General features: G+C 39.9%; 1 protein-coding gene across 1 annotated transcript; it reads right to left on the reverse strand.

Annotated features, from left to right (window-relative positions):
* Positions 1-23987: 23987 nt before the first annotated feature.
* LOC148038875 (uncharacterized) lies at positions 23988-56995 on the reverse strand. The gene is made up of 4 exons (XM_087675481.1): positions 56587-56995; positions 55917-56160; positions 55609-55733; positions 23988-24470 (listed from the first exon to the last, which is right to left on the reverse strand). Exons 1-4 carry the CDS (start codon positions 56929-56931, stop codon positions 24384-24386), a joined length of 801 nt encoding a protein of 266 aa, XP_087531607.1. The 5' UTR covers positions 56932-56995; the 3' UTR covers positions 23988-24383.
* Positions 56996-72089: the final 15094 nt, after the last annotated feature.

Raw genomic sequence — 72089 nt, forward strand, 5'->3', positions numbered from 1 at the left:
TTGGGTATGGGCTTTTGGTTGTTGTTGACTCGATGAAGTGATATCATTTTCAAGAGTAGCAAGGGGTAGTAGAAGAAGACGTCGTATATCAATGGATTGCCAAGTATGGTTTCTGTAACAGTCCAATACATATTAAAACAAGTCTAATCATAAGAAAATCCTTATTATTAGCCTAATCTGTGCACCTTTTGATGGCACGATTTTCTCAAAGGCACGTATAGTGTTGTTGTGAATTCACAAGAGAGGGCATGCACCATCAACAGAGCTATGTATTTTTCCATGTGGATAAAGCAGGACCTATAGATATGATCTCTCATTTGAAATGGCCTATTGCAGATATGGTGCGCACATGGCCATGTGCACACCCTACCATGGTGAATGATTTTTGACGTGGCAACCTCACTTTATTTAAGTCACACTCTTTCTAATCGCTGTCTGGAGAGTTTGTGTTCTTGTAGATCAATCATGGTGAAACTGCAATTTTGAGATGTGTATCTCTGCATGTGATGAGAACCACCTTCAAAAGGTTGCCTTTTTCTCCTCAAAACCTACAAAATCTCTAACTACAGTAGCCAACATAGTAGTGGTACCAACCCCATCCACGCATTACGGGAATTTGGTCGAGCTCCTAATTTTCAAGTGCTAGTTTAGCTAGCCAACAATGGTTGGTTGGTCATGTGCACACTGTAAGAGATGTGGCTGAGCCCTTCCACCATAGATTTGTTTGTGGAGGGAAAAAGGGTGGGCAAAAGGATTGTTTCCCTTCTTTATTCTTTACTTTTTTAGATAGGTTTTTGGACCCTAGTTTTCTTCATTTATTATTTTCTTTTTTGGCTAGGGTTTGAACCCTAAGGCCACTTCACCCAAATGCCATGTAAAACATACCCCATTGTCACATGTATTAATGCTATTCTATGCACAGAGTAAATTATGTGTGTGAAAGTTACCCACCCTAATTTTCATAGTGAGGGCTATCCGTAGAATGAATAGGTGTAGCATAGAGGGACCTACCCATATGGATTGGGTCCCTCGTATGCACACACGTTTGCAGGAGCCCTCACATATTTCTAATATCAAAGAGGATTCCTGGAAAATCCTTATTCAAGTAGGAAGTTATAAGAGACCATATTCTTGCTTTATCAAATCCATTTTTGCAAAACATTTTTATAGTTTTACGGATGCTAGCAAAAACTTCCCAATCAAAGTTAGTTGAGTAGATATAGGCATGATTTTGTGAATGTATGATTTTGTAGGACCACCACAATGGTTTGTTGTTGTTATGATGGAGGAATCTAATGCAAGGGAAAGGGAGGAGCTCTCTCTTATCAAAGCTTCTAATAAGATGGCCAAATTTTCCAACTATGATTTCCATGTTAAAAAGGGTGGTTTGTGTAGAAATAAAACGTCCCATTGGAAAGGTAAGGGATTGATTTTTTGTATAGTCAAGTTTGATGAAATCCTTTTTGGGTAGATTTGGAAGCACTATTTTTTTCATTGCTAGATATTGTGCTTAAAAACATAGTTGGGTTAGGGATGTTCAAAAAGAGTATATCATCATAATATCTAAAATAGTTTGAAGACAATCCCAATATATCCCATCTTTGGTTATTCACAAGATTTCGACAAAATGTGAATTCAAAATAGAATAAATATAGATTGCACCATAGTGGAGAGCATGAGAGACCTATGGGTATACCACATGCTTACCTAAATATTTTAGCTTCAAGCTGGATATATGTATGATCAATCAACCAATTGTTAACTTTATGACTCCATCCATGTTAAAGGAAATTAATTCATTTTCATTGGACCAAGTTCCTTTATAACAGTGGGAAGGGAACCTATTAAATGAGATGTAATTTTGTTTTGTTTGGTTAAAGGCCATTTAATAACTATAGCAATTGTGTGGGATGCATTCATAGCATTTCTTGATATCAACAAAGCAAGCACCAAAGATTCTTTGTGGGAGGTTAAGGATGACTTGAATTGATGATTTGATCATCCAAAATGTTTGGATTTACCTCAGATACTAAGTAGATGTATCTATTATAGTTTCCACCTTTTTCTTGACTTACATTTGCATGTATCTTGCAGGGAGAGATACAAAGAATAGTTATTTTTTAGTAACTACATCTTGAGGCATTGGTTAGCCATCTAAAATCTTTTTTATATGCCTCATACATGGCCATAAGAAATGGTAGTGATGGGTATAGTATAGGTATTTGGATACCTAAATTATTGATAACTTCAAGGAATAAAATAGCTACGTCATGGTTATTCATTGAAATGGGTTTGAAGTTGACCCCATTAATCCTTTCGGATGTTGATTCTAATATGAACCTTTTGCTTATTAGTGATGCATGATTTGGGACTTTTTCAAGTCCTGGTATGTAAAAATGTCTTAAAAGCCTTTGGAAATCATGTTTAGCATATTCATGTTGCCAATTGTCATATTGATAAATTATATGGAGTCCTAATATATAAAAATATCTTAAAAGCCTTTGGAAATCATGTTTAGCATATTCATGTTGCCAATTCTCATATTGATAAATTATATCTATTTTGTTTTATACAAACATACAAAATAGATTAATCGAATGTGCCTCTTTTAGATTTTATAATCAAGAAAATCCATGACTACATTTAGTAAAGCCTTTTCCACCAAGGAGGGGTTGTTTGCTCTCAAGAGAATGTGATTGAGACCCTTTGAGTAGAGATTTTTCTATACAGTTAGTGACTATATTCAAGGCATAAGTTACAACATGTTTTTCATTGTTTGAAAAGTAAACCTTGGAATCATATAGGTGGCAAATGCACTAATGTTCATTACTATCCAAAAAACATGCTCTAGGTTGGTACAAGATGTCTTTTAAAGACACAAGAAAGGTCCATCCAAGTAATAGAGAGAGCCAAATTGTATAAAGCAAGGATATAATTTGGCAGTAAAAGAACTCTTTTAGTAAAGATTTGAAATGAAGCCTTTTCATGACGTGATTGGGGTACAAAATGTGGATAAAGCTTTTTTTTTAATATATTTCTAAGAAGGGTTTTTCTTTCATTAGGCTGATTATGCCAACTTATCACCCTCTTACCAAAGTGTTATAAATGCCAAGTTTTTCATCACATTGTTATTTGTTTAATAACTAAGAACATATTTAAAAAGGTAAATAATTAAGTGAGTGCCATATGGATTTAGCAAAAAGCTAAATCTTTGGAAGGTGTGTACATGTCGTCCTAATGTATAATATAGACACAAATGTCAACAATGTAGATGGATATAAAGACAAGAACCTTATGTGAGGATAATCTATGTCAAATGACAACTTGAAAATTATCATTTCAAAAGTAGTTTTCTAGATTCTAAGCACCACACACTTACATTCATGTTGTTTCCAAAGTGTCACTAATACGAGAGGCCAATATACTAGCTTCATTTTTGCCCCACCTATTAATCCTTTTTATGGATGCCATTAATCTTGACCATATGCATGTGTACATATTCAATAGTCATGTGCATTGTCATCTTCATAAGGTGGCCAAGACCTCAACAAAAAATCCTCAACATCATGTGGAAATCAAGCAAACCAATATGATATATTGTGGGACTCTCAAAGGTATTGAGGACTTGATTAATCGAATAGAGAATGCAAATAGACACTAGTTGTGCAATCATTGCATTCCCTAAGATGAGGATCCTCGATCTCAAGGACACTTCACAAAGACATGAAAAAGAATATTTGCAACATGAGGATAATTTATAGGGATTGTTTATGTGGTGGAACACATTCATGTTAAACACAACTTCATCTTTCTTCACTTTGTAAAGACCTACAATTCCTTTCTACTTTTGATTCCTTGCCCTCTCACTTGTATATCGTGCCTTGACTCTAGCAAGACCCCCCTCTATTACATGATGGCATGTCGATCTCTATAGATTTCCTGTCTACTTTCCACACCATTGTGGGAAATTTGGGTACACATGGCTTTCCACCTAGCACTTACATGGTCACAAGATCATGCATCCTTGTTTGCCCTATCTTTTGAGCATGTAGTTATATGTGTATATACATATACATTATGTATATGCATGCATGTATGTACATGTGCCTATGTGCATGTGTGCATGTGTGTATGTGATATTTTTGGAACTTCAAAATTCCACAACACTCCCTCTTTCTAACTCATCAGGGGCAAAAACGCTTCAAAAAATGCACTTGTAAGAAATTGATTGAGTTGCTAATTAGTTGAGATTTTAGAAAAATAAAAATACCGAATTTGGTTGCTCAGATGTGATTAATGAGAGAATATGGAATTCATTAAAGAGCTCAACCACTAATTGTCCCTCATCTTTAATTTATTTCAGGGTCACCTTTTTGGCCGTTTTCTGTCTTGGAACTTGGGAGAATTTGTATTTTTGAGAAATATCCACCTACATCATGGTTTGTCTACTCTCGCGTCTTCTTTTCACACGCTCTTTCTCCATGCTCTTTCTCCGTTCTCTTCTTTGTGCTCACTTTCTTATCACTATGATCGTTGATCTGCTAAAATGTTTAGCAATACCTCTGCAAGTAATACAGATGCGAGCACATGCAAATATAAACTTACCATCCAACTAGATCCAATTTATTCATCTTGGAGAAGTATACATCATCGAGTACTCACAAATGAGATGGAGGCCAACAGATTGTGAACTCAAGGAAAGAAACATATAGATTTGTGGGTGGATGAAAATATTTATCCCAAGGATCCTTCAACGGGTAAGCCTCCTAATTTTTTTAATATTCATGACTATGTGAGATATGTTGGGGAAGGTTATAATGGGATGCTTGGGTATTATAAAAGGTTATACTCTACATATTACACATACATGGCTCAAATGAATGAAATGAGAAAAGCATTATTTATTGCACAGATAAGAATTTCTAAGCTTACAAATAAGATTGGCATTTTGAAAATGCTAATAAGTCATTATAAGACAAGCTAGCACACTTAAAGAAAACTCCAATAGGATTAAGAGAGAGAAATAGACCATTAAAAAATATAACTAGCCTGTGTGTGAGAGTAAAGAAAAGAAGATTGAATCTTGCAAAGAAATATGTCTCTAACATGTCGGGTATTAATATTCGAGAGTGAGGAGAGAATCGGTTTTTTAAAAGAGACCATGAATAAGAATGATATTTTGAGGATTCTTAGGTCACCTTAGCATATGGATTTGAGAGACCCAACTCTCAAAGAATTGGTGAAGGACTTAAAGGACACAGTAAAACCAAACAAAATTATAGAGACATGTGATACTATAGGCATTAGTCGAAAAGGTTATTAGGCTATCTCAAGATTATGGTTTAAAAATCTAAAATTTAATAGAATAACTACATTTGGGTTACTTCGAGCCCTAAGAGTATCAGTTGCAAGGACTGCCATGAATCGTAAGATTCCACAAGTTTTTGGGGAATACATTTATATTGAAGCATCTATGCCATATGAAAAGAAAAAAAGAAAATCTAGTTTAAATACAATGTATTTAACAATATATGGGTTGATCTAAGAAGAGTGCAGATTGCAATGGTTCACATGTATAGACTCACGTTAGAGGAATGTAACGGTGTTTTGAAGTTTGCCTTGAAGTTAGATGAAGCATAGATTCAAAAAGGACAAAAGATGAAAAGAGTCAGCATTTGCATCATGAACAGGGTATTGGAATATAGCAATGGTGGGGGTCAAGCACCAGTGCATAAGTTCCAGTCAAAGATGGAGATTTGGTGGGTTGATGCAGCTCAGGTACCAATTGAGAATCATCAAACACTGAAATGGTTGTTTACTCATATACGTATTCCAAACATTATTAAGTCTCAAAGTGAAAGAGAAATGTTGATTGTTAATGGGGTTGGTAATTTCAATGTGGAATGGCACATGAGCACTGACTTGAAAACTATCAAATGTGTGCTTGGAATATGTAATGGGGCAAATGTAAAATATCCTTGTATTTATTGCATGAAAAGTGTTGGGTCTAAAGATTGGAGAAACTTACATCTTGTAAGAAGAGCCTCAACTAGAGACTCTATAGATCTAAGTTTAAAAAAACAAGGAATATATATGGGATCCAATTCTTTCAATTCCTCTTACAAATGTTCATATATGTACTTTGCATGCAAAGATTAGAATTATTGATAAACTTCTCAGGTTGCATCTCGACTATGCATACTCAATTTAGCATTTGTTTTTATTGGATGAGTGTATTGACAAATGTGAGGCTTTACTCTCCAAAATGGGTTTTCATGGAGGTCAAGTTCACTTAAGAAAAGATCCAACACTTTTAGGGAAAACAAAAGATGTCTTGGCTAATGTCTTAATGGGAGGTTCAAAAGCTAGACATTGTTTAGGTAATCATATAGGAAAACATGTGAGCATTAGTTGGGAGCATTCGAGAGAGATATGTGGGATAACGAAAAACATTGCAACCACACCACAACTTGCATTTCTAAGGATGGAGGTTTGGAGACACCTTGATGTCTTCTTAAAGCTCCTCAAGCAACAAACAAAAACCTACACATATCCAAAAGCGTTCAAATGTTCGATTACAAATCTTGTTCAAGCAATAAAGGAGGCATGGGGAGAAAAAGATATCACATTTTATTTAGTAAGAGAGAATATTTAATCCAAGCTTTCTTCGATAAAATTTCCATTGGCATAAAATGATCGTTATTCTTATGAATTTGTAGCATATCCTTCGTATCCATGGGCTTACTTTGTGGAGGACCAAGGCCCCTAGCAACTTATAGTGGCCAAGGTATGGAAAAATCTCACTATCAAGCATGTACAAGTTTTTTTCAAAGCACAAGACATGGAGGAGTCACAAAAAGCAATGCTCTTGAGGAGCTATTCAATTGGTTTTTTCGATGACATCTTCAAATAATGAATACTTCAACTTGAGAATTCATAGTATTTTTCAAGAAAGAAAAGTACAAAAGCTAGCTCTTAGGAGCCTTTATATCATCCTCCCCCTCTGGGATATTTCCTCTATAATGCAGAAATTTTCTTCTCTTGTAGCCAACTATTGATTTTACATCAGTTTGGTTTGCTGCCAAAGCATAAGATGAGAGGGCCAGAAAATATCCTACTCTAGAAGTAGAGAAACTAGGACCATAACCAAAAATCCTACTTGCCATAGTCTTCTCCAAAAACATCACCTTGTGTGCATTGTACTATAACCCAGAGAAACCAAGTAGCCTTGTAAGTGCCTTGATACACAGTATAGGTCATGTTGCTTCCTCTGAGAAGATGTTATGAAATACCAAGAAAGCATGCGGATCAATCATTGCTAAGTAATGGCCAAGTGCAACATCTTTCAGTGAACTAATACCAACCCTTGTCCCTTTACCCCCAAGAAGTTATTGGAATCTTCAATGTCCAACTGTAAAAAAATATAAATGTCAAATGAATGTCGAAATCAAACATATTAATATATATCTTACAGAATTCGAGATAATAGTACCAATTCATTTTCATCATTCTCTAGCTTAGTTGGATTCCATATGTTATTTGATGATTGTGCTTCATTGGTATCTTCCAATTCTTTAACATATTGCAACTCTTCTCTTCCAAAATGGGAAATTCCAAGTTGGTCTTGAAGGCCGTGAAACTCCTCTTCAGTAATCCCATACTCTTCCTCAGCATTCTTTGCCTTACGAAAACAAAGAGAAAGGGCATCCCCTGCTTCAATAAACTTGTCGTCCGTAATTTCGGTGTCAAGTTTAAGTAACTCTTCTTTCAATTCATTTTCGACATCAACAATGCCATTTGCAACATCATGAGCCTCTACAATGATGGCTAAACAATAATCCTCCCTAAGATTGAAGAGCCTAATTTGAATGTTTGCTAGCATTATGTATTCCTTGTCCTTGATAGGAAAAGATGGAAGTGAAGCAACAGTTTAAAAAGAAGAGTCACATACAAGATCTACATTTGCATGGTTTTCTTCAATAATGGTCTCAGCTTTGAATTGGGCAACATCTTGTTTGCCAGCAATATATGCTTCTTGCTCAGAGTCCAAACATTCCTTTGCATCCTTGTCATTTGCTACCTCGTCCAAAAGGCAGAAGTTGAAACACTTTGGACCCTTCAATTGTTGTTCATTAAATTTAACAGGATATTTAACAAGAGTAAATGCAATGAATGCAACTATTTTGGAGATTAGTCTGCATTTCCTAGAATGAGCAAAACAAAACAAATCTGAGGTACAAAATCGGTCAAGAGAATGAGATGTACACTTTGTTGAAAACAAAGCCTTCTCTGAAGGTGAGCTCCCAATAGGTATGTGAACATATTCCTTTGCATCCTTTTCAACTACCGAAAATGCAAGACTTTCAAACTCAGCAAACTCCTCCATGAAAAAACTTCTTACATGAGTTCAATACACGGTCAATATCCTAGTCAGGGTTGAAAATATCATTTGCAGTTCCGTAATAAGATAAATCCATGCCATTCTGAAGAATAAAGTCTAGGATCCTTTCTAATGGAGAAACCTCTATGATCTGAGATAATAAAGAAACCCTCGATGGTGACTTGCCTTTGATTGAAGACTTTCTAGGCATCAGACATGAGTGAAAGCACAATATGGTGTGAAAGTGTGCACTCGACCTCACGAACAATGTCTCCTCGCTTCGTATTTGTAGATCTACGATATGGCACGAAAGTGTGCACCCGACCTCACGAACAATGCCTCCTCGCTTTGTATTTGTAGATCTATGTTACGGCGTGAAAGTGTGCACCCGACCTCACAAAAAATGCCTCCTCACTTCCTATTTGTGGATCTACGATACAGGGCGAAAGTGGGCAAGCGACCCCAAGAACAATATCTCCTTGCTTTGTATCAAGGGGTACACGAAATGGTGCAAATTGACATAAGAAACACTGAAAGTGGACCTCAATCCTAGCTAGGCTTCATAATTTGCAAAAAAAATCATAAATGCCTAACCACTTGTTTATATAGACCAAAAAATATTTGCCGCATGGCCACGTAGACAACATGTGGATGGCTTGCACGAACCTTAGCCAATTAAATAGTGCCACGTGTCACCTAGCCCGCAGGTATAAAAGATCGATGCTAGCTTACATGTCTCACTTTTCAAATCCACGAGCACAAATACACAGCAACGTCGAGATCAACGATTGTCGCATTGCCTTGTACCAATCCTCTGCAAATACAACGCGAGTAGGTGATTTTTAAACATGCGCTTCATTGTATTTGCGATGTATCGATCATGCGCAAATATAGCGCGAGAATTTTCATTTCCAAACAGCGCTTTTCTCCTATTGCACCATATCACTCATCCGTATGTCATCCACAAATACGGCGCAAGGAGCTTCATTTCAGACCCGCACTCTCCTCCTATTGCGCCGTATCGGTCATCCTTATGTCATTAGCAAATTTGGCGTGAGGAGTAACATTTCAAACCTACGCTTTTCTCATATTGTGCCGTATCGGTCATCCATATATCATCCGCAAATATAGTGTGAGGTGCTTCATTTCAGACCCGTGTTTTTCTCCTAGTGCATCCTATCAGTCATCCGTATGTCATCAGCAAATACGGCGTGAGTAACTCATTTGCAACCGGCGCTTTACTCCTATCACGTTGTATTAATCATCCATATGTCATCAGCAAATATGGCACAAGTGCTTCATTTCCAACAAGAGCTTTACTCCTATCGCGATGTATCGGTCATCCGCAAATACGGTGCGAGAAGCATCATTTCAAACCGATGCTTTTCTCATATCGCACCATATTTGTTGTTTCTATTTGGGGTTTAAGATTTCTTACTTATGGTTTTAAAATGTTCTAACTAGTCTCATTTTTCAGCAGGTTCATGGCTAGGACAAAGCAGACTGCAAGGAAGGTGTATATAGATAGCAAAGAGAGTGAGGAAGAGACAACACCATCAACTCCTCAATCTCTCCCTCCTAAGATCCCACCTACCCCAAGTTGCCCTCAGTCTCTTGCCATGGAATCTAAGCAATCTAGTGTAGAGACAGTGTCTTCTCCTGCCCAGAGTAAGCTTCATTATGTACAATCATCCCCTATAATTGTCAAGTTTCCAACCTCCCTTAGAGCCCCTATTCAACAAACAGAGCAACATGGACCCTCTTATGCCCATGGAGAAGAAGACCCTTCCAAGTCCAAGAGAAAGAGAAAGTCTAGATTTTATTATGTTCAGAAATATTTTAGTGAGATAAGGAAGGCACAGAAGAGCTACACAGCATGTGATTCCAAAGACAGCATTTATGGTGTGCAAATCGGATATTGTATGCATACATAGCCAGTGCCGGAAGGTCCCCAAGAACAAAGAACTCTACTTTTTGCTCAAAAACCAAGAGAGAAAACTTGTACGACATGAAGCAAGAAGACCAATTCGGTACAATCTCCCCCTATGCCTTGTATGAGCGCTCCACAAAGTATGTATTTAATATATTATTCATCTCCAAGCTCAAAAATAGCCCAAATTTACAATTAGCACGCTTTAGCTTTTGTGTTTACTTTTGTCCAAATAAAGAATAAAGCGGTTGGGTGCCCCAAGAAACAATTCTTCAACTTGAGTTTGAATTTCTTTCTATTCAATTTGATTATGTCGATAAAGTGCTTTACATGGTGGTTGAGAACTTGGAATTAAGTCTATTTTATGATCTTCAGGACATGTGGGTGGTAAACCAAGTGGTAAGTCGACAACAAAACAATCTTTAAATTGTGAAAGAAATTGTGCGTGCCTAGGATGCATCTTATTTTCCTTAACTTCAATTTCATTCACCCAAATTAAATAGGATTTGCTACCTTTTCTTAATGCTCGTTTAGCTTGTGTATGACTAAGCAATGGAAAATTATCAAAAGTGTACATACCATGCAATGTGAGTTGTTTTCCATGAGAATGAATCTTCATTGAATGCATGGAATAATCTATATCGGGATTATACTGATGACGCCAAGGCATTCCTAAAATAATGTCACTAGATTGTAGAGGCACAACTAAGAAATTTTTACGTTCAACATTATCACCAATTTTAATTTCTAAGTCATGCACTTCTTGTGTTCCATTGTATCTAGTGCCTAAGAATGCATCATTGATGCAATAATGAGTGGAAACAGTATGTAATTTCAATTCTTTGACCAATTTTACAAAAATGAAGTCTTGTGTACTCCCATCATCACGTAAAACGGACTTTTCTTTACCATACACAAGACATTTCGTTGTTAATAAAGAATGGGGATTTAGTATACCTGGTAAAGTACCTGAAGTAGTGCCATTATCGTCATTATCTTCTGTGAAATCTGGCATTTCTTCATGGTCTTTATCTTCAGTCGCTCCCAAATAATTGATATGAACTATTGGCTTTTTGGGTTGACAACTCGCCGCTAGATGTCCAAGTTGATGGCATTTACAACAGACTATGGATTTGGCTTTAGACACATTTTTGGTAATAGCATGAAGTTTAAGAATGTTGGGATTTGGCTGAAGAGATGGCTTAGGATTTGGATTTGTGTTTGATGGTAAAGCAAGGGGGTCGTGTCCAAGATTTATGGAATGAAGATGGAAGAAAATGGTTTTGATTGAATCTTCAAAAATTAGAATTGAATTGTTTTGTACCGAAGTTACCATTGTTTGAGAACTGTTGTGGATGCTTCTCTCGTCCTCGAATTTTGTCTTCAGTATTATGGGCCAAGGAAATTGCATCTTCGAGAGTCGTTGGCTTGAACATGTTTACTTCCACATAGAAGTGACCAAGTAACCCAGACATAAGCTTGCGCTTATGAGTCGCCTCATGTAAATCTTTGAGCATTTGTAGTTGCAATAAAGCATTCCAAAAACGCTCGATATATTGGAAAATAGGCTCATGATCTCTTTGTTGCAGAAGATCCCACTATTTAATTTCTTTTTCGTGGAATTGGGATGGAATAAAATTATGCAAAAAAATCTTTTGGAAAGTCTCCCAACTAGTAGGACAATCAATGCTTTTGCAGACAACAGTCCACATAAAGATGCTCTATCCACTAAATGATTAGTGACACACTTAATTTTGTCTTTTTCGGCATATTGTTCTTCATGGAAATAATCATCAAACTGGCTGATAAAAGCAAGTACAGTCTTTCCATCGCGTGACCCATTGAAAGTACGAAAATTGAATCTCTTTTACTTATCTTTGTTTCTTTCCGAATAGATTGTGCTTCAAGTGTCGCATCGATCGTACGTCATATAATATCTTCGGATTGCGGTCCATCTTGATTGGTAGTAGATTGTTGCAGACTAGCCAATTGAGCTTGCAAAGTTTGACGTGCTCTTTGCTCCTCTTCAAGCTGCATCATAATTAGGTTCAGTTTTTGTTCCATCATTGGTTCCGGTAGATCACCTTCAGCCATAAAAACTTTCATATTTTGATCGGTCATCCTGTAAATTTTCAAACAACCTCACACTCTCGAAATCCTGTTAGCGGGATGAGCATAGCTCAAGTTTGAGACTACAAGGCTTTTTTTTTTTAATGGCTTTTTATGATCTTTCTTCTTTACAACTATAGAAATTGATGTCGACCTTCTTCCAAGAAGATACTTCCCGGGAATCAACGCGACAGGATGGCGGCATGGACTTGTCGACGTCGGCTGCAGCAAATTCATACTCCCCCCGTCGACGATGAAATTTAGATTTGAAAATGTGAAGCTTAAGCTTTTGTTAATCCTTAAGCTTATTATTAATGAAATTCTTAAGTTTCTATCTCTTAAAAGAAAGTTGAGTTTCAAAGAGACTTCCCCAATGGTCCTTCGCTTCCTGAGAATGGTTCCTCGCGATCTGACTGCATAGAAGGCGTAGTAGGGGATTCTTCAACGCCAGAAATGCACTAGTATTGAGGATTGTCGCGAGACTGACTATAGAGCCCATTCATTCCAGGAGCTTCACCTTCGCGTGAGATGGTAAGTGATTGGAAGCCCTCGATCTCAGCTTCGCTTTGATACCACTGGTGCGCAAATCGGATGTCATATGCGTACGTAGCGAGCGCTGGAAGGTCCCCAAGAACAAAGAACTCTACTTTTTGCTCAAAAACCAAGAGAGAAAACTTGCACAACATGAAGCAAGAAGACCAATTGGGTACAATCTCCCCCCATGTCTTGTGTGAGCGCTCCACAAAGCATGTACTTACTATATTATTCATCTCCAAGCTCAAAAATAGCCCAAATTTACAATTAGCACGCTTTAGCTTTTGTGTTTTCTTTTGTCCAAATAAAGAATAAAGTGGTTAGGCATCCCAAGAGTCGAGTTGTGCCCAAATACAATGTCCAATAATGAATAGTTAAATCGTGTGTCCATGCACATACAAAATAATAAATATATATCAAGTGCTTTAATAAATAAGCGCATCAAAGTAAATATCGGTGCCACACCTAAGACGCGCGCCCATCAAAAATGATAATTTCTTCTAAATAACTTGAATATATGCTATCGCCCAGTGCTTCCCAACACCACCACCGCCTGCTCTACACATCAACTGAAGCATTCACAATTATTAGAAAGTAATAAAATTAAACCAACAAAAGTGAATACCTAGCAGTCTTTAGCTACAAAATAAATAAATAGGTTGGAACTCTGTCCTAACCTTAATTTAATACGAGTGTGCACTCTAAACTCATAAACGTCCATTAATTTAAATGGGTATTTTGCGAAATCACTCGCTATGGAATCACCCACTTGCACATTAAATTAACGAGACGCCCGAAAAGGACAGGCATCCCCATCGACTTTTCGCACAAGAAATCCACCTTGTGTACGAGCCTTGGCAAATAAATGTAATTTTACGGAATCCACCGCAAAACCTCACGAAATCCACCGTGGAATATACCTCCTGGCATCAATTTATCATAGTTATCAAATATATTTCTTATAGATTATCAAGGGTGTCCCCACTGAAGTTGGCATGCAAAAAAAATGGAAACTTGCAGCCATTCTTTGCCTTTAGGAGACTACTAAAGACTTCGTTTTTTATTTTATGAACGATGCTTACATTGCTATTGCCCACACTCATAGAGTGACTTTCATAAATAAAGACTTTAATATGGTCAGCAAAATCAGGTATAGGTTCGACAAGGTATTGAGGCCCTTCCCCACTACTAATAAAAAAGCATTTAAGATCCTTAATGTTCCTCTAAAATTGTCTAGGAGAGCAAAACGGCCAGTGATTGAGGAGGTGACACATTTATACCCTACAAAGACCGCCCCCAAACAAGTGGTTGCCCATCAAGAACTACCATAAGAGACTATAAACTCAGAGGATGAAGTTTGCAAGAGGAAAATCGATGTCCTTGATCCTGTCAATCTGAAGAGAATGGGGGAGATATACAAGCAAATGGTTGTGAATGTCTTTTGCACTTCTTCAGAAGACTGTCTTAGTATTTCCCTTAAAGACAAATCCATGTTTGTTAAGAAATATATTCAATTTTTAGATTCAGTAGTCTTTTGTTGCATAAGGTAAGGCTTTTTTACTCAAATTTTTTTTAAATGGAATGATAGTGTTATTCATTGCAATTGACATTCCTTTGTTTTTGCTATTGGTTTTAGGGCATTAATTACTTCTCTCAACCAAGAAATCTCTAAATTATATGTATCATTGATCCACTATTATCTGTGGAATTGTTTTCAAGATCTCGTTCAAACATAGAATTATTTTTTAGAACATTAGATCCAATTACAAACTACCTTTTTTTTTTCCTTATGTTGAAAGGTATGCAATTTTGCAAAGAGCTTAATGTGTACTTCTTTATAGTATGCATTTCTTACTAACATTTTACTTTGTAGAGGACATTAGAGCTTAATATATATTGATATTCTCGCTAGAGAATTTATCCTTATGAACTCTCTTAGTGGTATCCACGGTCAAGTAAAAATGTGTGTTGAATACAAATCCTCACTTTTTGGTTTATTATTTATTTTAGTTTATATCTTTTTTTTTATAAGATGTTTCTATTTACATTGCTGGCAGGTTGATGGTTACCTTTTTGAACACTACATATGAGGATCTTGCTAATCCTCAAAAACCAGATAGCTCTCTTACAAGAAGTGCCCTTATAAAATGATGTGTATTCTTGTGGATGGAGAGTAATTTCAAATGTTTGTAAGACAATAGATTCAAAGATTCTCAAGATAGATGGGGTTAATGTAAGTATCTTTCACATTCTTTTTTGAGTAACGTGTCTATTAGTTTTTTTAGCAAACATTATTATCAATTTTTTTAATCATTCCATTTCTTTGTTTTTACTCCTTACAAGTACGAACTATCACTGCCCTAACAACTTATTAGAGCTTTCCTTGCAATGCCAAGATTACCCCGATTCATATACATGGTGGATAAGAGAGAGATGTATTGAGTTAATTTTTGACAGGGCAATTACGCTAGTCGACCTCAACTCTCCTCCACTTAAATCCTTAACTAAGAGTAAGAGTAAGGCAAAAGGAAAGTCATCTGGAAAGACAAGGTAAGCTCCAAAAAGACCAAAATCCCAACACTTTCTCATCCATCTTCTCATCAACCCCCTTAAGAGAGGAGGCCCCCTATCCAAGTCAAATTCTTCAATCAACCAAAGAAAAAAGCCATTGCAAGGAGAGTAGATATCTTTTCAGAAAGTGATGAAGAAGTTACAAAGCTAAAAGAAGACAAATAGATTCAAATGGAAAGATCCTTGTATATCTACACTTCAATTTTGTAACTCTTCATTCAATGAAAAGATTTTTGTAAAATGTAATATCATCAATGTTTTCGTATTTATGGCTCAAAGCTTACAATTGAAGGAGGCAAGCAACTCATACAAGAGAAAGAGCGTTCAGCTCTTTTCCCAACTATTTTACTATTTACTTTGAACTTATATTCTAGGGATGTACGGTCTAGCATCTCCAAGGTATCCCTTACATCTTTAAGATTCCAATTGGAAGTGATATTTACCTCCTTTTCTATAACTTGCACCTTAAGATTGAAGGGCATGCAATCTGTATCTAAATCCAAGGGAATCCAAATGCCTAGTTTAAGTTTGTATCTCCTATAATCAAAACCCAAAGCAAGAGTTTGCCATGCCATATTAAAACACAGAGACAAGGATTGGGGGCATGCAATATACCTCATGGTGTCGCCCTTATGATCAATCTCTCTAGATTTCCAAAGCTTCCCTATAATGTTATCTAGTTCTGCTTCTGCAAAATCTCTACTTAGCCAAGATACTTTTGTTCTTTGTGAGTTTGCTATTTTGAAGCAGCCCGTAAAGATATGTAAGGGAATAAACCATGGCAAGCGTATTTTTCTTGAGATCCTTCTAGTTGTCATGGACTTTTGAATATCTTGACATATTTTGAATTTAAAACTATGCATGGTTGCCTTATCAGGAACCTCCCAAATAAGATATTAGAGACTTGGCAATGGCAAATCCTCGATATGTCCATATGTACCCTCATTAGACGGAACCACATATTGTGCGTAATATATAAAAAATCTTCTCTCACTGAAAGAACCGATGGTCTCATTAACATATATAATGTCTACAAACGCCTTATGAATCGCATTGAAAGTTCCACTCAAACTCTCCACAGGTTGGCATTCAGTACTTGTTGATGGATCTACAACCAAGAATTCAATATTAATACTTGCTTAAATAAAAAAATATATCATATATGTTATCAACTTAAGACTTACAATGTGTCTGCTGGCAAACATGCTCGTTAGGAGACAAGTGCATATCCTTGGCCATGTAAACATGTTACACTTTGACTAACCATCCTTCATGCATAATTTTGAAAGCAATGATACACCCTTTCTAGTGATGTTTTATATCCTCTCTTTTTCTTCTTTTGACCTTGTGAGAGCCTTTGCAAGATGACAACATGGTCACCCAATCATTTATGCAAAAGGTTTTGGGCTCCCAATTTCCATCTACTCCTTGGCTACAGACAATGCAAGAGTTTATTAAACGATACGGTCGCCTTTTGGATGCCATACTTAGATTGAATTCGCAGAAAAAAGTGCCCACTGAGAAAGGCAAATGAGCAAAGAAAGAAGCTCACCAAGAAAGACGAATGAACAAAGAAGAAATACTGAAAAGACTAATGAAAATATAGTGGGGGCGCCAAAAGCTCCCGAATTTCAAAAAAGTTATTATTAACTTCACAATATATTTATCATAACCGGTTTTATCAGATTTTATAAGTAAATAAGGACTTCAGGACTATCAAAACATATCAGAGTTTGGAGATTTTAGAGAGCAACACGAAGTGGACTCTACTATCTCCAAAAAGGAGGAGACAAGAATACCATATTCTTGCACACGTGGCAAACTCTCTTTCGCCCTTTCTTTAATCTCATGATTAACAAAAGTCTATTTTTTGAAGCGTTTTTAGCCCTAATGCTCAACCTAACGCGCATGTCTTCTACTCACTAATCATACCAACACATGCAGGCCCTCAATCCTCCACCAACGGTTCTCACAACACCAACTTGCAATTACAATCCTATATTTTCATTTGTTCATCAAATTTCACTTCAACTCATTTGTGAGCAACATTTATGTGGGTGATTGTTGAAGGCCACTCACCATTTATTTGCCTCTTCCACCAAATTGGGTGGAGGGAGAGAAGAGGTACAAGCGTTTCCAAGTAGAGACGGTGACTAATTGGAAAAGAGATGAAAACTTGCAAGATAGCAAACGAACATGTCTAAATATTGGTTTCTAGAACATGTGCCAATTTGCACACTATTAGAGCAACTTCGCTACAAGGTATCCCAAATGGATAGTCACTTTCACATTCTCCACATGAAGAAACTTTGACAAATAAATTAAAAAGTGAGCATCCCATAACCAATTTCAGTCATGTTGGGAGTAGGATTACAATTCTCACTGGGTGAACAAAAAGTCCACCTTGTCATCTAGCAACCAAAAGAGGAGAGCTGGCAAGGTAGGCATAAGATGGCGTGGTTAGGTGGAAGGTATTCCCAAATGGACGGTTGCCACATCATGAAGCCATGACACAAAAGAATTTTGTGAGTCACAATTTAGTCACCATGTTTAGAGGGGTGGTACAATGCTAACCAATGCAACAAAAAATGCACCTTATCATCCAGCAACTAGAAGATGGACCCACAAGGAGGCCCACATTGATGGCCATTGACTCATGGGGGTCCTACTTGGGTGGGCCCAAAGTGACAGCCAAGACAATTGGTCGACTTATTGTAAGCTCATTGTAAGGCAGAAGCTACACTAAGAAAGGCTTTGACATCTATGACAGAGGTACTTAGCAAAGCAGGCAAGCACTACATGCAAGTAAATTTTTCCCTTTGCATCGGGCACTAATAAAGAGAAAGAGAGCTCTGAGAGAGAGAGAGAGAGGCACACACACAAACACACCCCCAAAACAAAAAGCCCAAAAAAAACACACAAAAGAGAGAGAGAGAGAGTGAGTGAGTGAGTGATATATATATATATATATATATATATATATATATATATATATATATGGACAAGGTTGACGAGTTTCTCCTCTGCCCTTCTACCTATTACCATTGCACAATGCTCAGCAAGTCTCGCCTAGGGTTCATGGAGGCTGCGTCAGTCCCTGACACGCCAGCCTGGTCATGCACGAAGGCTGTACCGTTTTTTTTTTTTTTTTTTGCTTCAAACTACGCAGGCAGGACAGTGGTGCCATCCTGATGAGCGCCGTTTTCAACTGCCATGACATAGACAAGGCGCCTCAAGCGGCGGTCACAGTTTCAAGTAGGGAGGGCACTACCTTCAACTAGGCGAGGCACTCGGCTTTGTGGCTCACAGGCTATGAACAGAGGCTGCATGTCTTATTTTGCACGTGTGAATGGAGGAAAAGTAAGCTCTTTATCGAATGGTGATCCTATGGTGGCTGTCATAAGGAAACCAAAAAAAAAAAAGTGCAATAATAGATTGTTGCCTTTCATAAGCACGCAACCATCTTTTATTTTATGGGGAGAACTCCTTTGATTCCCCATATTAGAGCATGGTTATGTCAATACTATTGAATGATAATATGTGAGATAGATGATTTAGGGCAAGTGCAGCCCCTCTTGTTGAAGAGATTTATGATGGTCCCATGGGTTTTTTTGAGATTCTCTTTTGCTCTTCGGATGCTCGGGCATGGATCATAGAGATATCCCTCTATTTCTAGATGGTCAATTGGTTCATGCTATTCCACAAAGACCCATGGATGAATTTCAGGATGTACTCAAGCAAGCATGCCTAATTTGGGTGGAAGTCATAAATTTTCCTTCACATCTTTGGTGTTGTCGTCCCCTTTATTGAGATTTCTTGGTCAAATTTTGGTGGATTCCCATTTGGCCTCCATGAATAGGAATACAGCTTGCATGCTTTGGAACACTAGAAAACCTCAACCCAATAAATTTTAGTTTAAGATTCTAGGGTTGCATGCATTGGTCTTTGAGCTAAAATCGAGAATGTTTGTAGCACATTGTTGAAGATGTGGCAAGTTGGGCCATTTTTGTCTCTAAATTAGTTCACAATCTAGAGATCTTACAGTGCGGTTTGGATTCTGAAGTGGATATGCGGGAGTTTGAACTCCAAGATGTATTATAGGAGCAAGTTCATATCCCCTGCCTCTTGGGTTGCATGCAAATGCTAATACTAATTCTCTTCAAGCTAGGCTAGTAGGTGAGTTGCATCTTGCCTATGAGGGCTAGGCATCAAAGGATGCTCCATGGGTTTCTATGGTTAAACACCGTGCTCAACAAGACTCATTCAATGATTGCGCAATCTGACACTAATAATATTGCACATACTTTTCAATGTAGGGGAAAAGCTTTTACCTCAACCTCAACAATCTCGTGTGCCGGCAACTAGAGTGGCAGCTCATGGTGCTTTTGGTTCTACGTTGAGACTAGATGCTTGTGGGAGATTGTTGCCTTCTCAAGATGCATTCTGTGCTTAGCAGCAACAATTCCCTCCCCATGCATCAATTGTTGGATTGTAGAAGGTAGATCTTGTAGATGTGATTAGCAATGACATGCGGAGATTGCAAACCACTAAATCAGTGGATGCAAAAGGGAAAGCAGCGATCTAATAGTTCTTCTCTCCTCAGTTCATCATGAGGCTCACATTATGAAATATTGAAGGGGTTTCATCGGCTAGCAAGCAGTATAGGCTATGGGGGATTGTTTTTGCAATTCATCAGGACATTTTCTATACATTAGAGCATAAGCAGCACTCATTGGCCGATTCCACCTATATTTATAAAAACTATACTATGTTCTTTAGTGGCCAGTGTCCTCATAAATCTAGAGTTATGTTGGTTGTGCAATCTTTATCAACACCTTCATTGGTCCATCAGGATGTTCAGGGAAGATTCTTGATCATGGGGATTATGTATGAGGGGGACGTATTGTGGTTGGTGGGTGTGTATCTCCTAATACAGCCCAAGAACATCATCAACTTTGGGAAGATTTGCAAATCCTTGTCCATGGCACATTAGGGCCTTCTTATGGGTGACTTTAATGTTTGTGTGTCTATGGATCAAGTAGCTTCGCTACACTCGGTTATGGATGGTCCTAAGCGTCAAGCATGGGATGCTATGGCTACCTTGGCTTTGCAATCGGACATGTAGTCACGATGAGTCAGGATTTACATACTAATATTTTCAACATCCAAAAACATGGGCCCGTCTGGGTAGAATGTACATTTGTCAAGGTGATTCTTTTTTTCCAACTGAGATTGACATGTGGATGAAGAAGCATCATGACCTTTCACATCATTACCCCTTGATTTTGGATATGACTCACCAGTATATGCCCTCAAGGCTCTACTTGCTCGCTTATATTTATGTTTTAATCAATCTTTTCTATTGAATGAACAACTAGTTTATTGGGTGCATACAACAGTTGACTGGTGAGTTTAGTACACAAGTTTTGTTTAGGGTTACTAATGCATTGCTTGTTTTGATGCCCAAGCTTTGTCCTAACAATACAATATTTAACATGCCTTCGCTTTTCGTGCTAAATTGCAGTATTTACATTCTTTGCTAGAATAGTAGATCAATATACAACAAGCTAGGGATAACTCTAATGACTTGGTCACATGTTCTGAATCGCTAAAATGCAAAGCTCAAGCCCTTCAAGAGAAAGACAGTATACATTTTTGCCTTGTTTGGATGCTTTGCATGATAATAATTGTCAAACTCTTTAGTTTTTTACTCGTCTATGTTAGAAACATGCTCGACTAAATATTGTGCAGTTGATGAATGTGCAAGGTGATATGATTGTTGAGCCCACATCTATTATTCATATGTGCCTTGCATACTATAAATTATTGTTGAGTCTACAAGTTCTTTTCAATTATGTTTATTTTGCTAATAGATACATTTGTGATTTGGTTCAAAATCAAGTTACGCTAGAATGGTGGAACTTGATGGAGACATATTACAAATAAGTGGAGGAAATGTTGATTCATTTACCACATAGGATAAGCCCAAATTGAGATGGCCTCCTTGATGAGTTATACTCGATCAATGTGCAACAACTTAAGGACCCATTAACTTGCCTTTGCCAACATGTGTGGAGATCTAAATGATTCCTTTGAATTGAAAATTTGATGTCATTCACTACTATCCGAAGTTCCTTCTCCACACATTTTAAAATAGTGGAGGCCCATTTTTGTTAAGGGTTCCTTGTATAAAATGTCTTCTTAAGTCATTCCCAACAAATTGTAAAGAGTAGTTCCACAATTGATGCATTCACGTCAATATGGTTTCATTAAGGGATGAAACATCATGCATAATATTTTAAATGTTCAAATGGGAATTGATTATGCCAAAGCCTCTAGCCAACAAGTGATTGTGATCCAATTGGATATTTAAAAGGGTTTCAATCATGTCAACCAATCTTTCATACAGCAATTGCTATTTACCATGGGCTTTGGTCCCCACATGAGTTCTGTCATTGATACCATCATCCAGGATGTAATGGCACATGATGCACTTAGCGAGGGAGTCATATATGAAACTGCTTTATCACCTTCTATTCGTTAAGGATGCCCTCTCAATACTTTGTTTGCATTGGTCACTCATCCCATGCTCTCTTTCTTGAATAGGTTTGATAGGGAGATTGTTGGTTTCTCTCTCCCTAGTGGTGCCCAACTTTTGGGTCAACCTTTGGCAAATGATTCTTTTATATTTCCTAAGGATGATCGAACTAATGTCAATCAAGCGATGACTATTTGGAGTCTATTTGATTTGGCTTCCAACCTTCACTTCAATGCTTAAAAATCTACATTAATCTCTTGCACGAAGTGATTTGCAAAAATTGGGTTGGCAAGGAGCTATTGTTTCTAAAGGAGATATTACCCAATATTTGGGATATCCCATTGGTATGGATATCTCTCGTCCAATATTGCTTGATTATGCTTCCAAATCCATGAGATTTATATATTGAAAATCTCAAGATGCTCTTCATGTCAACCCAAAGTGCCTCAATCCATCATGATTAGTATGGTATCTTATCTTTTACCCCCTACTTCCCTAAACTAACATGTCCCTTTTAAAATTGGTACAACCCATCCACTTTATGTTATGGAAAGAGAAAGGCAATCATTTTAAGTCGAATATCTTGGTATCATATTACTACTCCAAATTAGTTATGGTCTCTTATCTTTTACCCCCTACTTCCCTAAACTAACATGTCCCTTTTAAAATTGGTACAACCCATCCACTTTATGTTATGGAAAAAGAAAGGCAATCATTTTAGGTCAGATATCTTGGTATCATATTACTACTCCAAAATGGTTGGAAGGAGCTGCTCTATTGGATGTCAATCTTCATTTGAAAGCTTTGAGAATGGCACTTTTACAAGCGCTTTAATTGCAATCATTCTTGGACTTATGTTGCAAAATTATTTATCAAGGAGACTTAACATCCCCAACGATTGCACAGCTATCCACACATCTTGGTAGCATGTGTTGAATTCTACACAACCTCTTCAAACATCACAATCATTTCTTCTAAACCATCTCATTGCTATTGGCAAGACATTCTTTTGTTTACAATTTGACATCCTCACCTCCAAAAGGAGGCTAATTCCTTACAAGTAAAAGGGTTTGCTTGATTGGCCAAATAAAGGATTCTAGAGAATTTTAATTAAATGGCAAGATTGGGACTACAAAGGGTACAAGATGCTATCACTTATAGGCAAGCCCATCTTTACTCTTTCCGTCGCATACACCAATACTTTCGAGTGCTTAGAGGCTATAGCCAACTAGATTGGGACTACAAATGATACAAGATGCTATCATGGGCAATCCCATCTTATTCTTTCTATCGCATACGCCAATAGTTTCGAGTTCCTAGAGGCTATAGCCAAATCTAATCAACCCTATAAGATCGACTTTTAAAGGTATAATCCATTGCCTACTTTTCAATCTACTTCACCTTGGCAAGATCGAATATTTTAAGAAACCTCATATTTGTGAAACCTAATGAATTTTTGAAAAGGTGGTCTCATCGGATCTACCACAAGATTTCAACGAACTTGGTCCTCCCTGATGTGGACGCTCCTTGGCTGGTTATATTTCACTCTACTCCAATTGTGCTATCTGCAAGATTTTCGTATGCTATGTTTTGGTAGCTTTTGGCTTGGCTTGTGATTCACAAGATTTTCATGGTTGCCTAGAAGGCCTAAGAGTTTTTGCTTATGTAGCAAGTTGTTTTGATAATCTGATATTTCCATAAATTAATATACATTTATACTCAAAAAAAAAGGAGTTCTCAACTACCTATTATGAGAGAGAGAGAGGTCTCAACTAGGCCAATCATAACCATGGGATTAAATGAATGCTACCTGCAATCACATCCTATGGCAGCACCAGGTGCAGATGTATAACAAACGTTTCTAGGTTTTGCTAAAAGCAATAATAACAAAGGACTAGTCAACAAGGTTCGCATGTAAAGCATAAGTTCTGCCAAGCAATAATAACAGAGGACTAATCAATAGCAAGGCCTTCCTTAACAATCATTGTCCAACCATGACAAGTGTGCTCTGACTTATCAAAATCATCAGCTTTAAAATTGAATCAATTCCTGTCTGTACTTGGGCCTTTCCCCTGGAAAGGTACCTTGAAATATGACAGCTAATCTACTATATTGCTTCTTTTGTTTCAATGTGAAAATCTGTGATTGATATACATACAAGAAATAATGAGAAATCGTGGACATTTCCCACTGCACCCATCTGAAATTACTCAGCTTACTAAATGACCCAGATGGGACTGAGAGTTCTCCACGTTAAACTGTGCAGCTTCGTGGTGTTGCATCTTTCCCAGGGATACCTGATGTCTGGTGTCTTGTGTGTCTCAAGCAGGGCACTCAACCTTCTTCAGACATGCCATATACGTGAAATAGATTGTCCATACAAAAGAGAATGAGTTGCTGACCAGTGGCTGCATAGTTCACACAAAATAGTTAATACAACGTTATGGAAAAGATCATGCATTAATCATAGCAACTAAAAGATCTAAACAATTCTAAGCAAACAATAGAGGATGGAACTGCTAGATCATGGAAACAAACACAGTTGGATAATCTCATTCTTCTTTCAATATAACCTATTCAGGTAAGTAACGAAAGACAGTGGTAACCTATTCAGGTAAGTAATGAAAGACAGTGGCAACTAATTGAAAATGCAAAGAGACCACAATTAACACCCTAATTTCCTCATAGTTCTTACTAAATAGAACCAGGCCAAGCAAATATATTGCAGCAAATACCATTTGACGAGTGAGCTACCCTCCATACATTTGTGGGATGTAGCTTTGCAAAATTTTAGCTGGCAAACATAAAATACTGACTTTGACAGACAATAGCTAACAACAGCCTGCTTCAGGCCTTAGAGGGCCATCCACAACCCGTAAATGTGAACCTCTAATCCTGGAATGCTGAAGCCTCGTGGCTGCTCAACATAAATCTCCTCCTCAAGATCAAAGAAGATCATAGCATATCTCTGTGTCTGTCCCAAATGTCTCTCAATAGCATACATGACCATCTTGTCAAAAATCCCTCTGGAACATATGTGGCCATGGGTTCCCCGCTTTTGGCCAAATTGCCAAAGTGTCCCCTCATGTGAGCTCATGACTAGGAACCAAACCCACTCTCCGTCAATGAAACAGCCCATCATGAACCTGGATGTCAATCCTAGCTCCAAGATTTGAACCTGCCAAACCTTAATCAATGTGTTAGGGAAGTCCCTCTTTGGATCCTCTGCATCTATATACATGTATAGATGAGGTGCAGCTGCCCTATCTCACCACCCTTTCACACTCCCTCTCTGGCACTGGAGAGTTGTGAGGGATCTCATCATCACCACTACTAGAAAGCAGTTGAGAGAGGGGGGCTTGATCCCTTCCCACGATTCGAAGAAGCTGATCCTTTCCGCGCCTAGGACTTCACCTTGGCCAAAGGATCGGAGTCTAAGTCTAAGGCAGATGATGACTCGTCGTTGTTGAGAGTGGCTATTGAAAAGCGTGAAGATCTTCAACGGTAGAAGATTGCAAGTGAGTTAAGCAACAGAGAGAGAGTACGATATGATTTTTGGGTGTACCAACAAATGTGTTAATACACAAAGAATAAAATGTATTCATACTTAGGGCACGTAAGGATGCATTCACATATACAATATAATAACACACATGTACGATACACAAAGGTGAATAAAGGACCTTTATATCCCAACAACCTCCCACTTAAAGGTCTGAAGTGAACCTTTAACCAACTCCCACTAGTCGTATCCAATGCTCATGCTGAGCCTTGCTTAGACTTTTAATAAGAACATTTGCAAGGTTGTCTTGTGATTTGATCTTGGTCAATGTGATTAGACCATCTTTCGGAATCTGTCTGATAAAGTGATATTGCACATTTATATGTTTTGTGCGTGAATGATACATGGCATTCTTAGCCAAATGCACAGCACTTTGGCTATCACATCTGAACACTGGAGTACTCATAGACATGCCAAGATCCTTTGCAAGTCTGCTCAACCATATAGCTTTCTTAGAAGCTTCAGTAGCTCATATGTATTCAGCTTCAATAGTACTCAGTGCTACGATGTTCTGCAACCTGGAGCACCAAGAAACAGCCCCACCAGTAACTTTTATTCCGTGGGCATTCTCACATATGCATCTTCTGTCTTGGCCAGGCCCATTGTCCAGCACCATCTCCAATGGCTAAGCACACAATCCCAAACCACTGGCATTCTATTCTTCAGTTCCCATTCAATCCGATCCCAAGGCTCAAACAAACCATTAGTCCAATTTGTCTCAATGGCTGCCTCTTCTGGCCATGCAAAGATCCCGACTTAATCCAAGAGAACTCTAGGGGTAAAAAGCAACAACAACTAAAGAAAAGAAAAATAAAACATTTATATAAGTAAATAAGGAAAGCAACTGCAAAAAGTATCACCACCTGGTAACACACTACTTGCCCACAAGAAGCAAACTCAAACCATATTTGCCCCAACTTATTGATATGCCCATCCATGATAGGACACTCAAATGGTAACATGTAGCAAAGCTACACTTCCGATGTGAGTTTATGAGAGATGTGAACTTTATATAGATTCTTGAGTTTAGTCTACACTCATGATGTAGTAGAAATATCATTTACATGAACCAACAAGCTGTCAATGCAATTAAGGCAAAAGAATTTCAAGGCTCTAGCATTGACCATGTCCCACAAATCAACCAAATCCTGCAAATCACCATCGTTAGGTGTAGGTACCATGCAAGGAATAGATCAAGAGACGAATATCCTGTTAAAAATGCTTGAACAAAGATAGAGAAACTAGAGTGTACAACAAACATATAGCGAATAGTAGTAAAACACAAGATGAGAACTCAAAAGGTATCAGAGTACAGCAAATGCAAAAGTGTATGGACTAGACGGAAAGATAAAGAACATGAGGGAGAGTAAAGGGACAGGAAAACACAAAAACCTGCAGTCAATGAATGCTAAAATGAAGAGGGCAAATGTACAAGGGTTGTCAATATATCTCCTTGAGCTAGATATTCAATCATACCAGCACCAGAAAATAGAGAACTATAGCATGTCTCTATGTCCATCATCAATGTCTTGCAATAGCATACAAGACCGTCCTATCAAAAATGCCTCTAAACATATGTGACCATGGAGGGGCCTTTGGCCAAACTACCAAAGTATCCCCCCATGTGAGCGCAAGACTAGGAGCCAAGCCCGCTCTCTACTATCAAATAACCAACTCATCATGAACCAACTCCAAGATCTTAACCTACCAAACTTTGGCTAATGCATCAAGGACATCTCTTTCTAGAGCATGTGCACCTGTATACCTATATAGATGAGGTTCACTCACACCATCTCACCACCCTCTCACACTCCCTCTCTAGCATCGAAGAGTCATGAGGGATGACCACATCACATTGCAACAAAGAAAGGGGCAGCCAAGTCATTTCCTCGATCTGAAGAAGCGGATCCCTTCCGCACCTTAGACTTCTCCTTAGTCGGAGGATCAGAGTCTAAGTCTGAGAAAGCGGATGACTCATCGAAGGAGACTGCATCCTACTTCTTCTTCTTCTCCTTCTTCCATGAGGCTACTAACTCCTTACAATCCTTTCACAAATGGCCCTTCTTCCCATGGTGATAACACTAGGCCTTTAACTTCTTCTTCTTGTCGCCCCTCTCTAAGCTGCAAGAGCCTCACCAAAACCTCCAAAATGACACAAGCCTCCCCTACAAACACAAAGATGCCTCATGCTAAAGCAACATTGAGAACATATGTGTGAAGCTCAAGTGTAAATGATATTTGCACTCTCAAAGCATTTGCAACTCCATCAAACTCTGAGAGGAGTTTGTAGAGTAACATTCCCACATGATGGGCCTCTGGAAGGGCAAACATATGTCGAAGCTAAATCTGTACCTATGTAACACGGAGTAAAATGGTTGGATAGTGTCCTTAGGCTCAAACTTCATCTGTTGAAGCTGTTTATAAAGAATCATTGCACATATGGTGAAGGATGTCTCATACAAAATCTAAAGCTTCAACCATACTTTGAGGGATGTCCTACAAGAGATAACTGCCGGTAAAACTCCTTTAAAAATACATCAAAGAATAGCAAAATAGGCACACACATCATCCATATCCTATGTAAGTACAACCTCCTCATGGTTGTCCTCATCAAACTCTTCAAGAAGTGAAAAAGAACACTAAGGACGCAGAATAACCGCTTCTACATAAACCAAGCTTTCATAACAGCACTCCATGTTAGATAGTCAGATCCATGTAACTTATCATCTATAGAAGTGCATGGAGGAGCCATATGGAGAGGATAAGAAGAGAAGATAGAAAAGAAAAGGGATACAAAGAGAGAGAGTATAGCCATACCAACAGCACAGACTGCACCAAAAAAGAGTTCACATGCAGGATCCATAAGCGGATCACAAAAACACAATGCTGTCAATACCAAAATCTACAAGAAAAACAATCGAAATGATGTCACCTAACAGTAAAGAAGTGTCAGATGCTGAAAATGCAATAAGACTTGGTAGAAATCAGCAAGCGATAACAATACAAGAGCTATCAAATAGGAATCAGATGGAAATCAACATGATGGGCAGCAACAAACAATCACCTAATCAGCAAATGAAAGGTGAAGACCTAAAATCAGTAAAAAAACTGGTAACAAGAACCTATATCCTACAATTTGATACCATGTCAAAAGTGGATGTACGAATGGAAGCATAAACAAGTGCTAAAATAAGCTATTGAACACAAGACAAAAGAGAAAGAAAGAGAGAACGCTAGAAAGAAGAGAACTCAAAGGAATGCTCAAGAAATGGAATCCATATACCAAGCACGAGACAGTCACGTACAACAGTGAGTCATTGGCTGCGTGGGCATTGGCACCGGCTCCTCTCTCCAACAAGAAGTCCACTTGCTGAATGATGACAATAATTGAATAGGAGGAGGAGGAGCTCCACTATAAATAGGTAATAAATATACCAAATACAGCAGCTGATCGGCCAGCATTAAATGCTGGCCAACTAGCATAAAATGCCTAAAATACTACAAATAAATCATAACAATAATGCCCAAAATAAAGATAATGTACCTAGCCTTGACAAGCATGCACAAACATACACATGAGCTGACAATCCTGCTAACACCTACATAGACTTCACATAAGCCAATGCAAATGCATAAAGTATACAAGGGATTATGCAAGGTGTGATGGCTCATGCTCAAATAGAATGCTATACAATGGTGACACTAGTACAATGCCCTAATGTGGGAATTATTCACTTCCCAAGAGTCCTTTTACAAGTATGATCATTAAGGTAATGTGGATAATGATACGAGTACATGTGAAAATGAAGTAATGAGAACCAAAATCCTATAAAGCACCAACAAAAGTAGTCACCCCCTCTTCCCATCATGTCAATGTCGAAGGGGAGGAAAAATCAATGCCAATCCACATAAGAAGATACTAGAGGATCAAGCAATTGATCAATTTGGTCAATATGTCAACGAAGTTATCAAATGAAGGAACAAACTCTAGGTGAATGGTGCCTAGCGCCACACACTCTCAAGTACAATGGTAATGGACCCCGACATGCTTCATCTTTGGGCTGATAATAGGGTTACAAGCAAGTGCTATGGCACCCTAACTATCACAAAAAATGGCTATCTCCATCTTGCATGGAAAGTGTAATGTTGCCAATAAGCTACCTAAGTAGATGGCCACAATGGTACCATCATATAAAAAACTGACATGCAAGGTCTTGGGCTGCATAGAGGAGCTGTCCAACAGAAAATGCAGCAACAGCACTGCAAACAGATGAAACACAGCCATCAACACTATAGAGAGTAAAATACAGCTCCGCAACTACAAACAATGACCCTTTGGGCAGGGCAGCATGAAAAGGCACATTCATCAAGCCTAGGTGGAGCTGTAAACAGCCTACGAACAGTAAGGAATTAGTGATGACCAGCTGAGTGATACAGCCTGACATATGAAAACACAGATTCCAGCAGGTTGAAGGGCTTAGTGTTAGCATTGTACATATCCTGGTCGTATGGGCGACTTATTTGAGTGAATTGCATTTTTGAGTGGGTGGCACATTTTAGACTGGCCTGCCTACTGATAGACCACATCTCCTCCATCTCATTGGATCCTTGTTGGTTTTTCACTTTGGGCCTTATATGCCTCCTTCAAATCAATGATGTAAGTGCCAAACCTAACCTCTTCTAGCTAGTCTCATGTGGACCTTGCGTTGAGCATATCATGTAAAAGGAATGCTCCAACCTCGCCTCCGGATGCAAGGCATCTTGGCATTGATGTTACTGTGAAAGCAATTGAAACTTTCTTTTATTAGCTAGCTTTGAGACATGATGTGGATGACTTTTGTGCGCCAATGCTTTGTAAGTAAAAAGGTTAAAGTTTGACCAACACAAGGCACCAAGTTTATTGCAACCCTTGCCAATTCCTAATAGACCATGGGAGAGTATAGCCATGGATTTGATCTTTTATATTCTAGGGAAACCTACAAGGAATGATGGCATATGGGCCATTATTTACAGGTTTAGCAAACATACTCATTTCATTCCGATGAGGCTACATGTAGCCCACAATGTCAGTGAGGATCAGTCTGATGATGATGACAGCACCGGAGATGGAGAAAGATGATGAAGCCAAAGTGTGCACCTGCCAAGGAAGAAGGAAGATGATGATATAAATGTTTGCCAAGTGGGGAATGCCTATAAACAGCCACAAAACCCCTAAACTAGTCTATTGAAATCTAAAAATACAATAAATGCTGGCCGACCGGCATTTAATGCTGATCGTGGCATAATAAATGCTTAGAAAATGCTAGATGGCCACCAAAAAATCTGACTGGCAAGGACAATGTCCAACACGTGTGGACAACCTGGGAAATGCAAAAACTGCTCATGGAAAATACACTAGAACCCGAAAATGAAAGAAATGCACCCAAATAGCCACTCTAGAATGAGTAGCCTCCCCCATCAAAACACATGACAGACCTATCAGAGCTCCAAAAGTCCTTGTCTGGCTCAAATTGAGGCTCACAAGCAGGAGATGACAAGGCATGACAAACATGACTACTAACACCCCCTCTCACATCCTGGATGTGACTAAAGGTCAAGGAAGTAACAGATCCTAGGTTAGCAAGAGAAATGCCAATGTCAAACAAGTCTGTCGATGAAAACTGCCGATGAAGAAGCTCCTCACGATCCTGGGAAGCCCCCTCTAAAAATTAGGGACCAAGAAATCCACAACCACATCACCGAGATCATCTCTCTCTGAAAGGGATGGGGGGTACGTGAGAACCACCGAAGTAGAGGATAGGGGATGTGAAGAGACATGTGGAAGATATGTGCACACACGAAAACACGTGTAGAAATAAACAACTACCTCAAAGGACCATGTATAAGAGAAGGGGAATGGAGCCTGTAAAGCTTGCTCTCCTACCAATCTATCACGATAACAACCCTTGTAGTAGACTCCTCAATACAAACAGCATGCTCGATGAAGAAAACCTAGGTACTTAGCCTAGTAAGGCCATAAACTAAGAGGAGTGGAAAGCCCAAGTCCGAAACATAAAGGACCCATGAAAGAAAGTTCGACGCATGGTCAGGAAATAAAGGCGAAGTGCAACACCACAAATAGGCACCGATACAATGTCACCAACGTTGATTGAACCCTTGAAAGGGCATAGCTCCTATAACAAATCACCTTGTGGAGTCGTACGAGTAGAAGCTCCACTATCAACCAACCAAGGCCTCTCAGAAGATGAGGCAGCCATTGAAGAAGGCTCCTCCAAGTCAACAATATGAAGGAACATTGACTCATGGGTAACTGCTAGAGTAGAGGTAGAAGGCTCAACCATTTTAGCTCATTCTTCACTCCCGGACGAAGATGAGGATACTTCTTTCAGCATTTCTTCTTTGGATGTGTCCCCTTCCAACAGTTTAGGCATTTAGACTTCTTCAAGTCGAAGTCAGAGCCTAAAGAACTCTCAGGTCTTTTAGACTTTGACTTCCCTTTCTTCTTTCCCCCTCCCGAACCTGCAACAAAAGCTTTGGTGGAGATGGATCCATTGGCTACCTCATTGGTGCACTCATTATGCTCCAAAACAAGCAGAGCAAGCTCCTCCCACAGAAGCTTCTCACGAGTCTTGATGTAGGAAGGCTGGTGTAGAAGACATCAAGCCAAGAAGATGGCAGCTGAGTCAAAAGAATCATAGCCATGTCCTCTGAAGAGATCATCTTGCCACAGGACACAAGCTCATTCCTCATGTCCTCCAACTTATTGACATAATCCTTCATGGAAAGAGAATTATCAATAATGAGCATTCGTAATTTCTTCTCAAGAGTAATCCAAGGTGAAATGTCTTCTGATGGTACAAAAAAACAAGCTTTATCCACACTTCATTTGCTTGCTGCAACCTACGCAAATACACTAGCACTAAATCTTGTAAGCTCATAAAGAGAAAAGATTGGGATCTAGAGTGAAGCCAATCCCATAGGGCTACACAATCCATCAATGATCCAATGGTGGGATCCTCCACTGGACGAGAAATAGGGTGGTAACAAAACTCCCTCCCAAAGATTGAAGGTATCAAGGATACACTCCACTTTACATGACCAAGGCAAGTAGTTAAAACCATCAAGCCGGTCTTCTTTGGGCAAAGAATAAAGTACGAGCACCTGTATCGAGGGTGCCATGAATGGCATATAAAGGCTAGCAAAACAAGATTTTTGTGAAACATGGAGAGAACCGAGAAGAGAGGGATCCCATACAAACGAGCTAGGAAACCTCCATTCGTCGCATAAACTAGCACAAAAATCTCTCCATCTCTTTTGTTGCCTACCACCAAGAGGCTAGCACCTGCACAAAAAACTATCGCCCATAGCAAAAAGCTATCGCCTACAAAAAGATGCAAACACTTGCACCAAGAAACAAATACTTCCAAAATGCAAATTTGTGTTTTGGGCAAAATGCAAAAGTTGATGCCGCCTGATTCAGAAAAGCTATCGCTTGGTCACTAGAGATTGTCGCCTAGCTGCCTGGGGGTGAAAGCACGCAATGGACCACCTATTCTGGCTATAAACACAATAAACGTAGGCTGAAATCTCCATTTTGGAAATCTTGACTACTCCTCTGGGATGGAAACTTGCTATTCTGCAAAAAATATCTAGACTATATCTTCACTTAACCAATGATACCATGTGAGAGTGCCCAACGGAAGAGAAACATTAACGCAAAGAGAAGCAGAAAGAGAGAGAGAGAGAGAGAGAGAGAGAGAGAGAGAACAAAACCCCTAAACTCGCCTACTAAAATTTGGAAATGCCATAAATACTGGCTGACCAGCATCTAATGCTCGTCGTGGCATAGTAAATGCCTAGAAAATGCCAAGTGGCCACAAAAAAATCCAACTAGCAAGGGCAATGTCCGACAAATGTGGACAGCTTGGAAAATGCAAAAACTACTCGTGGAAAACACACTGGAACCTCACAAACAAAAGAAATTCACCCAAATAGCCACTCTAGAATGAGTAGTGTTTCCCATCAAAACACATGACACCCTATTAAAGCTCCAAAAGTCCTCGTCTGACTCAGACTGAGTCTCTTTTGGAAAGGCATCCTAGCGTAGGAATCCTAGCACAGGAGATGACAAGGCATGACAAACATGACTTCTAACACAAGAATCCTAGCATGATGAGTCCCTTTTGGAGAGGCATTTTTGAGAATATGGATACAATTCTAAAACTCTCATCTTCTTTCATCTCCATACAGATGGGCAATCTGAAGAGGCAAATGCTATTATCTTACATCTTTTGAAATGTTATGTATCTAAGGATAAGACCAAATGGGAACAATTTTTACCTCTTGTAGAATATGCATGTGACAACACAACGCATAGTTCCACAAGCAAGGCACTGTTTGAGATTGTAAAAACAAAGGGAAGGGAGAAAGCCCTGCCCATTTTGCATATCACAGATAAGATCTTTAAGGCCAACAAGTATGTTGAGTATGGATGAAGCTTTTGCTAAGTGAAGATAGCTCTCTAAAAGACTCAAAAAAAGCAAAAGAAAGCAACTAACCATCACCGTAATGTTGAGCTAAAAATGCATTAGATTGACTTAAACAACCCCAAAACATGCTTAATTAAAGAAACCCCTTAAAAAGAAACATGATCCTAGAAGTTATTATGTCCCACATGCAAAACCCTAATTTGGGTGTCCCAAACTTTCTATAAATATGCATACAACCCTCTCCCTCAATCTCATTTTTGTAGGTTTCAAGAGCTATATCTCTACTGCCTACACCCCATTCACGGAGGACATTGCAGTTAGTGCTTCCACCAACCATCTACTACCATCCAATGCTTGATTTCAATCTTCCAGATGTGTTTGCAGCTGTCATCAAGTTCCAAAAGCTGTCGCCTATGATTGGGTGTTGCTGCCTACACTTCACAGCTGTCGCCATCAATTGGTTGTTGTAACCATCAGTTGGCAACTGTTGCCATCATCTTCTCTCTCCTTTGGATGATGGGTTTTGGGTTTCTGGCTGCCACCCTAACATTCTCTCATTTGCATCTAACAATTGTGCAAATTTTCCCTCTCCTACACTACCGTCTGCATCAAATCCAACCTTCCTTGGCTGCGTTTGCCGGTGTTCGACACTCGAAGACCACCTTTGCTACAATTTGGGATCCATTCGAAATACAACACAATCTACAGCTCATAACCTCTACCTTAATCCCAACGATATGAGTGTTCGAGGTTCAATATTCACTGCATAGTGTGTTTGTTGCAAGAGCACCGTATATTCATTATCCATTCACTTTATTATTCATTGTGTGTCAAGATTGTGGGAGAGAAGAAAAGAGTCTCACTTGAAGCTTTCTTGCTTGCACAATGGGGGAATACACACAGAGGTGGAGGTTGAAAACAGTTTTCCTCTTAATAGTTGTGTAAGCCAAAAAGAACTCTTATACAAAGAAATAGAAGAACCCTATAAATGGGTCTCAAACCAAACTCAACTAACTAAGGTGGCATACTAACTGAGCCAAGAACTAGAGTAGATAAGGATAGCTGTCATGTAGCTATTATTCATGGGCGATGTACCAACCGCATCTACAGCTGACAAGTCGGTGACATAAATACACAACGGTCACCCTGGTGTATCACGAGTGGAGCTCGATATCTCAACACTCCCCCTCGAGCTCAATCCCAATTCCTGCATACCAAGCAGGTCTCTGAACTTGCGCAGCTTCTCCGCGCCCAATGCTTTCGTGAATATGTCAGCTACCTGATCCTCTGTACTGACATAAACTAGATCAATAAGACCTAGTAAAACCCTCTCTCGCACATAGTGATAATGCACCTCAATGTGCTTTGTTCTAGCATGATAGACTGGGTTATTTGCCAAGTGTATACTACTCATGTTGTCACAACAAATGACAACTGGCCCATCTGTAGACTGATACATATCATAAAGTAGCTTATGCAACCAAGCTGCCTCACATGCAGCCATTGCTGCACCCCTGTACTCAGCCTCTGTGCTCGACAAGCCAACTATAGGCTGTTTCTTGCTGCTCTAAGTGACTGCAGCACTCCCAAAAGAGAACACATATCCACTGGTAGATCGTCTATCAGAAATACTACCAGCCCAATCAGCATCAGTGTATCCATGCAGCTGTATCTGAACCCCAGTCTCATAAAATAGTCCATACTGCAATGTGGACTTCACATACCTGAGTATGCGTCTAGCCGCATCCAAATGTGGTTTCCTTGGAGCCTGCATAAACTGACTTACCAACCCAACAGCATAGCTCAAATCTGGCCTGGTAATAGTCATATAAATCAAACTTCCTACTATGCGTCTGTACATAGTAGGGTCTTCTAAAAGCTCACCTGCATCTGTGCTCAGCTTCACATTCTGCTCCAAAGGAACTGAAATAGGCTTACAGCCTGTCATTCCATATTTGGACAGCATGTCCAATCCATACTGCCTCTGCAAGAGTTGTATCCCACTTGGTGATCTAATCACCTCAATGCCCAAAAAATAACGCAGCTCTCCCAAATCCTTCATCTCAAACTTCTGCTTCAATAGCATTTTCACATGAAGGATATCTTCATCACTGTCACCTGTCATAATCAAATCATCAACATAAATGACAAGTAGCATAATATCTTTCTCTGTTTTTCTCACATAAAGTGAGAAATCTGCCTTGGAAATCTGAAAGCCAATAGTGACAAGATACTGTCCTATCTTGTCAGACCATGCTCTAGGTGCTTGCTTCAAGCCATACAAGGCTTTCTTCAACCTGCAAACAAACTCAGGATGAACAGCATGCACATAACCTGGTGGCTGCTCCATATAGACCTCTTCTTGCAAATCACCATGCAAGAAGGCATTCTTTACATCCATCTGATGTAAAGACCATCCCTCTGATACAGCCATAGCAATGACTGCTCTTACGGTTGTCATCCTTGCAACCGGACTGAATGTTTCTTTATAGTCAATGCCATATATTTGTGCATACCCCTTGACTACTAATCTTGCCTTGTATCTGTTCACAGAACCATCTGCATTGTGCTTCACCTTATAAACCCACTTACAACCAATTGCATTTTTACCTTTAGGCAAAGGTACCAATTCCCATGTAGCATTTGCTTCCAACGCATCTATTTCTTCATCCATGGCTTTCTCCCATTTTTCTTTTCCCATGGCTTCCTCAAAAGAAGTGGATTCTAGTTCCTGTATCACTTTAACCATATATGCATAGTGAATGGCTGTAAATCCATCATATTTCAGCCTCTCCATAGAATACCTAGCTCTCGTAGACCTGCGCAAAGTAGGTTCACTCCCAGGAGCTCTCAAAACATCCCTGGTCTTCCTTACTCCAGGTGTAACAATAGAAGGAATACCCAACTCATCATCAATGCTCTGTTCTGAGCCACTGGATTCACCATCCACATAAGAGTGACCTGCATTCACATCAAACATGGGCTAATCAACCTTCTCTTTTCCTTTTCGTGATACCTGCATACCACTATCTGCATTGCTTTGAGAAGATTCTCCTGATCTCAATCTGTCTGTCCATGGCGAAGAATGTGAACCACTGCTAGAGGACGCTCCAGGTCCACTAATATTTTGTGACTGCTGCTGTGAATTCTGTGCAGCATTACCATTTTGTGCATATACATCATCAATCACATTTACTGGTTTATACCAGCTACTCATCTCATCAAAAACATCTCTGCTCACTATAAACTTACAAGTAGAAGGGTTATAGCATCTATACCCTTTTCGCTGCAGAGAGTAACCAATTAAGATGCACTTCTCAGCTTTTGGATCCAACTTGAATCTTAACTCATCTGGCACATGTACATAGACAATGCAACCAAAAATTTTCAAATGAAAAATATCTGGTTTCCTACCAATATACCTCTTCTCTGGAGTCATTCCATATATTGCTGCAGTGGGAGTCCTGTTCATTATGTAGACTGCTGTAGCAACTGCTTCAACCCAATAAAAATCTGGCAAGTCTTTTTTATTGAGCATGACACGAGATACCTCTCCAATATACCTGTTTTTCCTTTCTGCAATTCCATTTTGTTGTGGGATATGACTGTATGAATATTACTGCTTTATACCATACTCTTGCAAGAACCTTGCAAACTCATTTGAGAGGTACTCTCCCCCTCCATCCGACCTTAGGCATTTTATCTGCAGGCCTGTTTCTTTTTCAACTATAGCTTTAAGAGTTTTGAAATGCCCAAAAACTTCACTTTTCTTTTTCATAAAATACACCCAAACTTTTATGCTATAGTCATCAATAAAAGTGACAAAATAATGACAGCCTCCAAGAGATGCAGCTTTAGTAGTCCACACATCAGAGTGGATTAATTCCAATGGCTTCTCACTCTCTTGAACATGTCTAGGAAATGGTTTCCTTGCCTGTTTTCCAAACTGACAGGCTTCACATACCTTATACATTTCTGCAACCTTGAATTTAGGCAATCCTGCAACAGTGTTTTGGGCCTGCATTGATTTAAGTCGCTGTATATTAACATGACCAATGCGTTTATGCCAGATATCAATATCTGCAACTACACCGGTCCCATGTGCAAACATTGCTGCACTCAATTCAGGCATGTCTGCATCCAATGTAAACATTCTACCCTTCTTCTTTCCTTTTGCTATCAAGCGACCTTTATTTTTCATATCCTCAACAAAGCATCCATGAGGATTAAATCTGACCTGCAAGCCCTGCTCAACCATTTGACCAACCGAAACCAGATTCTTGGTGATATTCGGGACATGAAATACATCGGACAGGTATTTCTTTTTCCCATCCTACATAGACAAAGGAATTTTTCCAATCTGCACAATAGGATGTGCAGTATCATCACCAGTCTCCACAAATCCTGGTTTTTCCATTTTCCTTGCATCCTCCATCCATTTTGCATGACCTGTCATGTGGTTTGATGCACCTGAGTCAACATACCACACATCGTTGATTTCTTCTGCACTTGTCACAAAATTGTTCAGGTGTTGCACCATAAACAAATGTTCATTTCTGTCATCACCCTGTCTACTAGAAGATGCATAATTTCCTTATTGCAGTTTTTCATTCATAATGTCATTCTGCTTTTTATAGCAGTCTTTAGCCATATGACCCATTTTACCACAGTAGTAGCATTCAACATTACTGTTTGCATTTTGGCCTCTTTGCCATCCACCACAACCTCTTTGGCTCCCCCTGCCTCTAGAGTTACCACGTCCTCCTCCATAGGACTGGTTTTCTTGAGTTTGCTGCATATTCTGATTTCCACCACGGCCTCCAAATCGGCCTCCTCTACCTCTGCCTCTACCCCTTCCAGCATTTGAGTAGAAGACAGCTTCTTTTGAAGTTCCTCCTGAAGAAGATGCACCACCATTTCTCTGCTCCTTAGAAATTAGAAGAGCAATCAGCTCCTCAAAATCAGGAAATCTTTCACGAACTGAAATGGATGTCCGAAACTGTGCATAATCCTTTCCTAGACCATTCAAGGTCACAGAAACTAAATTATCATCTTCCACTAGCGACCCAATGGAAGCAAGTGCATCTGCGATCTTCTTCACCTTCATGTGATAGTCATTGATGCTCATATTTTCTCTTTGCACATTATGCAACTCTTGCTTGAGCTGCATTTTCCTCGCTTGCGTATTTGTGCTATACATTTTTAACAGAGTATCCCATGCCTCCTTTGGCGTACTTGCATCCTGAATATGCACAATCATAGTCTGAAATGCTGATAGACAGCCAGTACATAACTTTTATGGCTCTCTCATGCCATGCTTTGAATGTCTACATTTGCTGTTGATTAGGAACATCAGGAAGAACTGATTCTTCTTCATTTCCTGCAACAAATTCCCAATATCCTTTTCCCATAAGAAAATTCGTCATTCTAAACTTCCACGCCTAGAAGTTGTTCTTGTCAAGCTTTTCAGTGACAATCTGTGAAAGAGAATCAGACGCCATTACAGAATACTGCAAAAAATTCTGTCATTGCAAAAAACACAGCTTCACCCTCACAAGGGGAAATCTGCAAAACTGGCGAAAGTGGTATTTGACCACACAGTCACTTCCTAGTAACGATTTTACATAAACAGGAACCAAGGATGATTCTGAAACTCCCAATGTCTCTGCGCACAAGCATACGATGCAATTTCTACAGTAACTTTTCACCGATCTGTAGAACAGTGGTCGCACAGCATAAAATAAGGTCTTTTCCTGAGTGCGTACAAAAAACTTCCGCCTCCAAAACAGGCCCCGAAATGGCCTCAAATCAAAAAAACAAGGTCGCCAAGAGCTAAAGCCCTCTCCCGCAACATATACTGCCCTCTTGCTTCACCGCGAAGGGCGTCTCAATCTGAGACAATGCACTCTTGCAATTTCCGACTGTGCTACCTACAGAGATCTGCTCCCAAAACAGAAAATGAAAGCAACACTGCTCCTCTTACCAGAACACTACGAGCTTGGCTTGCTTTCTTGAGCTCCTTACCACGAACAAGGCTCTGATACCATGTCAAGATTGTGGGAGAGAAGAAAGGAGTCTCACTTGTAGCTTTCTTGCTTGCACAATGGGGAAATACACACAGAGGTGGAGGCTGAAAACAGTTTTCCTCTTAATAGTTGTGTAAGCCAAAAAGAACTCTTGTACAAAGAAATAGAATAACCCTATAAATGGGTCTCAAACCAAACTCAACTAACTAAGGTAGCATACTAACTGAGCCACAAACTAGAGTAGATAAGGATAGCTGTCATGTAGCTATTATTCATGGGCGATGTACCAACCGCATCTACAACTGACAAGTCGGTGACATAAATACACAACGGTCACCCTGGCGTATCACGAGTGGAGCTCGATATCTCAACATTGTGTTCATTGTCTTTGAGTTACCCTAACCCTAACTATATTCTAAATTTATCAATTTGGGTTTTTTCATACGATTGGTTTCATGCTTTGTGCATTTAGAGTATTTCTTCGCATGATATCCAAGCTAGATACTCTCTGAGAAACCTTGGCCTTTGATTGGAAAGCTCATTCACGAAAGCAAAAACAATAAAAGAGTTAGATGACTTCGAACGCATTCACAACACCACTCCAATCTCCACAACAACCAAGCATGGACAAAAACGATCAAGAGTGGGCCTCCCAGCATTCTCCTATCCGATTTGACATGGAGGGAAAACCATCGGACTACCATGGAGTCGACAAACCATATCAAATTTCTACCACTAAGTATGATCTCATCTTTATGCATAGGGCTCAACAAGAGGTTGAAGGTAAGCCTTAATTTTCTCCTTTAGATTTGGCACAAAGAACTAATGATATTCCAAGTCCTTCAAAATCTCCACTATGGATCAACCATCCACAAGTGAAACCTGACTCGAATTACATATTACTTCCACAGTACCACTTTTCTCCAATGCCAAGTACAAACCCTACTATTTCAGATTCTATGCCAATTGATCATGTATTTTATGTTGGATAAGGAGACGCTCATCAAGAAGGGACTCTTCAAAATAAGCTTTGGTTTGTGACTAATGAGAAAGACAAGTATTTCTTCATGAACTCAAAACTAGGTAAGAAGCTATCAGAAGAGCTTGTAAGTATTACTACCCTTTCTTTTCCTTCAAATGATTTTATTTCTCATGGTCAATATAGAGTAGATGCATCTTCATCTAGTGCATTCAACGAACAAAAGGAATCTACGATGTTTTCCACAACAACATCCATTACAAATCCATTTAGGCTCCCACCCATCCCTCCCTCATCTTCCACTGCATCTTCCTTCCCACTTCCATTAAATGCACCTCATTATCCAACAATACACACCACACCAAGGGGTTTTGCACCTTTAGGCACAACCTTTAGGACCTCTACATACCCATTTCCGGGTGGTGTACCTCTGACAGAGTCTCAACCTCCCACACACACTTTTGAGCTATTTCTCCAAAAGTACATCCCAAACATACTCGAGTGTGGATCGTTTGGTATTACAGTTTGCCTTTATGGCATTACCTATAGTGCCCCAGCCAACATTTGGACAAGGCTATCGTGTCCCTGTGCCTCCACCTACACCTATGGTATCACATGGACATGTGTCCATTTCGGTACCTCCACAGCAATCAACACTCATTGAACATTAGCAACCTATTTTTGTCTATCTACCTTTACCCCCTCCTCCTTATCCACCACCACCATCTTATCCTCCACCTTATTCCATCTATCCATCTTCCCAAACACCTCATGGTCCTAATTCCTCATCCACCAAGCATACATTTGATAACAAGACTTGTTTGAATGGATCAAACTACACCACTTGCTCATATTTGATGAGACATGTCTTAGACTCTTAGAACCTATGGGATTTAGTGCAAGGGTGTTGGAAACCCAACCTGATACCGCACTCATTCCATAAGAGGTCGTCCGCTCGTGGAAGGCTCGTAACACATCCACTATTGTTGAGCTTAATGTAGGGCTTGTTGCCTAGGTTCGCACTCAGTTTGAGCATTTTGACTTAACAGCCCAACGTTGGGCACACTTGAGTGGCCACTGTGTAGCTCGGGATAGGACCCGTCTCATCAATTTAGATCATGAGCTCCAAAATTTTAAAATCACAAACAAGGATAACTTGAAAGTCAAGTTGGCTGAGTATGGCGTCTCCTCGTTGAGTTCTCAACCACTGAGGCTCCTAAGTCCTCCGACAATCAGCTTACCATGTTCCTTAACAAGCTACCACAAAAACATTTCCATTTTGTGCAACAAGTGATTTCACAACCTTAGATGCCCACATTTATGAGTCTAAGTAACTACGCACGATTATTCAATGAATTTCATAACACATCCTTAATAGAGGGGGCTCTTGTTGCATCTTCTCAAAGGAGGCAACAGAGCAAGGACACAAAACTCAAATCAAAATCAAAATCAAAATAGAGCTAGTGAATCCCAAGAAAATAATAAATCCACACTTAAGCCAAGATGGTAGAATGTACCCAAAAAGAATTGGTATTGTCAACATTGTCAAAAGGCTAGCCATTATGACGATGAGTGTCAATCTAAGGCAAGAGGCACATAAGTCCAAATTCATGAATTAGACCCCCGCACCCTAGTTGGGTCACCCCCAACAAGGGAAACAGGGTAGTGGCAACCCTCAATAGGAACAGTGAAGAGGCCAAACCCACACTGCCACTAGTCCATCATCACAATTAACAAACTACTCACTCCGAAGGGTTTATCTAATTGATTTGCAAAGGCCCACATCATCTCCTTAGAGACATTAAATACGCGTCTTGTTCGCATCTACGAGTTGCCTCCTAATGAGGTGTCCGCAAAGGCCCACTTGTCACAACCAAGCACATCAGTACCTGTTTGGCTTGTAAACAGTGAAACTACACATCACATGACTCCTAGAGCGGACATTTTTATTTCCCGAGCTCTTGCAAAGCCAAGAGTGTCCATGTAGAAAACAACTCCTCAGTCAAGACTCAAGCCCAAGATCAAGTCAATTTTCCCACTAACCTGGGTCACAATCTCACTTCGTTGCATGATGTCTATCATGTCCCTCAACTTGGGGTGAACTTGTTGTCTATTTAGTAGTTTTGCCAATCGGGGCGAGCAATTTTCTTCATAGTGACCACAACCAAGCTCCTAGACTCTCAAACTAGTTTAGTGATTACTCACGGCACAGCACAACCTAATGGCCTTTACCACATAACCATAATTTGGAGTTCCATAACTTCCAGGCTTTAGCCACCACATGGAAGCCTATGGACTCTAAGCATCTTTAACATTTTTGCTTAGCACGTCTTGGCTACAACTCTCTTTATGAGTTGTCGCATCAAGGGATGGTTGAGGGCCTTCCACGCCTAAAATTATTTCTAGAGGCTCGTAAAGCATGTCAACTAGGTAAGCAACATCATACATTCTTTCCTCAACAGTCTATCACTTAAGCAATGGAACCCCTTAGGCTCATTCATATAGATCTTTGAGGTCCCACATCCACCGTCCATAACCAGATTGGTCATCGTATAGATACTATGAGGAGTGATCCTAGTGGCAAGTTTACCTCCCATAAGCTTTCTAAGTTTCTTTAGGAGCAAGGCACTGCACGCTAGCTCTTCTTTACCAACTCCCCTATATAAAATTGAGTCATAGAGTGTAGAAACTAGACTATCCTAAATATGCCACGCTCTGCGTTGTTTGCAACAAAGCTCCCTAAGCGCTTTTGGGTCAAGGCTATTAACACTTCAATATACATCCTCAACCAATGCCCGACAACAATGGTTCCTAAAAAGACATTGTAACTAGCATTCTTTGGCTCTCAACCTATTATCTCACTTCACAATTTTTTGATAGTTGTGCTTATATACACACTCCTAACGGCAAGATAGGAAAGCTCATCCCTCGAGCAAATCTCCTAATTCACCACCTGATCCCTAAACCCCAACTAGCATAATTTATCACTACTTTTACCTTTGATACCTACTACATCCTCAACATCCTTAACCTGTTACCATGAAATAAGTGCCAAATGCATCACATGTGTCTAAACAACCTACATATTTAATTAACAACGTAATCAAATGTTATCAACAAGATTAAAGCATCTCAAAATTTCATGTCCTCATGACAAGCCAACATGTATAACGTTGGTGTAAAAACACTCTAGCTCCAATTGCATGAAAATTTTTCTTATTGAATTTGTTGTAAGTTGAATTAAGTATTTACAAAAATGTGGCCTCCTACCCTTTAGACCTTTGAAGACCAATTTCAAATGTCATGAGGACATGTATTTTTGAAACCTCACTTAACATGTGGATTAATTTTTAATCATATGATTAAATAAATGTTGCACATGTAAGGTGCAACTAGGATTAAAGTAAATTTACAAGCCCAAGACCCGAAAAAATCACGAGATGTTAATGACAAAAGTTCCTATAAGTTATGTCACATAAGTACTTGGTGGTATTTGATACGAGTTGTTGATCTAGGTCATCCATTTGGTCATAAGTGTCAATTGGTGACACTAGAGAAGTAGCCTTTAATGGTACCTAATGTCAATCTGATGATCAAAGATGACGCAGAGACACTCGGAAATGAAAGTTGCCTAGCCAATTTAATTATTGGCCAATCAAATTATTTTTCAAGGTACCGAAATGATTATTAGACTAATTTTCAATATTTAAATATTAAAAATGATATTTAATTATGAAAAATGCTAGAAAAACCGTTTGGAAAAACTGCTACTTGTCAAAAATGCCCATGCAGGACTAAAAAATGTCTTTAAAGGCTGGACAAAGGTATTTTTATAAATTCAACCTGCAAGAGAAAGGGAGAAGAGGCTGTTGTTTTAATTTGCAGCCATTGGAGGACCTTCTAATCTATCAAGGGCAGGAGAAGACCAATCAAGGACAAGAGACAGCATCTACAAGCTGTTGAGACAAGGCAGCAACATAAATGATTGATTTTCTTCAGTTCTTTGCATCTACAAGCTATTGCAGTAGGGCAACAGCTACGTTTGACTGATTTTCAATCATTATTCACAACAAAACTCTGAATTTTCTCTCTCTACAACTTTTCCTCTCATCTCCTGGTCATTTCACAACCTTGCTTTGAAAATCTCAACATCTAAACCCCTGGAGGCTGATAAAATTTCAAATTTCTTTGTAGTAAACCCTAATCTGCAGTAGAAATTAGGGCGGCAGCCTCAAGAAGTGTGTCAAAAATTGAAAGCTACAAGACTTGGATTCAACAAGGCTAAAGTTGTTTTTAGCCTATTCAAGGGGAGGAACCGGCAAATAAATAAATTTGGGGCATTTTCCATCTTCATCAAAGCCGGTGAAGGCCAATTGATTACCCAAATCAAGAGGCAAATCAGATTAAAGACTTACTGGTGATTTTGAACAACAATGGGAATTGGAATACCGAAAGGGATTGGAAAAATCCCATTGTAAATCAACTTCTTATTCAATAAAGCTAAAGAAATACTGAAAGGGGCGCCAATCTTGGGGCCAATCGAGTGTACATTGTCCAAGATCAGTAGGTAAATTTGTATTTTCAGATTTGCATTAACTATTTGTTGCTGTAATTAAGTTGTAATCAGGGATTTACCACCCATCCACGAAAGGAAGGCTGGTTACATCGAACTAGCAAGAAAATTAAAAAAATGATGTTAGAGATCACAGCCAGGCAGAGGCAGGTGTGCAGTCGGACTGCACAGTCGGACTGCCACGTGGCAGTCCGACCAGTGCAGGCAGTCGGCGGGATAATTTTCTGCGCCCTATTTTGTCCAGATTCTGGCTATAAATAGCCGACATCTCCAGCAGTCTCCCACACTTCTCTGCTCGCAGATTACAGACCGGTGACACGCGCAGATTCCGTCTCTGTTCGCAGATTTCAGACAGGAGACAGTGCAGACTGCAGCGGACTTTGAGGTACAACAGGTTGCATCGTCGAGGTGGAGGCACGCAGTCCAGCGCACTGCGCCCGTGCATATATCTGCATATCTTTGTATTCAGCACACTTTATACAGCAGATCTTCATCTTCCACTGTCTCTTTCTCTCTCTTCTCTCTCTGCGTTCTCTCTCTCTCAGTCCTACGCTTCCGCACCGCTGCACTCTGACATGGTATCAGAGCAGTGTTAGAGGGCTAACTGAGCGCAGAATCAACCTGAAGAGGAGTTTCTATCGCGACACAAATTTGCATTTTTTGCGTTTGAGGGCAGACAGGAGGGCTGCGCCTTGAAACAAGGCTGAAGCAAGTGTGGGCGCACAAGAAAGGAGTCCAGGTGGTGGATTTGCTGCTGTTTACTGCTGTTTGACGCGGAGGAAGTTTGAGTTTTCAGCCTACAAGTGCAGGTTTTGCTTTTTCATCGCCTACGGCGGGTGAAGAAGTTTCAGGACACGGAAGAGCTTTAGCAGGCTGAGTTTTCCCAGTCAGAAGGGGCTGCTTTTGCGTTTGTGAAGGCATTACAGGTGAAGATGTCTACAGAGATTGACTTGGAGTTCCAGTCGATTATGGACCGGAAGGTGCTTGTCTTACCGGCTCTTCCTGCAGATCAAAAGCTCGACGGCGACAACTACCGCATTTGGCGCGTCATGATGTTGGCCATTCTTGAGTCCTATGATTTGGCGGAGCTGGTACAGGAGGAGATTGACCGGCCCTCGGTAAGAGATGAGTCCAAACTCTCTTCCGATGCTCGTGCGGAGTTGGCCAAGGCTCAATCTCATTGGGACAAACTGAATGCCAAGATTCGTTCCTTTCTCTTTCTATCATGTACTACAGCCATAATCGCTCACATCGAGCACTTGACAGTGGCTCGGGAGATATGGCTGGAGCTTGATCAGATGTACAATCGGATGACCCTTATGAAGCGGGTTTCTTTGGAGGTACAGATGCGGACCTTGTCCGTAAACAAATCTTCTTCGCTGCGGGAGCACATTAACAAGCTAAGGCAGCTTCAGATGCAGGTTCAGAATGCGGGGAAGCCGATTTCCTCCGAAGACATGGCGATCACACTACTGTCCTAGTTGCCGCCACGATTCGGTACATTTTACTCTGCCCTTATTGCTTCGAGGCGAGAGTCTACTCTTCGGTGGGAAGAGTTGGTTCCTATGGTCTTGGACCAAGAGGAACAGTTAAAGGGACAGAATGCTTCCAAGACAGAGGCGCTGACAGGTCAAGCCTCTCAAAAGAAGGGGAAGGACCAAAAGAAGAAGAAGGGGGATAACAAGTCCAAGAAGGACAAGGACAAAGACTCCACATGCCATATTTGTGGAAAGACTAGCCATTGGAAGAAGAATTGCCCTGACAAAGACAAGAAGGACACCAACAAGAAGGATACAAAGGATTCTAGAGCAGTGGCTGCACCCTCATCAGCTGCATTTCTTCATCTAGCTGTCATTGAGGACGCTTCACCGAATGCTTCTGATGCTGCGATGACGGCTCCCCAAGCTCGAGAGTGGATCGTTGATAGTGGTGCCTCCTGGCACATGACTCCTTCATTAGATGGTGTTGCCCAGTTGCGACCCTCGCGTGGGCAGATTCTCATTGGAGATAGCTCTTCAGTATCTATTGCAGGTCGGGGTAAGATGCAGCTTATTCCAGATGGACGAGGTGGTACCCATACCTCAGAGGTTTTGCATGTACCCGGCTTAGGATACCATCTCCTGTCAGTTCATAAGATTTGCTCCCTTGGCCTTTTGATGGAGTTTAACAGTACTACGGTGCGAGTCCTTGATCATGGATCGAGGAAGGTTCTATCATCCGCATATGAGGAGAACGGCATTTATAAATTGAAGTCTTCCACCGCCCTCTCTACTCTTCTTCTTACCTCTCAGTCACAGTCAGAGTTATGGCATGCTCGGTTTGGTCACCTGAACTATGATTATCTTCGGAGGGCGTCACGTGGACAGCTTGTTCGAGGGTTGCCGGATATAGTGGTGAGCCAGCAGCCATGTGTCTCCTGCATTCGAGGGAAGTAGCATAGGGATGCCATTCCCCACACAGCTTCGCAGCGGTCTACTTCACCGATGGAGCTTGTATCTACGGATCTATGTGGCCCTATGAGAAATGAGTCCTTACGTGGGAGCTCGTACTTCATGCTGATCGTGGATGACTACAGCAGGATGACATGGGCCTATTTTTTGGCATTAAAGTCAGAAGCTTTCTCACACTTCAAGGATTGGCTTCTCTTTGAGGAGAACTGATCGGGCCGGAAGTTGAAGACCTTGCGATCCGACAAGGGCGGTGAATTTGTTTCTAATGAGTTTGCTCGGTTTTGTGCAGATAAAGGAATTCACCAGGAGTTTGCCAATACCAACACTCCTCAAGAAAATGGCATTCTTGAACGGAAGAACCACAGTGTGATCGAGATGGCGCGCACCATGATGGAGCACTGACAGACCCCTCAGGTTCTATGGGCCGAGGCTGTGGCTACTGCAGTCCACATCCTTAATCGATCCCCTACTTCGGCCGTGGAAGGGATGACCCCGTTTGAGGCTTACTTTGGGACGAAGCCAAATGTTTCTTACTTTAGGGTCTTTGGGTGTGATGCCTATGTTCACATTCCCAAGGCTCACCGTGATAAATTTGAAGCAGCTTCTTGAAGACAGGTATTTGTTGGCTACAGCTCCCAGTCCCAAAGCTATCGATTGTATGATCCCGTCAAGCGAGATGTATACACTAGCCGCGATGTGCGCTTTGTGGAGGTTCCGGCCATATCAACGGGTGAGGAGCATCCCGTTCTTGGAGATCCAGGGGAGAGTTGGGCTCCTTCTACAGTTCCACTGGAGCCTGTGCCTTTTGATTATGATTCTGTTTCTGACACACAGTCTACCATTCCACCGGTCACCCCTGAGGAGTTACCACCGGTGGATATTCCAAAGTCTTCTGCTGATGGCAAGAGACTAGGGGAGGTTCGGCCTCCTCACTGGGCCCGTGACACACTCCGTGATTCAGGGATCGAGGGGGTTCCTGAGGAGTGGGGACCGCAGGATGGTCCGCGGCGGTCACGGCGGCACCAGGCACATTCTACGAAGCTTGTTTGCTCTAACTATTGTTTAATGACCCATGTTATGCAGGATCGAGAGCCCACCTCCGTGAAGGAGGCTTTACAGTCCGCACCATGGAAGAAAGCTATGGAAGCCGAGTTGGAGGCTATTGAGAGGAATGGCACTTGGTCACTCGTGCCCCGCCCCCCGAATTAGAAGGTGATTGGCGTCAAGTGGGTCTTCAAGACCAAATACCTTAGCGATGGTTCTTTGGATAAGCACAAGGCTCGCCTTGTTGCTAAAGGTTTTGCACAGCGCCCAGGGATTGATTGTCATGATACTTTTGCCCCCACCGCTCGTATAGCGACCATAAGAGTTGTTCTTGCCTTGGCTGACCATAGAAGATGGCCTGTTTACCAGTTGGATGTGAAGTCGGCCTTCCTCAATGGTGATTTGAAGAAGGAGATCTATGTTGAGCAGCCTCCTGGCTTTGGATCTTCAGATGGGAAAGTCTACAGGTTGAAGAAGGCCTTGTATGGCCTCAAGCAGGTTCCGCGTGCATGGAACGAGAAGATTGATTCGTTCCTCCAGTCTCAGTTGGGATATCGGCGTTCCAAGGCCGATCCGCAGCTTTATGTTCACACTTCCGAGGATGGTTGTGTGCTTTTTGTATTATATGTTGATGATTTGATTGTCACAGGTGATGATGCACAGCAGGTCCAAGAGACAAAGTCAGCTTTACATCGGACGTTCGAGATGACGGACTTGGGTCTACTCCATTTCTTTTTGGGCCATGAGATTTATCAGTCTCAGAGGGGGATCTTCATCTCTCAACAGAGATATGTACAGGAGCTCTTGGTGTCTTTTGAGATGGAGGATTGTGGGGCCCTTTCTACTCCTATGGATCCGAACTGGAAGGCCACTTCCCATTCAGCTTCTCCTTTGGCGGATGCTTCCCGCTATCGTCAGTTGATTGGGTCTTTGATTTGGCTTCTCAACACTCAGGTTGATTTTTGTTTTGTTGTTGGGCTCTTGGCAGGGTTCATGAGTGAACCTAAGACGGTGCATTGGCAGGCTGCTCAGGGGATACTTCGGTATTTGAGGGGGACGTCTGATTTAGGGATTCATTACCCCGCAGGGATGGATGGTTCAGATCTTGTACTTGCAAGTTGGACCAACTCGGATAGGGCCGGTGATGTGGACCACAGGCGGTCTACTACAGGTTACTGTTTTACCTTGGGTGCAGGTGTTATCTCATGGAGTAGCAAGAAGCAGCCCATGATAGCCCTTTCGTCTACTGAGGCGGAGTATCGGGCCGCATCTTCCACCACATGTGAGGCTATGTGGCTTCGGAGATTATTGGAGGAGCTTGGGTGCTCCCAGACTCGTCCTACTTTGCTGCAATGTGACAATGAGAGTTGCATTGCCTAAAGCCCTGTTTTTCATGCCCGGACGAAGCACATAGAGATCCAGTCCCACTTGATCAGAGAAAAGCTTCTAGATGAGACCATCACTGTGGAGTACTGCAAGACGGAGGACAATCTTGCGGATTTGTTTACGAAGACACTTCTTACGAAGACACTTCCCCAGGCTCTACTTCCGAGACATTCCAGATCCCTCAGGCTTCTACCCTGCCCCGGCTCTAAGAGGGGGTGTTAGAGATCACAGCCAGGCAGAGGCAGGTGTGCAGTCGGACAGGCAGTCGGACTGCACAGTCGGACTGCCACGTGGCAGTCCGACCAGTGCAAGCAGTCGGCTGCATTTAATGCAGCCAACATGATATTTTTCTGCACCCTATTTTGTCCAGATTCTGGCTATAAATAGCCGACATCTCCAGCAGTCTCCCACACTTCTCTGCTTGCAGATTACAGACCGGTGACGCGCAGATTCTGTCTCTGTTCGCAGATTTCAGACAGGAGACAGTGCAGACTGCAGCAGACTTCGAGGTGAACAGCAGGTTGCATCGTCGAGGTGGAGACACGCAGTCCAGCACACTGCGCCCGTGTATATATCTACATATCTTTGTATTCAGCACACTTTATACAGCAGATCTTCATCTTCCACTCTCTTTCTCTCTCTTCTCTCTCTGCGTTCTCTCTCTCTCAGTCCTACGCTTCCACACCGCTGCACTCTGACAGATCACTTCAAGGATCAATTGAGAATATCATTCATAGTGACAAGAAACGGCCGGAACAGCCCCCCGGCACGCGGAATTGCCGTCCCCGGCATGTATCCGGCGCGGACCGCGTTTCCAAAAAATGGAACATTCCCTATCCCGTTTCAAACAGGGAACGCCACGTGGCAAAATGACCTGTGGGCCGCCCGCACCCAGTTTTCGCCCGCGCCCAGTTTCCGCCTGCGCCCTGTTCTATTACGTCCCGCCTGCGTCCCACCTGGCCCATTTCTCCTGCTCCCGCCTGGCCCAGTTCTCCCGCCCCTAGGCCCAGCCACCTTCTTCCTTCTCTTCCCTCTCTTCCTTCTTCTTCTTTCTCTTCTTTCTCCTCCCACCTCCAACCTCTTCCTTCTCTTCCTTCTTCTTCTTTCTCTTCTTATTCTTTCTTCTCTTCCTTCTCTTCTTCCTTCTACCTTCTCTTCACTTCTCCCTTCTCTTCTTCCTTCTTCCATGAACCTTCTTCTTCTTCTCCCTTCTCTCCCTTTCCCTTCTCTCTCGACTCTTGAGTGAGTCTTGACTCTTGAGCCTTCTCCCTTCTCTCGAGCCTTCAATAATCAATTTTCAGCCTTCAATTTTGTCTTCTCTCGACTCTTGAACCTAAGGCCTTCAATTTTCAGCCTGAAATCATAAATGGCTTCATCTTTCCGCCCCGCTCATCGGGTTGGTGGTCGAGGAAGAAGGTCTGATGATTGGTCATGGTGGGAAGAAGTAAATGCTGACCGCCCTTTGAGTGGTGGAGGATCTCGACCATGGACTTCCAAGCTTTGCCCATACAAGCGAACTAGTGGAGCAAACAAGGTAATCCATTGAGCCGAGCATTTGTATTTCAAATTTTTATTGATTTTAATTTTTCAAAGTTACTTAAATATTAGAATATGGACTACCAATTGCCACTTGTTCCATTTTAAATGTTAATATTTATGCATAATCAGGTCCAAGCTCATCTCCTACATGAGCCAAATTCAGAGGTGCAGTTTTGTCCAAATGTGACCTTGGAGAAGCAAAGGGAGCTTCGTGACCGTGTAGCAGGTCAACAAGCTTATCTTGCATCTAGACCACGATGTGTTGCAGTTGACCCTGCAACTTTTGTGACACCATCCCCATCAGATGTATCTAGAGCAGGGTCAGTATCAGGAAGTGCTACCTCCACACCTACTACAAGCATTGCATCGGCCATGGCATCAACAACGCCACATGTTGCACGTAGACAAAGCACACTTGATGCTAGTTGGAATCCCAAGAAGAAGAAAGAGGTGGATACATCAGTGGCACGCTTTTTTTATCATGACCACATTCAATTTCGTGCAGCCAGGTCAGAGTATTTTAAATTGATGTGCAAAAAGATTGGTGAGTATGGCCCTTCGTATGTACCTCCATCATCAAAGACCTTACGCACCACTTTGCTCGACAAGGAAAAGCACCTTGTTGAGCAAGCAACAGTGACTAGAAAGAGCATGTGGGCTAAAAATGGAGTTTCCTTGATTGCTGATGGTTGGAGTGATACACCCAAGCGATCCATTCATGGTATGGTTGCTTATTCTCGTGGGGAAATGTATTTTATATCTTCACATGATGTATCGGGGACAGGAAAGTCAACAGATGTACTTGCAGCAGAGTGGGTTACAGGTGTTGAGCTTATTGGCCTAGAGCATGTTGTGGGATTTGTTGCAAATGGAGAGCCTGCAAATAGGGCAGCAGGTGCTATTATTCAGGGATATTATCCACATATCACAGTTTTATATTGTATGGCTCATTGCTTGAACAACCTACTAAAGGATATTGGTAACCTGTCATGGATTGCACCTGTTATAGAGCAACGAGCTCAAATGGTTAGCTTTGTTTTGAATCACCAATTTCTTCGCCATCACTTTTCTTTGCGGTCGAAAAAGACACTTTTAAAATACTCTGATACCAGATTTGCCTTTAACTTCTTGATGCTAGGCAGGTTAAGAGAATGCAGTGGTGCCTTGAGGCAGTTATTTCTTAGTGATGAGTTTACCTCATCAACATTGGCAGATACTCCTACAGGTATCTTATGCTTGGAGAAAGCAAATAGCTCCACTTTTTGGGATGATGTAAAGCTGATAGATGCTATGGTATCACCCATTGTACATTTATTGAGGGTTATGGATGCTATGCAACCTTGCATTCGCAAGGTATATGAGGCTATGGACAGCCTAAATGAAAAGTTGCAGGAGTTGGCACCAAATGATGAGTACACCATTTAGTTGTGACGAGGTGGAACTCCTATAGCTCACCCATGCATGCAACTGCATTTGTTGTGGATCCTGAGTTCCAGGGCAAGGTTCAGGAGAATGACAGTGAGGTTATGGATGCATGGAGACTTATATTGTCTCGTCTAGTGCCTGATCATGGCACTAGACGAAAGATCAGAGATTAGCTTTCATGTTATAGGACCTTTCGGGGTTCTTTTGGTTGTGAGGATGCACAGGAGGATCGCTGTAAGATTGGGGCAGCTTTGTGGTGGGAGGACTATGGTTCGGATGGTCCTGAGTTGCAGCAACTAGGCATCCGTATTTTGAGTCAATCAGTTAGCTCCTCTTGTTTGGAGCAATTGTGGAGTACCTACGCTCACATTGCTTCAAAGAAGAGGAACCGTCTTGGTGTAGAGAGGGCAAACTATCTAGTATTCGTTAGTGCTAATTTGAGGATGTTATGTAACAGTATGACAACAAAGCCTGATCCATTTACAGAGTAGGAGATGCAGCAAGAAGAGGAGACACATGCTGATGTTAAGGGAGATGCAGCAATTCATGGTACACATGATGATGAGGCCGGCACTTCAGGAGTGGCTAGAGCAGTCTCAGATCATGATCATGATCTTTGATTTAGCTTACTTATCACGAGTCTCATGATACATGACACATTTACATTATATATGATATTATGATCATTGATGACACTGTGACACTTGGGTTGTTAACAGTTGTGCCATGTCGATATTATATTTATACTTGAGTCTTACAGTCTTGCAGTTGCCCTTTGGGCTATTTTGGCATGCCGCATTTTGCTTTAGTCTAGAGATTAAACTTTATATTTTCAGTCTTTTTTGGGGCAATGAGCATGTTCTTTCAAAGATTAGACTTCGATTTCATATTTGTAATCTTTTAAGTTTTTTGGCAATGGTACCATAGGCATGTTCTTTTAGCTTAGACTTTTAAGTTTAGTTCATTGTTCATTGTTTTATCATTTATGATTTTTGGCATATGTATTATGGATTTTATTATTTATAATTGAATAGCTTACCTCTTGAGCCTTGTAAGTTGCAATTCAATTTCTAATGAGTAGTTTTAGAATAATGCATGATATCTTAAAGTTAAAACTTAAAATGATTTATCCTTGTGGATTATATACCTTGGTTTTAAGTTTTAACACTCCAGAGTCCACATGGATTATGAGTGAAATATTAATTTTTTTTCATGAATTTTGATTTTTTAAATGCCGTTCCCGTTCCCACGTCCCCGTTCCCTAGGTTTGGCGTTCCCGTCTCCGTCCCCGTCCCCGTTCCCCGTTTCATGTTTCTATGATATCATTTGATATCTTTGCCCAATTGGGAAAAGATTCTCAACTTTCTCAATTCTTGAATTCCTCAAAAAATGACAATAAAGACAAGAGAAAGATGTCTTCCAAATTTTTGAAATGTAATCAATGAGCAAAAGCCATTGGTGTCGATGGGGCAATCGATGCAAATGCAAGGCTACCTTGGAAGTGCCAATTTAATGGATTATTGATAGCAAGGCATGCATGCTAATGTGGCTCACCCCGAGAATGGTGCTATAGGGGGGAGAGTAACACAAACACAATTGAGAGATGGCAACAAGGTGAAGAGAACTAACATAATTCATGATTGTCAACACTACAAGAGCAATAGATAGCTAACAATAGCTAGGAGAGGGTGAAGATTGGAGAGACATGCAGAGGTAGGTAGGCATGCAGAAGGGGAAGGCCGCAAAGCAACAGGCGACAGTGGCAAGTAAGCAGCAGGGCAAACAGGTATATGCAGGGCAGGCAAGTAGCAACCCCTTGAAGCAGCACAAGGATGCAGGGAGACACTAAAGCAAGAGCAACATTGATCATGGGGACATTGGCAGATATGTCGGCAGCCAAGCCAGTGTCTATATTGGCAACTACAGCAGCTAACTCAATCAATTCCACTTTCCTATTTTTTCAAGAGGCTTGATCTAGATGTTGAATCTATGTATACTTTGTAAAGAGTATTCAGTAATAAAAAATATGATTTTCAAAAGTCAACTCGTACAGGCACAAAGAATTAATATCACCTGAAGATGAACTGGCACATATCGGTAAGTGATAAAGTCGCATAAAGGCCAATACATTAGTCCACTTCTAATGGTGGTAAAGAAATCTCGCCTAAGGCGAGATATAACCTCATCAACTGATTCCCCTGCAAAACAAAGGCCGTTGATAAGAACTGCTAATAAAAAACATAAAGAAATGACCAAGGATGGTCCATAACATACTGAAGCTAGTATCCCTTTAGACTTTCTTGAACGCCTACTTCTATGGTTCAAAAAAACAGCCTTGACCTTAAGACAAGGCTTTTCTTAGATTAGAAAAAGATGGATACCTTGAGCAAAAGCATTGAGGGAGAAAAATATCACAGTAAAAATTGGTCCATACACTGTTTGCCCAAGTGCCATCTTTTTTAGTGTGCTTGCCAAATCTCGCTTTGGAAAGCACCTTGACATAAAATTAAACCAGAGGTGTAATGAGGGTCCCGAAATGAAAAGACCAGCTGTGACCATTCTAAGAGTTCTTCCAACATCCCACTCAACGATTTGTGCATCATCGGACTTTGAGCTGCTAATTATCTGCAACCATGTGGCTACCATTAGAATGCAGTAGGACCGGTGGCTCTTTAAACAATTCTAGTTCGCAGCATTGACCAAAAGTGTTTATCATGATACACCTCAAACCTGGGGAATTAAACATGTTCCACAAAACGAATCCAGACAACAGTCCATCTATTTTGGCAAAGCTACATATAAACGTAATACACTTCTGAGAATGAGAACAGCAATGCAAGAAGGCAGCCACTGTTTTATATCCTGCGGTGGGTTGGTTTCTCTTTAATCAGGCATTCTGTTAAAGAAATGAAAAAGTCATGTTTTGATTTACTACCGAGGCAGTATATGCTTAGTTCTTTTAAGGCGTGTCTGCCGTAGCTTTCCATTTTTCCCCTCTTCTCTTCCCTGGTACACACGCTCTTGAGAAATTCACCCAGTTGAGAAGTGGACCTGAGATGTGATATCAGCAAAGAAGTATATTGTTCCGGCCGTGATGCTCTTTGTAAGGATTGGCCGCTTCTGAAGAAACTGAAGGTAAAGCTGGGCAAGCCCCGGGAGCCTGCGTGTGGCCTGAGAGGCCAATGGAGCTGCAACAGAGGCAGCATGCACTGCGCTTGGACCGCGGCCGCATAGGGACCGCCATATCGTTCTTGCGGGGGGGAGAAGGTACTGCTGAGGGCAGGACGTGGATGGGATTAGGGTTTGCGAGTGGTGGGGGAGGCGATGAGCGAGAGGATGCGTGCGGTGGAGGAGAAGGAACGACCGAGAAGCCGCGGAAGAGCCGTAGCGGAGCATTCTCTCTCTCGCGCTCTCTCTCGTCAAGGTTTCGCGACAAGGCGGCTGCTAATTTATTTCGAAGAAGTCGTGCCGCGTGCGTTGGTTCTTAACAACAACATTTAAATCTCCGGTTCTTTTTTTTTTCCCCTCTTGGACGTTTTCTTTGAGTGTTTTTTTAAACCAGCATTTGTGAGATTCACTGAAATGAAACTAGGGTAAAGACGCCAATAGTGTGTACCCATCCGATTGTCCCCCCTAATATCTTTCCTTTCCCAGGAGTGTCACTTTAAAACAATTTAATAGTCACATTGTATACATCATCTATACTATTAGTTAACGAGAGGTGGGGGGCGGGTGCCACATGGCAGCCCCCCACCTCCCCCACAAGAAGAAAAAGAGAATGCGGGGGCGGGCTCGCCCCCCGCATCTAGCACCTGCCCCCGCCCGCACCGGGGCAAGCCTAGGCATGGAGCGCCTAGTACATATGGTACTCAATTTTAAAATTTTGGAGTATTTAGATATTTTTATCAAGTATGCTTAGTTATACATGGAAAGTTTACAAAAGAGTGACAATAAAAGCCCAATAGAGTGACACTCATGAATGTATTGTTTTAAGGTTTTATAAAATCCAAAATATAAAATATTCTACATGACTCAATTGTTTGGCTCACATTAAGCTTATATGTAATACATACATGTTTGTATCGTAACTTTAAATGGTTAATATAGATGAAATTTTAATGTAAAGAGTGTCGCTCAAGTGGGATGGGTGTGTTTTGATTTCAAAAGGCATCACCTTATTGGCCTCCTTAGTAGCTAGAATCTTGCTACAAAAAAGCATCAATGGAGGTTTTCACAATCTATAGAGATGCATGTGGCATTATAGTATCCTCCCAAATAAAATTTTATCCCCTATAATTACAAGTGAGATGTAGCGAAAACCATAAACTACAAAAATAACTAATACTCGCTAGTGGGGGCATTGGAACATTGCCCTTTTGTTAGCACTACTGAGAGAGAAAGAGAGAGAGGAGAAGAGAAGACGATGATGATGATGAAATATTAACATCTTCAAAAGTCAATGTGACCTATTAGACCCAAAGCACTACATACCTCTACCTATGAAAAATACATTTGCCCAGGGAGACATATAAAAATGGAAATCTAAATGAAAGCATTGCATGTGACTCGCCTCTCCAAAATGCAATCAAATATCACCTCTAAGCTCTCATTTCTAGGATGCAGAGTTCGATGGGGCCTATGTGACTATAGGCTTGGAGAAGTATATAATAGCTCATGAGTCGATACCCTTTATGGGTCATGTTAATGATTGTCTCTATTTATGGCTACAAAGCTCTTAAAAAGGGAAGTCCAAACATCTCCAATCAAAAGACTCAATGATCAAAGAGCACTAGGGCTAAAGCCACCTTAGACGAGGTTATGAAAACTCCCGAGCTAGGCATCTACAAATTGTCATAAATCTAAAATGATATGCTAAATGACTCTCCATAGAGTATGGGTGTATATGTAACGTGCTTATCCAATGAATCCTTGATAATGCATTTTTGGTGGTCCATTAAGTGATGTATATAGGCAATTCCATCCAGAACTCCCATGGAATATCCAAACTTATAACCTAGAATCACTTGACTCTGCCCTCATAGGGGAAGCTCCACCTCATCCCCACAAAGATTGACCTAAAAGGGGGACCCTAATTGACTTCTAAGGTTTGCTAGCATAATTTATAGCATCGATTTTGGGTAATTGCTTACACAAGATATCTCAAACTAAAGTGGACTAGTGTTGCACTTGGTTCAAAGAGAGTGAGAAACGAGGGGGTCTAGGACATCCAAACATTCAACTCTTCCTAAAGTTCATAGTCTATTGTTGCATGGAAATCTCTTGCTATTTGATATCACCCTGTTGTAGGATAAAACCGTCAAGAATTCATCAACCTACTTCCCTCAAATGCATAGTTCCAATTTTCTAACTAGTCCTACTATAGTTATGTTTGACACATATAAATATCTTCCTTTAGAACATGTTCCTTCATGTAATAGTTATATTTCAAAAAGTTTGTATAATTACTACTTTGTTACATCATTTCCTACTCCAAAAAAACAAAATCTACCCTAGATAGATATCAATCCATTCTCAGCTAGCATCAACACCTTTCAAGAGACCAATCCTAGGCTTGTAGGGAATTAGACAAGTCCTAACACGCCTAAGGAATTACGGCCAATGCCCACCTTGCTCCTTGGTGCCTCCTAGCTAACTACTAATCCTTACAAAAAGACCTTTCATGTCTAGTGCTAGTCCTAGTATCTAAAGTGGACAATCAACTTCTTAGTGAAAGAGTTTAGTGGGTCGATCTTGGGAGAGATTAAGCATGCTCCTAAAAATCAACCTGCGTTGGTACAACATGACTTAGAATACACAAACAATCAAACAATTGTTTCCAATGCATCAAGTAGTTATTAAAAAATGATTTCATGCATAGAATCCATCTAAGTGCTTTTCCATCTAGCATAGGATTCCATTCTTCTTCCTAGGAATCATGAATTTGAAGTTAGCATTAGCCTACTCTTCTTTGAAGAAAAACGGTCCTTTGAGTCCTCATGGCTACCTTAGTTTGGTCTAGTCCCCCTCTCAAAGCTTATTTATTTCAAAGCTCTTACCTTCTTGAGGTCTAGGGTCTTATTTCAACTTTAATCCCCAATTTCCAATCAAGATTAACTAGTATCCATCCCAAAGATTTGTCGTGAGATTTAGAAGTTTCTCTTTGTGACAGGATTTTGGAAGAAAAGTCTCCTTAGCTTGTAAACTCGATGTTTTGTTAAGCAAATTAATCTTAGATTCCACAAGAAGGAGAATATCCTAACTAACTAAATCTCTAAGGAAAAGGAATTTCCAAGTATAAATCCTTGAGATTGTCTGAGTGCATGCAAGAAGTGAGCTTTTGAAGCAAGCTTTTTTTGGCAACCTCGAGTTTTATTCCACATAGTCCACTTGGTCCTCCTTTTCTTTTGGGCATATTCATGCACCAATGCTACTCCTTCATTGCTACCACCACCTTCACCAACCACTAGCACCACCACTGCCACCACTACATCTTACTCTCCTTCTCCTCATTAGAACCACAACCAATTCTCTCCTCTCTCTCTCTCTCTCTCTCTCTCTCATTGTATGTTGGGGACCAACCACCAACATCTCACTCCCCTCAATAACATTACTATCACTAGCATTGCCATTACACCACCACATCTTACTCTTGTCCTCCTGATCAGAACCACAACTGATTCTCCCCTCTCTCTCTCTCTCTCTCTCTCTCTCTCTCTCTCTCTCAACACTAGTCGTTCTCTCTCTCCTTAATTGCTTTACATCATTACATTAAGCTTATGTGATTATTTTTTATAATATTATCACAATGTTAGTAGTCAAATTACACATACACAAGTGATATCACACTCTGTATACATTCACATCCCCCCTCTCTCAATTATTTGCATACATGTTATAATTACATCATGATGTATTAGTACTTCAAGTGTGGACACATGAGTAAAACCAGATACACTTACACTTACACGTTCCTCTCTCTCTCTCTCTCTCTCTCTCTCTCTCTCTCTCTCTCTCTCTCTCTCTCTCTCTCTCTCTCTCTAACAATGCATTAATAGTTCTCTCTCCTTAACTTATTTATATCACTAGATTAAGTTGATGTGCTTGTCTTTGGTAATATTATCACAATGTTAATGGTTCAATTATGAATGTATATGATATATCATATTACATATACATCCACATCTTCCCTCTCTCCCTTATTTACATGTATTTTATAATTACATCTTGATGTGTTAGTACTTTAATTATGCACACACAAGTAAACTACAAACACATCCACTTATATTTGCACATTTTTCATTTGATTAGGCTTACATATGGATCGAAGTTATGCATTCGTTTACAATAGACCCTTGCAAGTAATTGCTTCACAATCTCCCTAAAATATAGTTCCATATTGCTTCATTACTTGTAATTGTTATTCTTTTCAAGAATTCTTAATTTTAAACTCTAGACTTTAACAATCAAATATTTTAATATACCAATATATTTCATAAAATACTATAAAAACTACAAAAAATAATAAATCCACAAATACATTTGCAAGTTAGTGAGCTACTATGCACAAAGCAAATGAACATATTTATTGCAAACATTAAATATCAACCCAAATGTCCATTGCTGGAGGGTAAAATGGGTGTTCTCTAACAAACTCCTAGACTCCCTCGTGAAAACGTGCTAGCTCAATCAAACACGAAAGCATGTATTCCAAGACAGTACTATTGAAGGATTTTCCTCAGTCAAGTAGTAGGGAAGCATGTGTTTGATGAGAATGGCATCCGTGGGATTTTCTTGAAATGTAAATGGGTATGCAAAGGAGTTAGGTGGGTTACGTTATATCTTCTCTATTCTATCATCCACAATAGTATCATTGTAGGGCTAAAGTGTGGCCAATCAATATCATCAAAACATTTTAGAAATTGTGGCTTCACCCTGACTCCTTATCGAAGAATGAGTTACGAAAAGAAATGCACTGGAGGTATCACTTTCCTACGATCAGCCATATTCTCTTTAGAAGAAGACATAAAAGTGTGACATATTCTAAAGAATACATGTGGAATTACTTACCATAATCTAGATCCTTATGTCTCTTGCACATTTTTTTCTTCGAGTATGTTTTGTATAATGCCTTCCCGTTGGAGGGGAATTCACCTTCAGGTAGTCGAGGAAGATAGGACATCTTTGGTATACCTCCTCATTCCACTGCCGCTCAATCTAGTGATCCTTATATATGAGCTACTCCTCCTTCAAATGCACCTAATTTGTGCATTTTCTTAGCAAAGTTTGCAATATCCCCTTCTCCAATTACCCACACATGAACCTACCATTCATAATTCTATTACATATAAAGAACACATCGACAATATACCATTGCAAATATACTTCTATAGAAGGATACCAAGCTATGTTCGTAGAGAAGTCTCCATATGCTACTAACTTGCATGACTTTTGAGACTCAATATTATCATCTGGTTTGAAATTCTCTTTATCTCCTATGTGAACAAGAAGAACAAATTTTTGTCCACTTGAATGTTGTAGTAGTTTTTCATCATTAAGAGAGAGAGAGAGAGAGAGAGAGAGAGAGAGAGAGAGAGAGAGAGAGAGAGAGAGATTATGTTAGTTTATCATCATCTCTCTAAGGGAACATGACTTTTTTTGCCGAACAGGGGTTACTAGTAACCCCTTCTTGGCCCGATAAGAGAGAGAGAGAGAGAGCTTTGAATCACAACTCCCCTCCATCATCTCTCTAAGGGGACGCGAAATATTTTGTCATCGATAGGGGTTGCCGGGAACCCCTTCTTAGTGAAAAAATTTCACAAGTTGCCTCTATCTCTCTAAGGGGACTTATGAAATTTTTTTGGTTGGGAAGGGGTTATTGACAACTCTATGTTTAGTGAAAAAAAAATTAGAGAGGACTTGTGAAAAAAAATTTCGCCAAGAAGGGATTGCCAGCAACCCCCTATTCGGTGAAAAAAAAAATCACAAGTCTCCTCAAATAACTGATGGAGACTTGTGAAAAAAACTTTCATCTCGACAAGGGTTGCAAATAACCCTCTTCTCGACAAGTTGCTAGCAACCCCCTTCTCAACCCAAAAAAAAGTCAAAGTAAGTCACACACACACACACACACACACACTCTCTCTCTCTCTCTCTCTCTCTCTCTCTCGTTTATCTCGCTTTCTCCTCTCATTCATCTCTATCTCTATCTTCCCCCTCTCTTTATATTTCTATTTAGTAATTAACTAAAAATAATTATTAATTAAGTTATTAAAAAGTAATAAATCAAGTAGTGCATGTGTGTATACATCTCTCTCTATGTGTATGTGTATGTGTTTATGCATGGCCCTTATCTTCATTTCTCACTATGTATATCTCTTGCAACTCTATCTCTGTCTCTCCCTCTCTCTCTCTCTCTCTTTAGAATCATTAGAACTTAATAGAGTCAATAGAGAAAGAATATATATATATATATGTGTGTGTGTGTGTGTGTGAGAGAGAGAGAGAGAGAGAGAGAGAAGAGGATAGGGAAGTTTTAAAATAATGTTTGATGAGAGAGAAAAGATAAAAATATAATTACTAGCTAGGAAGATCAAATTATATATATATATATGATATGTTTTAATATGAGACATAGTAGATTGAGACTTTTTGAATGAACTATATTGAAATGTTTGAACCTTATAAATAAAAAATAGTCACCTCTTTTGGAACATTTTTAAATCCTAACATAGTAAACTAATAATTAACATAACATATAATGGCTATTGTCTTTTGCATTGTGTATTTGGAAAAATAAAGACCTTATTAAAGATTTTAAAAAGTATCTTTAAAGCTATGTCTTTAGTTTTGTAATATACAATAGATAAACCTACCTTGATTTGTCTCTCTATGCGTATGTGCGTGTGCATGTATGCATGCACGTGTGTGTCTCATTAAGAACTTGTTTCTATATCTCTCTCTCTTTTAAATACCTTGATGTGTCTCTCTATGCATATGTGTGTATGCATGCATGCATGTGTGTGTGTGTGTCTCATTAAGCGCTTGTTTCTATATATCTCTCTTATTCAAAAACTATTATCACCAAAAAACTCTCTCTCTCCCTCTTATATGTGTGTGTGTGTGTGCATGTATTTATGTGTGTATATTGGAAGTCCTAATATGCACACACACGTGTACACACATATGATTAGTTCAAAGAAGTATAACTATATTTTATAGCCTATGAATATTAATATTACAACAATATGATGTCAAGTTATCAAAGACATGCACAATGAGAGATCAAAATGATACTCTCTCTCTCTCTCTCTCTCTCTCTCTAATCATATTGATTGAGCATCAAATTTATACTTATTTTCACCAATCAATATCTCTTCTTGCCACCGTAATAAATAATCCACAAATGTGCAAGCTTTAATAATGAGTTTTTATTTTTTAACCAATGTTTAATGAGGTTGCTAGAGCCATGTATAAAGAAAAATGTTTGGTGAGTATTTGGAATGGATGCAAATATAGACATGTTTATACACTAATCCATGCTTACGGAAGAGAAGTTATATCTCATATTTGAAAATAGAAAAAATTTCAACGTCACCCATAGTGTGACTAGCAAAGCAAAGACTCTACTAATTCTTTTGAAGTGAATATTCTTGCGTTCATAGCTACTGCATGTAAGACAAACAAGCTTCTCCGAACCATATAAAGGCACGGCGAGCCCAAGTGAAAGGTTTGGTCAATATGTGCCAGGACCCAAAGGGTAGGTTGTCTCATGATCTATTCGTGATGGACATTCATAAGATCTACGTGAATACGTAAAATAATACCTCAGAATGACATGACATCCCATTAAACGATGAGATTCAAATAAAGAAGGGGTTACGGTGGGATAGAATTGTTATTCCACCCACCCAATGAATGACATTTGAGCTTAAAGGTAGATTGTCAAAAAACTTGGATTAGCTTGTATATTAAATCCTTTGACACATTATAGAATCGGTGTCTAAAGATCCATAGGGTCAAATAGCCAATGGGGGTTTAGTAAGTCTAAAGATAGAAATGTTTTGCTTAGAGAAAATGCATTTTATTTTGTTGAGAAAATACAGACATATCTCACTTGGTTAGCTATGATTAAATTTATGATAATATTTTAGTATCATTGTCTATCACTTTGTGGAACAATAGTACACTTGCCAGAGATCAATTTAATATAAATCTAGATCTAGATTGCTTGTAAAAATTATTTTGTATTGTAAATGAGAGAGAGAGAGAGAGAGAGAGAGAGAGAGAGAGAGAGAGAGAGAGAGAGAGAACTATTTACAAGTAAAGAGTGAACCATTTGTTGTGACACATGTTATAATCTAATGTAAAATAAGTTCTATCAAACCTAGAGTACTCGCACAGATACTTTTGTATTGCGAGAGAGAGAGAGAGAGAGAGAGAGAGAGAGAGAGAGAGAGAGAGAGAGAGAGAGAGAGAGAGAGAGAGAGAGCTCTATGTATTGGTAAGGGAAAACTATTCGTTGCAAGACATATCATATCCAATGTAATACAAGTTCTACCGATTTAGAGTGCTTGTACAAATGTTTCCATATTGAAAACGTAAGAGAGAGAGAGAGAGAGAACGAGAGAGAGAGAGAGAGAGAGAGAGAGAGAGAGAGAGAGAGAGAGATAGAGAGAGAGACACACACACACACACACAAAGAGAATGAGCTATTTACATGTAGAGAGAGAGAGAGAGAGAGAGAGAGAGAGAGAGTGAGTGAGAGAGTGAGTGAAGGTGGTGGTGAAGATAATGATGGTGGTGGTGGTGGTAGAGCTAGCAACAATGATGGTTTGGTGGTGGCGGGGGCGGCAACGGTGGTGGTGGTGGTGGAAGTGGAAGTCGAGATGGGTACATCTAAGGCTGGAATAAGTGAACTATATAGAATAAGAATAGAGAGGTTGCAAAAAAAGCTCGCTCAAAAGCTCGCTAAAAAAACTTGCTTCGTGCCCTTTCCCAGATTGTTGTGGGAGCTTTTGCTCAACCGCCAAGACCCTCAGACCGCTTATTGTTTCAAGCGTTCCAAGTCGAGCACTAATGTCTATCTCTCACATAGTCGACGCGCCATCCACATCTATGGGTGTAGTGAGATTACCTCCATGCCGATCGAGTTACCTCCTTTTCGGCGCACTCCGGTAGCTCCATGATCCAAGTGTAAGCTTCAAGCAAGCTCCATCCTCAAGCTCCACGCTCCAAGCTCCATCACCGTGAGCAAGACAAGAGAAGAGAGGAGAAGAGAAGAAGAGAGGAGAAGATGGAGAGCTTCTCCTCCCCGGTCCCTCACCCTCACACACTCACTCCCTCACACTCTCACACTCCCTCTCTCAAGCACCAGCTCAAGCAAGCAAGAAGAAGAAGAAGAGGAGAGCCACTTTTGTTCACACACAAGAATGAGTTTCTCATTCACTTTTCAACATTATATACAAAACCCTAAATCCCTTTTGGGCGGTCATCCCCTTATCCCATTTTTTACATGGCCGGTTGTGGCCTAGGCCCTTTTTCCCATTGTCCTTCTATCTTCCTAGCTTCCTTTCCACCGCCCGTCTACATTTACAAATTGCACGGGTGAGAGCTCGGTGCTCCTTAAATTAAACCATGATGCGCTTGCGCTCTTTTACGAAAGTATTGACTTGCACTTTTCCTTGTGCGCCTTTCTCCCTTATTTAGGACTTTTCTCCTTGTGCGTCTTTGTCTTCCATTTCACTTTGTTGGCCTTTGTCTTCTACTTTAGCTTTTCCGAAATTTTCCATCTTTGTTCATTTGAGGGTTAACAATTGTCTTAATCTAATTAAGCCTAAGCCATATTGGACGTGATCTTCAATCTAGTATAATTACTTAAGAATTTATAGCATGCTTCAATTATACTAGCTTTACAAAAATTTAAAGTATTAATTCTAATGTTTTCGAGTTCATACTCTTAAGATAATGCATTTTCTAATAGGCAATCCATAATCGTTCTCATTTGCACATGTAAAGCTAATAGATCTAAGTAGGGACTAGGCTCCATCACCAAAGAGGAATGCTCCTTGCAAAATTTTCCATCCTAGGCAACCTACCTTTTGTCCCGACTACCCTAATCGGGAGTATTCATAAGAATATATTGAGTCTAATAGCTAACATGTAATTTCTCTAATTAATTAATTATACCTCGTGTAATAAAAAATGCATAATTTAGATGCTATGAAGGGCACCTAAACTTGGATTGGTACAGGGGGAACCTCATTTGCTTAAGCAATATCTTGTCTAGTTTCAATGCTTCTTCTCTTAGGAGCCATCAGAAACACAAAAACTATTATACATGCATTCTCCATTTAGTGCCTCACTTGATCCTTATAGAGCTCCCTAACTCATATGATCTTCAAAGTGGACTTTGATGAGGCTAAGAAGAGTATTTGGTTGGATAAAGGGAACTTGATAGATGGCTATGATTCAAGTAGAAATCGAGATGATCAATTATTGGACTTGCTTCAAGGTAGGATATGATAGAGATTATAGTCTAGATTATGGGATAGAATTTCTCTTGAATTTTAGATAAAGAATGAAGATTATGAAAATTTGAGGATCGATAAGAAGGTTCAAGATGGAGAATTTGTGAGTCTCAACTATGGGCAAGTAAGCTTCATAGAGTAAATCTATGTATGGGGGAGACAAAAAGCCTAGTTTGGTGGTACGATGGAGAGATGTAGATAGATGAATATGATTCTACAAGTCGAATGGGACCATGGAGAGGACAAGTTCGATGGGAAAATCGAGGTAGAACTTCAATCCAATCGTACCTCAACATATCTTACATTCTCTCTCTGTCTCTCTCTCTACTTTTATTAAATGTGAGATAAAACATCAACCTTTAAGCTTAGTTGAAAGGCTACTTATATAGCTTGTCAATAGTAGCATTTATAATAGCAACACTGATGTATGTTTTGGTGTGTGGGGGGGGGGGGGGAAGGGAATGATGGAGATTGAGAAAGAGTGAGCTTCCTCTATTCATGTCCTATCATGGCAATCATTTCTCTCTCTTTCCTAATTGAGTGCGGCATAATCAATTTTTTGTCTCTCCTCTCTTCAAGTTGGCATGGCATCAATTGAATCAGACCTCTCTCTCAACATGATAACGATGCCACTGGGGATCTCTCCCTTTTCATCATCCAATTGATTGATCATCTCATCATCTCCTCCTTATTCGGGCCATCTTCTTCAATGCTTTTGTATGGTGGTTGATCAAGATAAGAAGTAGAAGAAACAGACAATTGAAATGTTTTTATTAAAACAATTAAGCTTTAATATTATCATTCTTCTTTCCTAATGTTTTAGTTAGCTTAGCCTTGCCATTTTCCTAACCATTCTTCACACATGTACTTACCTTGTGCCTTGATTAAGCCTCAAGTGTTTTAAAAGCACATGTTTTCATTTATATTGATAGGGTAATTACATCCTCTCCCCCTTATAGGAATCAAGATATCCTCATCTCAAGAAAAACTAGGGTATTGTTTATATAAGGTTTTATCATTAATCTAATAGGCATCCTCTTCAAGATAGTCCTTCTATTGGATGAGGTATACTCTAAGGGCTCTATTTCTAAGGCTCTTCACTTTTACATCAAGTATCTTCTCAAATTGAAGACTCATTAGCTTCGCATTACATCTTATTGATTATTAAGAGCATAATTGAGATTATTAGGTACATAATCCTTTAACAAGTTGATGAGAAAAAGATTGTGGATTTTCAAGTGCTTTTGAAGTTGCAACTTGTATGCTTTGGTTCCTAGGTACTTGATAATCTTGTAAGGTCCATAATATATCGGGCTTAGCTCCTTGAACTCATCCAAGGGAAGAGAGTGTTTTTGGGAAGGACACAAAGAAACACTTCCAATAGTGCATGCCTTCTGAAAAATCATTAGCTACTTGAATATATTGTCTTATTGCCTTAACTTTCTCATCCATTTATTTTAACATTTTCTTCAAACCTTCCACCTTTAGAGTGGGGTCAAAGAAGTTGAGCAAAGTAAGGTAAGCTTGCCCATGCTAAGGCTAGAATGGAGTCATCTCAATGGTAATGATAGGCATTGTAGGCAAAATCTACCCAAGGGTAGGTATTGCATCCACCACTTAAGCTCTCTACAACATGCTCTTAATACATCTTCAATGAGTTGATTGACTTGTTCTATTTGACCACCAGTTCTTCCTGGGTGACAGGCTATATTGAAATATACAATAGCTTCAAATAAGCTCCTCCAAAATTGAGAAGTGAATAAGCAGTCTCATTGCCAACCCATGAAGATTAAAGATCATCTTGACAAACAATCTTACAATGTCCGAAGCCTTGTCATTTGTCTTAATGGAAAAAAGATGGGTTATTTTGGTTAGCATATCCACAATTATCATGATCAAGTTATACCCTCTCTAGATAGAGGGCAATCCTACCACAAAATCCATGTTAATGAATTCACACTTCATTTGATGTATGTCGACTGGTTGAAGCTTTCTTGATACCTGATACACTTTACTTTGACTCTTTGGAGCTTAGGCATTTAACAATGTATTTAAGCATATCACCTTTTAGCTTATTCCCACGATAGCTTTTCCTAACTATGTTGAGTGTCTTGGCATATCCAAGGTGTTCTAAAAATGGAAAATCATGAGCTTCTCAAATTATCATCTTCTTTAGTTCCTCCTCAACAATCGAGAAGCCTCAATACTCAAGCCGTAACTTAGGATCTTGATCCTTAAGTTGAAAATCCATTCTTAATTGTTGATATCTTGGATCCTTTTCTACTTCTTCCTTTGCCAACTGGATGATGGGTTATTGGGCATTGACACTATAGATGCTACTAATTCTACTCTCAAATGTTCTTTCACGATGAGAGCATCGAGAAATGCTTTGAGGCTTAATGCATTTGCAACCACATTTTCCTTGCTTGGCCCGTATCTTATCTTGAAGTTACACTTGTGTAAGATCATGATCCATCTTTGCTATCTCATATTTAGATTCAATTGAGTGGATATCCATTTAAGAATTTTATGATTAGTTATTAAAGTGAACTTCTTTCCAAGAAAGTAGTGTCTCCATAGTTCGAGAGCATGAATGACAATAGCTAATAGCTCTAAATCATTGGGTAGCATAATTTCTTTTATGTGACATTGGATGTCTCTCTTGCATGAGTAAACAACCTAATGCAAGAGAGCTTGCATTTATCATGACCTCAAATTTTTAATTTAGATTAGGAAGTTTTAAGATGGTAGCTATTACTAGACTTAACTTGTGTCTATCAAAGCTAGATTGCTCAATTTGGGTCCATACTACGTAAGTTTGCTTCTTAAGCAAGTTGGTGAGGGGTGCAATAATCAAAGCATAACACTTGATAAAGACTTGGGGTCAATCCTAAAAAGCTACACTTAACCGACTTCGGAGGTGGCCATTTTTATACATCTTTGACCTTGGCCAAGTCCATGTTTTTTCCTAAAAAACTACACTTAACCAACTTTGGAGGTGGCCATTCTTATACATATTTGACCTTGGCTATCTATTGCAATTCTATTCTTAGATACTATGAATCCAAGGTACTCTATCTGCCTCTTGAAAAATGTGCACTTGCTTTTTTTAACATAGAGCTTGTGCATCCTTAGTATTTCTTGTATGATTCGAAGCTGTCCTTCATATTCTACTTCTTCTTTGGAGCAAGTTAGGATGTCATCAAAGAAGATGACGACAAAGTTATCAAGGTAACGAATATGTCTTGTATTAGTGTGTTGAAAGTAGCAAGAGCACTAGTCATTCCAAAGGCCATCACAATAAACTCATAGTGCTCGTACCTTGTATTGAAGGTAATCTTTAGAATATATTCTTCTTTCAAATTGATTTGATAGTATCTTGGCCTTAGATCAATCTACTATCATTTGGTTTAGTCTATGGTAATCGATGCAAAGATGAAGGGTTTTGTATTTTTCTTTTGAAACAAGACTAAGGCTCCCCATGGCAAATTACTTAGCAAGATGTAGCCTTGATCCAATAACTAGAGCTATTCTTTCAACTCAATGGCCTCTTGAATTGACATTCGACAAGGTCTCTTTGCTACTTTACCTACTCCTAGTACAAGTTTGATTTCGTGATTGACTTCTCTCTTGGGAAAAAGGTCAGTTAGTTCTTTTGGGAAAACATCTACAAACTCCTCCATTCAAGAGGATTCCTCTTCTAACTTTTTGTCTTAACTAATCTATTTGAGCTTTGATGAAGTATATAAGCAATCCCTTAAGACTTGAGCAATATGCAAGGCTTTTGCTAATTAGATGTTTGGTTGACTACCTTCACCTTATGTAGTCACATTACTTTCCTTTTGATTTTGGAATGAGACTTGACCTTCCATGCAATGGATATGGGAATCATTGGGTATCAACTAGTATATTCCTAATAGGCACTTATAGGCACCCAAGTTCATGACACAAAACCTTGTGCTAATGGGCTCATCAACGAGCTTAAAATCCACTTTTTTAGTTTGTTGCGAGGATGCAACTTATTTTCCATTAGCTAGTTCTATTAAGAGTTTGGATGCTAGTACAATCTCTAAATCTAGTTTATTTGCATGGTTAGGAGAGATGAAGAAATGAGTGCTTCCACAATCTATCCAAAACTTTAAAGGGTTTACCTCGATGACTCACATGTATTTGAATCATTAAGAATGGACAATTCAGTCCTTTCTTGTTAAAAGCAGCTTGGACCATCCCTCTTTTCATCTTAGCTTCTATTGTGGGCTCTTGCTCTTTCTCTTATACCTTATAGGCAATTGTGGTAGCTTTTTCTTTGTCGTTTCTTGTTGCTCCTTTGTTTTGCCCAAGTAACTGTATTTTCCAAAGAGGTTGTTTTAACTTGGGACATTGTCTTTTAAAGTGTCTTGGTTCATTGCGATGGTGACATCTCTAGTTGTCATTGCTTTGGCTTGTTGGAACAAAGGTTTTGATTGCATTAACCTTAGCCTTCTTTCTTGTACACATCTATTGCTTGACTTGGGTCCTTTTGATCAATGTGTGGGGCCTTTTTCTTGGAGGACCTTTCCCAAAACACCTTCCATTCTTGAGTTTTCACTGGATGCCTTAAAAAAGAGGCTTTGCTCTAATAAGGGAATCCTGAAGATCCGAGGGTCACATAGCTTCCAACTAGGTGTCAAATGGAGGATTCAAACCTTAGCAAAACTTGGCACTTTCTCCCTTGGCTAGTGTTATTGGTGGCTTTCTTTGGGATAGCTCATGTGTTCTTCATCTTATTGAGTTGCTTTCCATTTTTCCTTCTTACCCTTGTTTATGCTTTAATTTGCTATGTGCACAATCTTGTAATGTTACATCATAATTGAGTCTATCTTAGCATGTCTCACTAGACACGTCATAACGCAATACAACACCACTTAGAGAAAATTCAATTAAGAATCTCATAAGAAAGGTCATAGCTAAGTATAATACAATCAAATAGTACAATCCATCTCGATTAGAAATAGGTCACATTGCAATTCAACCCACCCTATCCACATA

This window comes from Lygodium microphyllum, chromosome 3, assembly GCF_053477565.2.
Source record: "Lygodium microphyllum isolate KBCC chromosome 3, Lygodium_microphyllum_v1.1.10, whole genome shotgun sequence".
Taxonomy (NCBI): domain Eukaryota; kingdom Viridiplantae; phylum Streptophyta; class Polypodiopsida; order Schizaeales; family Lygodiaceae; genus Lygodium; species Lygodium microphyllum.

Excerpts from the sequence above, each read along its gene's own strand:
- LOC148038875 (XM_087675481.1), bottom strand. The coding sequence starts at position 56,931 with ATGCTCCGCTACGGCTCTTCCGCGGCTTCTCGGTCGTTCCTTCTCCTC. Across the intron at positions 56,161-56,586 it reads TTGCTGATATCACATCTCAG|ATAATTAGCAGCTCAAAGTC; the intron begins GTCCACTTCTCA and ends ACATGGTTGCAG. Across the intron at positions 55,734-55,916 it reads CCTCAATGCTTTTGCTCAAG|GGGAATCAGTTGATGAGGTT; the intron begins GTATCCATCTTT and ends TTTGTTTTGCAG.